The following is a 72,089-nucleotide window of genomic DNA, read 5'->3' on the forward strand; positions in this document are numbered from 1 at the left end:
GGTGTCACCACAGACACTGCTCTGTGACCAGTACAAAGGGTTTTGTTTTGAGAACAAAGCCAGGTGAATTTGAAGTACTTGTCTGTTTTAACCACCAAGCCATTAAATATTTAATGATGACTTTAAGGTTTTAAAAGTAAACAACTTTCTCAACCTTTTTTTGGATCCCTGCAAAAAAGTGAATTGATGTAAAAAAGAAGAAAACAGGAAAATAATATAGCCTTAGTTTGGATGTTTATGTTGATATTTCTCAAGTAGCACCAGGTGATATTAAAATAATAAGTTAGGAACTTCTGGTGAAGATGGCAGCACAGGTAACCGCGGTCTCGCGTCCTCCCACAACCACATCAAAAGTACAGCTAAACTACAGAACAACCATCCTTCAGACCCCCTGACATCAGCTGAATGGCAGTCCCACAGCTACGGGATTAAAGCAGCAGCCACACCAAGACTGGGAGGAGGGCGGAGGGGACGGGCTGGTCCCACACCCATGTGTGTTGGATAAAAATCAGGAGGACACCTTGGCTGGGAAGGTCCTCCCTGAGGACTGAGGGGTCCCCGTCCCACACCAGGTGCCCCGCTCAGGGTTCCAGTGCCAGGAAGAGAATCCCCATCACTTCTGGCTGGAAAACCAGTGGGAACTGAGGTTCAGGGAGGCTGAGGCTGCGGAAGCCCCAGGCAGCTCCTCTTAAAGGGCCCGCGCATGGACTTTCTCAGACTTGCTCCCTCTAAGCTCAGAGGAGAGGCAGCTCGAGGGACTCCAGCAACCTGGCTCACACTTTTTGCCCCACCCTGGTGATTCCCTGAAGCCCGGCCGCACCCAACTATGTGGCCCAACCAAGCTGTTTCCACAGGCTTTACCATAAGATTGGTCTGTCTTGTATCCTGCTTCTGAGTTTCCTAAAATATCTCAAACGGGCAGAATCTGGTCTCAGCGAGGCCCATATCTTTCATTAAGAAACCCCAGGCCAGGCACTGGAAGCAATCAGCCTTGTTTCACAACATGGCTTTTCCTGGGCATCCCCATGCCCAGCAGAAGAAGCAGCCATCTGCAGATCACTTTGTAGTTTATGCTGGGTGGCCCCTGGTAGAACACAGGCAGTGGCTGACCTTTCCCCAGAGCCAGCACACCCAGTAGACAGCTTCAGACCACATCAAAACACCACCATTCAACCACCTCCACAACTGACACACTCAGTGAGTAGACTCAGTGGGTACCAAAGCCCTGATGAAGTAAGTCTTGCCCTGTGTGGTGGGCCCATACACTGCTCAACCTCCAAGGTAGTCAGAAACCAGTGGTCAGTGGGCACAGCTAGACCTTGAAGCTGATCAGCCTGAGTAAATCCCTCCCCTTGATGTGCCAACAGCAATCAAGACTCAAATACAACAGAAGGGTGTACAGTCCACACTAGGTGTGCACCTCAAGGGCCCAGCTGGGGTGATCAGGGAGACTGTGCCACTGAATCCTACAGGACACCTAAAACAATAGGCCACCCTACAAAGCCTAGGAGACATAGAAACTCTACCTAATACATAAAAACAGTCACAGGAAAGCAGCCAAAATGAGGAGACAAAGAAACATGTCCCAAATGAAAGAAAAGAACAAAAATCCAGGAAAAGAATTAAACAAAATACAGATAAGCAATCAATCAGTTGCAGAGTTCAAAATACTGATTATAAGGTTGCTGAAGGAACTTGGTGAAACATTTAAAGAACTTAGTGAAACCTTCAAGGAACTTAAGGAAACCTCCAAGAACTTAGTGAGAACATCAACAATATAAAAAATGACCAGTCAGAAATGAAAGATGCACTAACTGAAATAAAGAATAATTTACAGGAAGATTCCAAAATGGTAGTGGAGTGGATGGAAGATACACAAATATTCTCCCAGGATCAAACTGGAATTAAAACTAAAATAAGAAACAAAGAGTTGGGAAAAAGCAACAGAAAAGCAGCTGGAGAGGACCATATAACCAGGGAAATGGAATCAAACCTGGTAGGTCTGCGGAGTCATGAGAGGGTGGGCTGGGAGCCCACAAATAGCACAGGGTTTATCTGTGAGCAGCTCCCTTAGGGTTAAATTCCCAAACTAGCTCCACAGTGCAGAAGGCCTGGACAGAGCACTAAATTAGCTACAGCCACTTACCTTGGGCTCTGGCAGACAGAGGGTGGACTGGACTGGAATTGTGTGGGGACACCTGGGATTTGGAGGGTGCTCAGAGTATTTGCTGAGTTGTGGCCACACAAGACAGTGGCCATCTTGCTCCTTCCCTCAGCTCTAGGGAAAAGCAGCAGCCCCTCACTCAGAGTTTTAACTCCACCCAGCTGGGCCAAAAAATGCAAATTGAGGTTCGTTAAAAAACCAGCATCTACCCAACCCTCTAGAAATGCTTTTACCCTGAACACCTGAGGGCTACAACTCAAGGCTCATCAAGTAACTGAGACGAATAGCCTCCAGGCAGAAAGCTAGAGGATAACTGAACCTTTCTTGGATTTTCAAAACTATCCAGGAAAGTAAAACTTGACATGGTGTATAATGTGGGTCCTCCCACATTCATCTAAACCCAGTAGAGGGAGCCACAAAGAGCAGAACACCAACACCCACAGGGAAAATTTGGCAGGCTCCAAAACCCACTGAGATAGCCAAAATGGTGAAACAAAAAACAAACCTCAAATGAAAGAACAAGAGAACTCTACTGAAGATGAGATGAATGAAATGCAGTTAAGTAAGTTATCAGAGGTAGAGTTAAGAGCCAAGATCTTAGGAAGCTCAAGAGCATGAGTAAGGACCTCAACACCATGAGTAAAGATTTAGAAACATTGAAAACCAACCAAGTGGAAATGAAGAATGACATGGCAGAAATAAAGAACACGTTGGAAGAACTAACCAGCAGAGTAGACAAAGCTAAGGACCAGATCAATGCATTAGAAGTCAGGGTAGAAATAAATCAACCAATCACGAATCCAAAAGGAAGAAAAACAATTTAAAAAAACTGGAAGGCAGCTTAAGAGAACTGTGAGACAACTGGAAATGTTACAATATTCACACCATAGGAATCCCTGATGAAGAAGAAAATGAGCAAGGGTTAGAGAATATATTTGAAGAAATAGTGACAGAAAAGTTCCCTAACTTGGTGAAGGAAGAAGGCATTCAAGTTCAAGAGGCACACAGACCCCCAAGTAAGAAGAACCCAAGCAGGTCCACACTAAGACACATAGTAATTAAAATGCCAAAAATTAAAGACAAAGAGAGAATTCTAAAGGCAGCAAGAGAAAAGCAGCAGGTTACCTACGAAGGGTCCTTCATAAGGCTATCATCTGACTTCTGAACAGAAACACTACAGGCCAGAAGGGAAAGGCATGAATTAATCAAGGTCATGAATAACAAGGATATGAATCCAAGACTACTCTATCCAACAAGGCTGTCATTCAAAATAAAAGGTCAAATAAAGAGCTTCCCAGACAAAAGAAATTCTAAGGGAATATATTAGCACCAAACCAGCACTGCAAGAAATGTTAAAAGTACTGCTGTAATTGGTAGAAGAAACAGGAAGAAAAATATAACCACACTAAACAAAAATAGCAATAAATAGGTACATATCAATAATCACCTTAAATGTAAATGGACTGAATGCTCTGATATAAAGATACAGAGTAGCTGGTTGGATAAGAAAGCATGACTCATATTTATGTTGTTTACAAGAGACCCATCCCACAACAAAAGACTCACATAGGTTGAAAGTGAAGGGATGGAAAAAAAATCTTCCAAGCAAACAAAAGGAAAATAAATCTGGGGTAGCAATACTCATATCTGATAAAATAGATTTTAAAATGAAGGCCACAGCAAGAAACAAAGAAGGCCACTACATATGATTAAAAGGATCTATCCAACCAGAAGATATAACCTTGTAAACATGTATGAACCCAATATAGGAGCAACAAAATATATTAAAAATCTTTTGGAGGAATTCAAAGGAGAAATCGACAGCAATACAATCATAGCAGGGGACTTCAAACCCCACTGACATCACTGGATAAATTCCCTAGACAAAAAATTAACAAAGAAACAGAGGCTTTAAATAATGCACTAAATCAAATGGATTTAATAGATATCTACAGAGAATTACACCCCAAAACTGCATAATTCACATTCTTCTCAAGTGCACATGGGACATTCTCAAAGATCGACCACATGTTAGAGCACAAACTACAAGTCTCTACAAGTTCAAGAAGATTGAAATTATATCAAGCATCTTCTCAGATCACAATGCCATAAAACTAGCAATTAATTGCAACAAGAACATTCAAAGACATCTGAACACATGAAGGCTAAATAGCATGCTATTAAACAATGAATGGGTTACCAATTAAATCAAGGAAGAAATTAAAAATTTCCTGGAAACCAATAAAAATGAACATACAACAACACAAAATCTATGGGATGCAGCAAAAGCAGTTCTGAGAGGGAAGTTCATAGCACTACAGGCCTACCTCAAGAAACAAAAAAAAAATCCATATTGACTATCTAACCTCACAACTTAAAGAATTAGAAAGCAAACAAAAAGAAAACCCAAGTGCAAGTAGGAGGAAGGAAATAGTAAAGTTCAGAGCAGAAACAAATGACATAGAGACTAAAAAAAAAACCCCAACAATTCAAAGGATCAATGCAACAAAGAGCTGGTTCTTCAAAAATATAAACAAGATTGATAGACCCTTAGCTAGACTCACCAAGAAACAAAGAGAGAGAACCCAAATATATAAAATCAGAAATGAAAAGGAGAAGCAATAACTGACACCACAGAAATACAAAGGATTGTTAACAAATACTATGAACAATTATACAGCAACAAATTAGACAATTTAAGTCAAATGGACAAATTTACAGAAACACACAGTTTCCCAAAACTAAAGTTGGAATAGATAGAAAACTTGAACAGACCAATAACAACTGAGGAAATTGAAGATGTAATCAAGACTCTCCCAGAAAACAAAAGCACAGTCCTGTACAGCTTCACAGGGGAGTTTTACTGAACATTCAAAGAAGAACTAACACCTATTTTCCTCAATCTATTCCAAAAAATTCAAGAAGACGAAAGATTTCCAAACTCATTTTATGAGGCCATCATAATTCTAATTTCAAAACCAGGAAAAGACACTATAAAGAAAGAAAACTACAGGAAAATATCCCTGATGAACATAGATGCCAAAATCCTGAACAAAATACTAGCAAATCAGATCCAGCAATACATAAAAAAAAATTATTCACCATGACCAGTGGGATTCATCCCAGGGATACAAGGCTGATACATATTCACAGGTCAATAAATGTGATATACCACATAAACAAAATGAAAGCTAAAAATCATATGATCATATCAATAGATGCTGAAAACGCATTTGACAAAATCCAGCACCCATTTTTAATAAAAACGCTCAGCAATGTGGGAATAGAGGGATCATATCTTGACATAATTAAGGCCATATATGAAAGGCCTACAGCCAACATCATACTCAATGGACAAAAACTAAAAGCATTTCCTTTAAGAACAGGAACAAGGCAGGGATGCGCATTTTTGCCACTCTTATTTAGTACTGAAAGCCTTAGCCATAGCAATCAGACATGAAGAGAAAGTAAAAGGAATCCAAATTGGGAAGGAGAAAGTGAAACTGTCATTATTTGCAGATGACATGTTATTGTACATAGAAAACCATAAAGACTCCATCAGAAGCTACTAGACTTAATAAATGAATTTGGCAAAGTAGTAGAATACACAATTAACATCAAGAAATCAACGACTCTCTTATACATCAATGACGAACTCACAGAAAGAAAAACTAAAAAAAAATCTCATTTACCATCACGGCAAAAAATTTAAGATACTTAGGAGTTAATTTAACCAAAGCAGTCAAGAATGTATTTACACAAAACTATAGGACATTAAAAAAGAAATAGAGAAAGATATTTAAAAGTGAAAGCACATACCTTATTCATGGATTGGAAAAATTAACATCATCAAAATGTCCATGCTACCCAAGGCAAACTATAGATTCAATGCAATCCTCATCAAAATACCAATGACATATTTCACAGAACTAGAACAAATACTTCACAAGTTCCTATGGAACCAAAAACGACCTTGAATAGCCACAGCATTCTTGAAAAAGAAAAAAAAAGTAGGTGGCATCACAATACCAAATATCAGGTTATACTACAAAGCGACTGCAATCAAAACAGCTTGGTACTGGCACAAGAACAGGCAGACAGATCAACAAAATAGAACAGAGAACCCAGAAATTGACCCAAAACATTATGCTCAATTAATATTTGACAAAGGTGGCAAGAACATTTAGTGGAGTAAAGACAGCCTCTTTGATAAATGGTTTTGGGAAAATTGCACAGCTACATGCAAAAAAAAAAAAAAAAATGAAACTAGACCATCAACTTACACCACACACAAGAATAAATTCAAAATGAATAAAAGACTTAAATGTGACTCGTCAATCCATAAAAATCCTAGAAGAAAAGGTGGGCAACAAAATTTCAGATATCATATGCAACAGAATTTTCACAGATACATCACCTAAGGCAACAGAAACAAAGGAAAAAATGAACACATGGGACTACATCAAACTCAAAACCTTCTGCACAGCAAAAGAAACAACCATCAAAATGGAAAGGGAACCCACTATATGGAAGAGCATAATTGCCAATGATACATCAGATAAGGGATTAATTTTTTAAATATATAGAGTGCTCATACAACTCAACAAAAGGAAGACAAAGAACCCAATTAAAAAATGGGTAGAGGAGTTAAGTAGACACCTCTCCAAACAGGACATCCAAATGACCAAGAGACATATGAAGAAATGCTCAACATCACTAATCATCAGAGAGATGCAAATTAAAACAATGATGAGGTACCACCTCACACCAGTCAGAATGGCTACCATCAACAAATCATCAAACAATAAGTGCTGGTGAGAGTGTGGAGAAAAGGGGACTCTAGTACACTGCTGGTGGGAATGCAGACTGGTGCAGCCACTATGAAAAACAACATGGTGTTTCCTCAAAAAATTAAAAATTGAACTTCCATTTGACCCAGTGATCCCACTTCTAGAAATATATCCCAAGAAGCCTGAAGTACCAATCAGAAAGAATATATGTACCCCTATGTTCATAGCAACACTATTTGCAATCACCAAGTTCTGGAAACAGCCCAAGTGTCCATCAAGAGATGAATGGATAAAAAAGCTGTGGTACATATATCCAATGGAATACTATGCAGCTGTAAGAAAGAAAGATCTCTTATCCTTTGAGACAACATGGAGGAACCTGGAGAGTATTATGCTAAGCAAAATATGCCAATCAGAGAAAGACAAATTCCACATGATCTCACCTATTTGTGGAATATAATGAACAAGGTGGACTGATGAACAAAATAGACTGAGAGACATAGAAAGGAGTATGGTTCAGACTGACAAACCTCAGAGTAGGGTGGTGTTGGGGAATTGGTGAGATGAACCGAAGAACTTATATGCATGTATGCATAACCAATGGACATAGACAACAATGCTAGGGGGCTGGGGGAACATGATTGGAAGGAGGGGGCCTGGAGGCAGGGAGGAGAGAAATCTATAACAAAAATAAATTAATAAAAGTTGAAAAAATAAATAAAGGACATATCATGTCAAAAAAAAAAAAAAAAAAAAGAAAAAGAAAGAAAGAAAAGAATAATTTACAGGGAATCAGTAGAGTAGGTAAAGCCAAAAAGCATACCACCGATTTGGAATATAAGGAAGCAAAAAACACCCAATCAGAACAGCAAAAAAAAAAAAAAATGTTTTTAAATGAGGCTAGTGTAAGGTGCCTCCGGGACAATTTCAAGCATACCAACATTCACATCATAGAGGTGCCAGAAGGAGAAGAGAGAGAACAAGAAATTGAAAACCTATCTGAAACAACGACAGAGAACTTCCCTAATTTGGTTAAGGAAACAGACATGTAAGTCCAGGAAGCACAGAGACTCCCAAACAAGATGAACCCAAAAAGGTCCACACCAAGACACATCATCATCAAAATGCCAAAGTTTAAATACAAAGAGAGAATCTTAAAAACAGCAAGAGAAAAGCAGGTTGTTGTCTACAAGGGAGCTCCCATAAGACTGTCAGTTGATTTCTCAAAAGAAACTTTGGAGCCAGAAAAGAGTGGCAAGGGATCTTCAAGCTGATGAAAAACAATGACCTACAACCAAGATTACTCTATCTTGCAAAGCTAACATTTAGAATCGATGGACATATCAAGAGTTTCCCAGACAAGAAAAAGCAAAAGAAGTTCATCACCACCAAATCAGTATTATTTGAAATGTTGAAAGGTCTTCTTGAAGAAGAAGAAGAAAAATATGAACAATAAAATGGCAATTAATACATATCTATCAACAATTGAATCTGCAAACAAAATGAGCAAGCAGAACAGAAGCAGACTCATAGATATAGAGAACTTTTTGTGGCTTGCCAGATGGGTGGGGGCTGGGGTATAGGTGAAAAAGATGAAGGAATTAAGAAATACAAATTGGTTGTTAGACTGATGAACCTCAAAGGGAAGTCGGGGGAGGGCAGGATGAGATAAACCAAAGAACTTCCACGCATATATGCATAACCAATGGACACCAACAATAGTGTGGGGAAGGCAGGAGGGAGGCAGAATTGGGGAGGAGGAGTCAATGGGGAAGACAAGGGGGGGACATCTGTAATACATTCAACAATAAAGATGAGTCAAATAAGAATAAGAACAAGAATAAGAATAAGAATAATAATGTTAGCCTGGTTGGTGTGGCTCAGTCGTTGAACATTGACCCAGGAACCAAGAAGTCGCTGGTTCAATTCTTGGTCAGGGCACATGCCCAGGTTGTGGGCCAAATCCTTAGTGGGGGGCATGCAGGAGGTGGCCAATCGATCTTCTCTCCCATGGATGTTTCTCTCTCTCCCTCTCCCTTCCTCTCTCTCTAAAATCAATGAAGAAAAAAAATTTTTTTTCATTTAAAATAATAAGTTAGACTGTACAAAAGCTTTAATAGAGAGACTGACAAAAAGAGAAATATATCTTTTTTTTTTTTACCATGCATGATTAAATGCCCTAATTGAGTTTGGGTCATCCCTATGGTGGCAATTTCAAGAATGAAGTAGCACATTGTACTACTCACTCAAAAGCATTTAAAAGTGATGCCAAATAATTTTAAATCTATTTCCTTACAGAGCTATCTGAATTTTCAATTTATCAGGGTATAGTCAGGTAAACAAACTCACGTCAGGTAATTAAATAGAGGGAATTTAACATGGGAAATTAATTCCAGAATTTCATAAGAGGAAAGGGGAAATTAGGAAAGAAGAACAAAATCTTAATTTTAACAACTACAGGAGGTTACTACCGTTCTTGGGACTAAAGAAACAGAGGGCAGAGGTAATCATGCCAGTGTCAAGGGGTTAGCCCTAACAGGGAATGGTGGGACCATAGCTGACGCACCTGTCATGAGCTGGGACCATGGATGTGTAGTCAGTGTGGCAGGAGCTGAGGATATAGAAAATGCTGCCAAAGGAAGAAATGTGTGTCATACACCTACTCTTTGAATTCCTTCCATCCCTAAATCTCCTCCTAGTGTCCCATATGGACTGACCCTGGCCAGAGTCCATAGGCAAGGAAGCCTGAGTTAGCTGTGCAGCCCTCACAATGCTGTAAACGGCAGAACACAAGTGAATAACACAGTACTGTTCTATGAGCTTTGATCTTAGTTATGTCTTTTGCAGTTTTTAAAGTCTGTAATTCACCCCAGTAACAACAGCAAAGGAATTATTTAAATCTCATTAGCAAGACCTTCATGTACTTCAGCAGTCTAATACCAACACAATCTGCGGACACTTCCTAACTTTCAGTCTAACACAGAGGTAAATAAAGTAACAGTAGTTCTTTGCCACCTAGAGTAACTTCGGGTCACTAATCTTTGTTCATGTTACTGCTCTGCCTGCAATGCCTTTGCTGCCCGACCTCCCCAACCCCAACGCTTCACCCAGCGACTTTGAATGCCTCAGGACACCAATTCAAAGACGTCATTTCAGCTGATAGGTTTCTGGTATACAGATATAATGAATTACTTTAAAGTGATTAACCATATTATTAGTGCAAAATTTATAGTATACATTATTATTAGTGACATGTTCTTGTTTTCAGTAAAAAAACTGAACTCTTTCAGGGCACGGAAGGAGTGAATTGGTTATTGTCAGTTCTCATAAATGTGAATAGACTATGTTTGCTTAGAAACCAATACATTATATTTGTCCAAGACAATTTCCTAATTTTATTGTATTGAGCACTGTGGTGATTTTCATTTTGCACCTGTAGGATTAATGCTTTGCAGCACTCAATATTTACACTGAAATATTAAAATATATATATTTAATTTCCTCACTAAGCAAGCTGTTACTAGGATTTTCTCAAACTTTCTTGTTAAAAACAACACCTTTTAAAAAAATAATATAATATTTGGGATTGTACATGGTTGGTTAGAACATTGTTATGTCATTTGCAAAGTGGTAAACAATTAATGATCCCTGCAGGGATCAAAGTAAAGTAGTCATAGACTTTGAGCTTTATCAATGACAACCATCATTTCATTGCTACTCACACTATGTCTTCTGGGCCCAGAGCTTGAATTCAGAAATCCCATGTAGTATGTGAACCCAATTCTTTGGCCACAAATGACTGAGTTATGAATAAATTATCGACTAAAACAAGGAAATATCCCTTAGAGATGTCTGCAGTTGTTCTCTTTGTAGTATTATGTTTGCAGTCCAGGCAAGAAGAGGGATAAATAGCAAATAACAATGCCTTTTTCTAAAAGCAAAGTTTTTCTCAATAAATCCCTATTAGATTTCACTTCTTGTTTCACCAGACAGAAATGTGTTACCTGGCAATCCTTACATAAAAGGAAGTGAGAAATTATGTTCTTGACGTTTCAATCTCTATAGTAGAGGAGGAAAATCGAGAAAACAATTGAGACTGAACCAATTCACAGTATCTAACCGAACAACTTGGGGATTTGGAATTAAGAAACAGCGAAGCAATAGGCAATAATATCTCTTCCCTACGCCACATGCAAACCACATTATTCAGTGTAGAAATTAAGAATTTGGCACAGTAAAGTGGAATGCAGAGATGAGAATGAAGACAACAAAAAGGAAAAATACCATGTGGCCCCAGAGTAAAAATATAAAGATAACATCTGTCTGATGTTGTTTCATTTGCTAAGTAGCCCAGCTATAATTTGCAAAAGATTCCCAAGATTCATTCGCTTCCAAAAAAAAAAGCCTTTACTAAAATGGCTTAAGAGGCTTTTGTTTCTTTACAACCAAGTTTCATGATTTATAGAAGAGTCCAAATAGAGAGTAATGTAAATGGAAAGTCTGCCAACATCTGCTTTATTTCTTCAGTGTATGCTCCCACACTCTTAGCCTCTATAAACATGTAAGAAAGTCCATTCAATTCGTATGTGTTACATTCTGTACTATTTTATCCCTTTAACATTATTAACAATCTTGTGAAGAAACCTTTTAAAGGAGACCTTTTGTTAACAATCTAAACATTTAGCTAATCATTTAGCATTTAATGGGAATCAGAAGCAAAATTAAGAAGAATGAAATGCAATGAAACATCTATACTTATTCTAGTGACCTCATGACACACTACTTGATCTGCTTTAATTTTTAGTAATGTCTATTCATATAGTTTTGTTTGTAAATATTAGGATCTGTGAAAATGCAATTAGAGATCATGACTAATCATTCTCCTCATCTGATTTCTCCTTCTACTTGATAGGCTTTATTCCTCTTTGCTGTTGGACCCAGATCTCTGGAATAGTAGAGAATGTAAGAGAGATAGGTGCTTACTGGAACATTACCTGATAGATTTTGTTCTCCCTGTGGAAGTTCTTTTATTCCCTGAAGCTTGTTTTGAACATCCACCTTAAAGTAACACATTTGTTTATAGGATCAATACATATTTTTGAAAAAAAAAAAAAAAAGCATTGGATTACCAGGAATAAAGGGGAAAAAAGTAAACCTGTAAACCTTAAATATATATATATATATATATATATATATATATATATATATATATATTCTACTAGAATTGTGGAATGACTGAAAATGGATACAAGAAGAGCCTGTTTTTATTAATCACTTAACATGACTCAATATTTAGTGATAGATGATATTGGAGGAGCAATTTTATTTTCCTAAAAATTCTGCTTGCTTTGTATCACATTTTATGATACTAGGCACCACATGTAACTTCAATGTAAGGTTTGTCCATTAATTATGTGTCCTATGGATGTATCTTTTATGTATGTATGTCTGTATATGTAATACATATTGCATGTCATGCACACCCACACATACACATATTTGGGTTAAAGCCTCTTAAGTATAGGACATTCATTGCAAAATCCATGTTTGCTTCAACTTATAATCATGAAACAATTTTACATTTAAATATACACACAGACTCCCTTTTTATTGAGAATATAGTAAAACTGTGAACATGAACAGATGGTCATATACTCAGAACAACCCTAGATTTTGGATTGCATTCATCCCTTTGGCAAAGATGGCAAATTATTTTGCAACATTTCTTTGCCCATTTTTTACAGCAATAAAAATGTTAGTTGAGGCTGGGTACATGAATATTCAAACAAAGATTATTTTACAACTAGATTGCAGGGCTAGTCTCTGGCCAGTGGGATGAAGTAGATGTAGTGTAGCCAACTGTATTTTCTGATCCTTAATACAAAAATGAAAACCCTTACCTTATTTTTTACTTTATCTATTCCTTGTGTCAGAAATACAGATGTAATGATGAGCCATTTTGGCCAATTAAAATAAAAAGACAAAACTTATGGATGGATACCAAAGATAAGCAAAAGAAGAACCCTGGATCTTTATTACCATAGAGTTGTGATTCTAGATCCTAGCAGCCAATGTGTGGAGTATTATCTGAGAGACAAACAAACTACCTGCTATTTAAGACACTTAAAAAAAATACACGTTTTTATTGATTTTTGGAGAGAGACAGATAAAAACATCGATGTGAGAGAGAAACATGGATTGGCTGCCTCTCACAATCCCCCCACTGGGGAGCCAGCCCTCAACTAGACATGGGCCCTGATGGGAAACAAATGGGGTCCTGTCAGGACAGGACGCCCCTCAATCCACTGAGCCATGCCAGCTGGTGAAAGTTTTTCTGTGTGAATATTTTTTCAGTAGCCTAAATGGCACACTAAATATTTCAATCATCATTATCACATCAATAAATTGGTGGTCATGTATCATAGAGAAAAGTATTTCAATGAAGGTGCTTGTACATATTAGTAAATTTTACTAGAAAATTGAGTTTTGTGGCTTTTAAGCTAGTGTCAAGAGAACCTTTCAGACTCTGATTAAATAATTTGGAAGAATCTCATTATATTTCATTACATTTTCAATATTTTCAACATCTGTGTTAGAGAACTAAATAAAATTACTAATGTGTCAAAATCTGAAAACTACATTGTAGCTCTTCTTTATTTTGAAAGTTTTCAAATGGTTTTGAACAAAAGCAATACTATTCTGGCATTTCTTTTTTTAAATCTTTATTGTTGAAAGTATTAGAGATGCCTCCTCTTTCTTCCCCCATTAACCCCCTCCCCCTCTTCCCTGCTCCCACCCCCCAATATTCTGACATTTCATTGAATTTTGCATGAATAAGTTTCTGAAATCAGCCACTCATTCAGTTATAAATTATATATATCATGCATACTTATAATTCTATTTAATGTAAAAACCACATTTAAAATAGGGTTTTATTAAATCCTTACAATAACTGTGATTTAGTTAATGTTTTTGTGTTTTACAAAGGAGAAACAGAGACTCAAACAGGTACAGTCATTTGACCTAGATCACCAAATTATTATGAGATAGAGGATAGAAAACAAAAAACATATCAGTTTTCATACTGACATCATGTGGCAGCTTTATAAAGGCCCCTATAATATCTCAAATATGTTTAATGGCTTCACTACATTTAAAAACATAAGTTCACATTATTCCTCTAAGTTTCTCATCCTAATTAATAATAATTAGATTCTTTATAAAGTATGCCTTCTGTCCACTAAGTGCATAGCCAGCATGCCCTCATCAAGTTATTTAAAGTGAAGGGGTTCAGTGAGAGTTCAGGGTCTTCTGAAACCACACTATTTGATAACCTCGCTGAGAAAAAATTATTAGATATCAAAATTTCTGATACCAAATTAAATAAATTAACATTTAAGTGGAAATAATGCAAGATTTTAGGTCTCCATGATGTAATTTTTTGGTTCACTATTAATAAAGGAGATTGTCAAATATCCAAGGTAGTATGAATAGCTAAACCTTTCATTATGCCAGATAATATTTAAATCACATCCTAAAATATAAGCACTACAACTTGAAAAATACATTATTTTTAGCATTTAAAAAGAAAAAACAAAAAAACCCAAAAAGCAAATGTCGCATTTTAAAAAGTGTACTTCTTGGTATTGCTTTTGAACACGCACATGGAAAATCAGTTATTTTAAATAAGAAGGGCACCAATACATGGTCTCTTTTCTGTGTCTAATCAGGAATTCAGTGTCTTACTGCTTTCAATGCCACTTCATAAATTTCCTCCAAATGGAAGCCTCCTCTACACCTTCCTGAGTAAGACCTAGACTTCTTTCCTCTGGGTCACTGAACTGGTTAGCTGAACGGTCTTCCTTACCACAGTGGTAGCCTTAGGATTTACCACACAGTGTTGCTAAACGTTCTGTCTAAAATCCTTTAATGGTTCGGCGTGTTTATTCATTCTACCTCACTTGTTTCATCTTTAATTATATCTGACTGGTATTCCATGACCAGCTAATTGGATTTTTGGTACTTGTGACAATAAAACACTAAAAAGAGTATTCAGTGAAACTTTGATATTATTGAGGAAAGGTAAAGTATATTTCTCTGTGTTTTTTCAACCTCTTAGCCAGGATAACATTCAGAATAATATAATCAGAATGGACACCAGCCTAACATAATCCGAATGAACACTAGCTCTAGAGTAGGATCCTACGGGCTTCCAACTTAATCACGAATGAACTCTTTGTAGCCAGAGCACATAAACGTCCCTGAGGTCTTGGAGAGAGGTGAGATCACCAGGCACTTGGGAAGCTCTGGGCAGTGGCTTCTTCTCAACACGTGCCAAATATTTCTGTCTTTAAGAATGGCCGCCATCAACAAATCATCAAACAAGTGTTGGCGAGGGTGTGGAGGAAAGGGGACTCTAATACACTGCTGGTGGGAATGCAGACTGGTGCAGCCACTATGGAAAACACTATACTGTTACCTCAAGAAATTAAAAATTGAACTGCCATTTGACTCAGTGGTCCCACTTCTAGGAATACACCCTAAGAAGCCTGAAACACCAATCAGAAAGGATATATGTACCCTATGTTCATAGCAGCACTATTTACAATAGCTAAGATCTGGAAACAGCCCAAATGTCCATCAGGAGACAAATGGATAAAAAAAGCGGTGGTACATATACACAATGGAGTTCTGTGCAGCTGTAAGAAAGAAAGATCTCTTATCCTTTGAGACTACTTGGAGGGACCTGGAAAGTATATCCTGAGTGAAACAAGCCAACCAGAGAAAGACAAGTATCATTTGATCTCACTTATTTGTGGAATATAATGAACATAACAGTCTGAGGAGTGGCGTAGTCCCAGAAACATGGAAGTGGGGTACAGACTGAAAATACTCAGAAGAGGGGGTGGTGGGTTGGAGATAAACCACAGAATTTATATGCATGTGTGCATGAACAATGGACATGGACAACAAAACTGGGGACAGGGTGGGTAGGGAGGGAAAGGGAGGGGGGAATCAGTGGAGGAAAAAGGAGAAACATCTGTAACAAAAATAAATAACTAGATTAAAAACAAATAAAATAAAAAAACTGGTTTAGTGCCTGCTGGATGTTCAATTACTTTCAATATTTTCTACACTTGAAGGAACAAGAAATTGAAACTTATCAAAAGTTATAATGAAGACATAAACATTTAAAATAATAATGACATTCTTAAACTTAATGTAAATATAAAATATAAAACTGAAAAATATTTAATATATGACTTGTATCCTCTTAACTTTAAAAACATATGTGATATTATACAGGAATCTGATTAGCCCATAAGAAACTCGTGTAAATTTTAAAAGATTTCTCTTCCACTGGGTGCAATTATTTCCAATCTTATTTTCCTAATTTGATGAGGACCACAAACTGAATTTCAGCTCCTACATGCTGCTCAAGAATGCCCTCTTCAGCACTCAACTTGAAACAGTGTATAGACTGGCATTAATGTTATAATTCTTTAAAAAATAATCATCTAAATGTTATATTGATTTCTAAAATTAGTAAAGAGTAGTTGTGATGCTAGTAAAATCAATGAGTTATTATATAGATACATATTATTTTTCTATCTTTAGTGCATTTCAAGGAGAATAATTTGAATATTTTAGATTATTAACATCGATCTCTTTATTAACATAAAGTCTCCTGTGAGGAGAAGCACAAGGAACAAGAGTCACCGGTGCTCCGATGTGGGGAAAGCAGTCGGTCAGGAGAATCACTTTTTTCATGTCTTATTCTTTTCATTTGTAGATTGACGTTGAAATGATCTCCAATTCAAGAAAAGAACAACTCTTTTGGGTATTTTCTTTAAAATATCACTAGAAAATCCTTCATTGAATTTTTTTCCTAGTCGGTGGACACAAAGCAATGACATGCATATATGTATGAGGAAAATCACCAGCTGAAATGAACTTTCATTTCTCTGTGGGAACATGACAGAAAAATAACTGGGAATTTCATTTTCTTTGTTACTTTTGTTTTTCTATGAAAATACTAATTATCCTCAGTGGGTGCTCTGGCAACACACTATTTACTCTTTCTTTGTTGAAATAACCCAAATGCTGTCAGACTATTCAAAATAGTTTTGTCAGTTTTATAAAGACAGTCTTTCTATCAAATGTGGGTGGAGGGGTTGATAAAATTACCTGACAAAATTCACTGGTAAATAATAATTTAGTTTGCATTATTAAAGCATTTTTTGTTTTACAATTGTGAGTAAGTCTTAGTTTTTTATTTTGTATTTTGTGATGTTTTGGGAGTACATTAGTCATGCCACAAACTACTTTTTTTTTTTTTCCCCATTGAAAGAGTATTTTATATAAACATACTTAAAGCAAAAAGTAAAATTCATTTCTATGGTAGATTTTTCATAATGACTTACAAAGACAGACTTTTCACTATAGCTGTATAGTATATTTAAATAAGGAACACTTCTGCTTTGCCCGTTTGGCTCAGCGGTTAGAGCATCAGCCCGCGGACCAGAGAGACCGGGTTCGGTTCCCACTAAGGACACGTACCTCAGCTGCAGTTTGTCTCCGGCCCCAGTTGGGGTCGTGTGGGTGGCAGCCACTCAATGTGTCTCTCTCACAGTGATGTTTCTCTTTCTCTTCCTCCCTCTCTCCTTCCTGCTCTGTCTGAAGATAAATGCAAACGTGTCCTCAGGTGAGGATAAAAAAATAAATAAATAAATAAGGAACACTTCTTATCTAAGAATTGGCTTTCTGTTTTCTACAATACGTTTTATGATTCCTTTAGCTGTGTATATTTTAATATGAATGTTTATGATCAAAGAAATATATAGATTAAATCTCACATTAGAGTCATTTGGAAAAAAAAATGAAGTACATGCCTCTTAGAAAAACTGTGTGCCCAGACTGTGTTAATAACTGAAGAGCTCTTGTTAAAAATACTGACTTATCTTAAAAGCACACCTTCATAAATCTGCTTTGTCTAAGATTTGGAAAAGCCTCCACAAAGAATATTGTAATAACTATGCTGAGATTCTTTTATTTTATTATTTAGCAAAACAATCTAACCAAACTTCCTTTTAACAGAGTAGAAACATAAATATGTATTTTCTTTTTAATGCAACCGAGTCTTACTATAAAGCCACAGCAGTTAAGACAGCATGATATTGTGAAAGTGTAGTAAAATAGAGCAATGGAACAGAATAGAGAGCCCAGAAATACACTTACACAAATACAGTCAATTGACAAAATCTTTAACAAAAAAAGCAAAACCACTGATTGGAGAAATTCTAGCAAATGGCACAAGAACTATATATCTACATTAAAACAAAACAACAAAAAAATTCCAGAAAAATCTAGAAATTGACCTTATACCTTTCACAAAAATTAACTCAAAAATTAAGTCTTTTAATCAAAAGCATGATCCATATTATAACACATTGATAATTTAGACTCATTAAAACAAAAATCTTCTCTGTGAGAACACTATTAAGAGATTGAAAAGAGAAGCCACAAATTGGGAGAACATACTTGAAAAGCACATATATAATAAAGGATATGTATCCAAAATATGTATATTAGAAAAACAAAAACTTAAATCTCAACAATAAGAAGACAACCCATGAAAAAGTGGCCAACCACCTGAAAAGACACTTAACCAAAAATGGTATACCAATAGCAAACAAGCTTATAAAAGATGTTCAATATTAAAACAAATGAGATACCACTGCACAGCTATTAGAATGAGTATTCTAATATTGCCAAAATCAAACATACTGATCACCAAATTCTAGTGAGGGTGTGGACCAACAAGAACCCTCATTTATTACTGGTGAGATGCAAAATGGTACAGCCACTTTGAAAGACATTAGTTTCTTACAAAACTAAACATAGGTTTAGCATTTGATTCAACAATCCACTCTCCCAGGACTTGCCCAAAAGAGTTAAATATGTATGCCCACCCAAAATATACACAAGTGTTTGCAAGCAGTTTTTATCATAATTGCCAATAATTGGAAGTAAATAAGGTGTTCTTCTGTTAGGTGAGAAGATAAACAAATTATGTTACATCCACGAATAGAACAGTGATGAAAAGAATCTTGCTATCAAGCCACAGAAAGAGATGGCTGAAATTTAAATGCACACTGCTAAGCCAGTCTGAAAATCTCCATGATTCTAACTATATGACATTCTGGAAAAGAACCAACTATAGAGAAATAAAAAGATCAGTGGTTGCCAGGGTTTAGAAATGAGGAGGAAGGGATGAATAGATGGAGCAAAGAGAATTTTTAGGACAGTGAAACTATTCTGTATGACACTGTAATAGTTGACACATGTCATTATGCATAAAACTGTATGTAAAACAGAGAGACTGAGCCCTAAGGTAAACCATAAAATATAGTTAATAATGATATATCACTGTTGCTTCACAAATTGTAACAGATGTACCACACCAATGCATGGTGTTAATAATGAAGAAAACCGAAGACTGGGAAAGAGAGAGTATATGGTAACTCTGTATTTTCTGTTTAATTTTTCTATAAACCTAAATGTATTTATAAGAAATGAAGTTTATTAATTAGAAATAAAAGTTATCAATTCTCCCATCTCCAAAAAAAGAATTACATTTTCAAATCATTAACTATGGTTAACTTTTTAAAATATGTCTGTTGAATCAGTGAACTATGTCTAGTTAACTCTTGTAATAACTAAAGAAATAGATTCAATTTTTAAAATTGTGTTATAGAGAATTATGCAAAGAGTAGGCAATGTGGACTTCATGAAGCCTTCCCTATTCAAAATAACATCTCCCAAACCTGGAACTCCCTGTTGACCCTTTCTGACTGGACTATTGTCCACAGTATAATTTATCATTTGTACCTGCTCTATGTCTTATCACTTGTCTTCCCTCGCTAAAAGGTAATTTCTATCGGGACAAATATTTAAAAAATATATTTGTATTGATTTTTTTATATAGAGAGGAAGGGAGAGGGAGATAAAAATAGAAACAATGATAGAGAGAAACATCAATCAGCTACCTCCTGCACACACCATACTGAGGATCTAGTCCTCAACCTGGGCTTGTGCTCTGACTGGGAATTGAACTGATGACCTCTTAGTGCATGGGATGACACTCAATGCACTGAGCCACACGGGCTGCGCTGGGCAAATATTTTTGATTGGTTTTTTAACTGCTATATCTCCAGGCCCATATGTAGTACTTAGACATGGTCAGTGCATTGCATGTGTTTGGATACTTGAATTAATGAAAAAGATGACTGAAAAGAAAGTGTATAATGACTATATCTATGCGTTCCCAGCACAGGGCTTCTAAAACCACTGTAATTAAGTGATAAGTTCTCTCGGAGCATCTCTCTCATCCTTACCCTGGTCCCTGACACAGAGCTCTTAAATCCCTTAGAACTGTGTGGGTGAGAAGAAAGTGTGTTTGTTGTTCAGTTGAGGTGACTCTTGGTGAGCTCCTGGAGGCCTAGAACTTTCAGCCCCACCTCATATCCTACGAGACAAAGGACCTAAACTGGAGTTCATGATCAATTGTGCATACATGATGAACCCTCCATAAAAATCCTGAAAGTACAGGGTTCGGAGAGTTCCTAGGTCGGTGAATACGTTCAAGTGCCAGGAGGGTGGTTACCCAACTCCATGGGGTCAAAAGCTCCTGTGCTCGGGACCATTTCAGATCTCACCCCATGTATCTCTTCATCTGTTCACTTATATCCTTTATCATAATGTACTATATAATAAACCAGTGAACATATATTATATACACATATATTTTTATACATATTTGACATATATATAAAATAAATGGACACACATAAGTGTTCCCTGAGTTCTGCGAGCTGTCCTAGCAAATGATCAGACCCAAACGGGAGATCATGGAAACTTGTGATTTATAACCAGTAGGTGAGAACCATAGGTAACAATCTAGACTTGAGATTTCAGGTTTCATGAGAGTGGCTTTTGGCGTGTCAGGGTCATCCGTGTGAGAACGAGCCCTTCACTTGTGGGATCTGCGCTTAGTTTAGAACTGAGTTGAATTGGAGGACCCACAGCTCGTGTCACCGAGAACAGCTGGGTGTGGAGAAAAACCCCGCACATCTGGTGTCTACAGTGAGTGTGGTAACAGAGTGTGAACACAGAGAAACAAGGAGTTTTTTGAGACAGGATAATAGTCACAAATATAAGACTGTTGGTAAAAGAGGTTATATTAGGGCTGGTCTTTATTTCTTTTAATTGTTGACTCTATTACAGGTGTCCCCTCGTTTCCCCCTTTACCTCCCTCCACCCTGCCCCTGCCCCTCCTACGCCTTCACCACATTACTGTCTGCGTCAGTGGGTTACGCATATATATGCTTTGGTTGATCTCTTCCCCTCCTCCCAATCCTTTTCCCCTCTGACAGCTGTCAGTCTGTTCCATGTATCCATGCCTCTGGCCCTGCTTCGTTTATCAGTTTATTTTGTTCATTGGATCTACATAGAAGTGAGATCATATGGCATTTGTCTTTCTCTGACTTATTTCAGTTAGTATAATAATCTCTAGGTCAGGTTTTTAAATGATCTGTAAGACTTGAAGAGAAGCCGAAGAGAAGGAAAAGAGAAACCACACTTGGCCCGTTAACGCTATCATTCAAGTCACAGAGGTAAACACTGGTTCACACAAGGCTTAAAGAAATTGGACCAGCTGGACAAGAGGCTGGGAATAAATATGGGTAGTTTTGCAAAAGCTATCCTTATCAGCTATAAGGGGCACAGCTCCCAGGTTTCATGAAAAGAACCATGTGTATGCTCTGGGTTAAAGGTCAGACCCTATTCCCAGATCCTAATGCATTGCCAAGTCTCCCACAACTGTTTGCTCACAAAATCAACAAGGCATGTAAAGTAATCAGTGCCCAATTTTGGTTGAAAAGAATCCCTCACCTATGTTTGACATATCACCAAATCAAATGGTGTTTTATATGTGATTTAAATGTAAGGGTGGAAAAAGCACAACATGAATAAAATATAATACAATTAGAAATCTGTGCGTTCATTTATTTCTTCATCAGATATATTTTTAAACATAAATATAGACTAGATAATATAAAGAATGGAATAAATATTCTGTACACTCAGTTAAATTATAATCTTTGTTTTTTGTGCATACATCACAACAGATATCGCATGTTAACAGTGAAGGAAAAAAACAAAAACATTCAAAACATGTCCAAAATAAAAATGAACAGAGACAGAAATAATTCATAATTGCAGAAGATCATGGGAGTAAAAGTCATCGCCTATTGTGTGTCAGGCAGCAGGAAGATTTCGTACTCAGCAGATTCTAAGCCAGTACTAGAAAACCAATGAAAGCAAGTACAGAAAGGTAGGAAGGCATTCCTGAGAAGCTGAGGTTCGACACTTTGAATTAAAATTCATTTTGTGCTCCTGCAGCTCTTCACACTTTGATCTAATCTGATACACTTCACTTTGCATCACAGCTACTTAGCACATGTCTCAAGCTTTGCAAAAAGTAAGGATTATTCAACTTAGAACTATTCATTCCTAGCACTGTAGTTTTAAATTTTCCTAATTTGAGTTTAATGAATGCATGCATTTAGGGAACTCAGAGACATTTTAAATAATTAAAACCTCACCAGGAAGATACATTTTAGGGCTAAAATATCATGCAGTGAATTCCAAATCATTTATAGATAGCTTTTGAAATATTCACAATTTTAAGTTACACTCTAACTTGCTCTAACACTATTTCACATTAAGCAAAATTATATTTTACTTTTTTTCAAAAGAGGTAAAAAATGCATTATGAAGGAGCAGGGTGGACTTACTGGAGATTTATGATATGTATTAAAATTTTAGCAACAAATTTCTGAGGTAGCTTTTATACTCCTCTTGTTCGATTTAAGAAAACAGTGGCCCAGGGCATCTTAGTTACTTGCCCAAGGTCACACAGTAAGTAAATGGCAAACAATATCTCCATTTCTCCAAAGAGTCTTCTTTTCATATATCATATTAACTGGTAAAGAACAGCAGAGTGGGAAAATGACTTTTTCTAAGTCATGGGAGTATTTTGTGTCACTTTCTATGAAAAATTGTCAGCCATATTTTCCAACCCAGAGTCATAAGGAATAAAGATAAGCCTCTAAAATAGCACCGAATAGCAGAAGAACATGAGATTTCTTGTGCACAATTCCCAACTCTATCAATCATGGGTTGTGTAACCTTATGTAGGTCACGTTAACTTCTCTAAGCCACCAAACTCTCATCTCGTCTATAAAATGGAGATTAAAAAATCATATCTATAATGTTGTTCTGAAGATTAAGTAAAATTATATTTTAACATGCCTATTAGCTTTCAGTACATATACACATTCTCTGGGCATAATAAATACTCTTTTTGCTCTTTACCTGTTCCTCCAGCCCCTGAATGTATATTTTATCGTTGAACAAAAGTTCATATGGTATTTATGCCAGATACCATATCTAGGTATTTGATTTACTATAATCTACAAAAAGACAAGAACTTAGCCCTGAATCTTTAGAAAACAGAGCCTAAAGCAAATGCAAATGTTGATGCTTTATTTGGGGGATGAAACTCTCAGACATCAGGGTGAGAAACAATAAAGGGTGAAGTAAAGAAAGATGCAAACAAATGTGTATAGATGCAGTCCTTTGCTGTTTACTATTTGACAAAGAGCTTATATCTGACTCACTTCTGTAGATGGCTCAGCAAGTGTGCTGCTTGGCCTGTAGGAAGAACATCTCTGGGCAAGCTGCAAGAGAAAGCCACATCCCAGGGGTCAAGCTGAGAAAATAGAAGTGTTATTTGCCAATTTCCTTCCCAACTTCTGTTTTTCATGGGTTAAAGTTTACCGCACTGGGAAGTACCTCATACTCATTTCTAAAATGCAATGCCTAGTGCCTTGAGGATCCCTGCAAGAACCCCGGATCTCAGCACCTGTGGTTGTAGCCTGATCGTTCCAATGTAGCAGGTGGCTGAGAAGTCAGGAATTCGGTGATTCCACTAGTTGACCGGCTCTGCAGAAATGGCCACAGGAAAAGGCTCTGGACTCCCATTGCGAGTGAAACACCCTTAGAAATGGTTCCATATTACTGGGGCTGAAAGTAAACCATCAAGTTGTATCCTGGGCACCAAGAGGGAAACATGCTTAGGAAAGAAGAAAATGGTAAGACGTGCCCATTACTACCAAGAGAGTTAGAGCTAGAAAACATTTATTGGGTTGAATAACATGGACAACCTGGTTAATAGTTGAAAAAACACTCTCTTTGAAGGAGTCCAGAAGACAGAGTAGAGTTAAAAAGCAACACAAGCATTCTCTTTCTATTTAACAGTCAATGTCTGACAAGAAACATAAAAAACTGTACGGTACCACGAGGGACTGGCGAGCCAAGATCAGAAAACAGAAATGGTATTTTGATGTATCCAACATATTGAGAAATCTACAGAGAGACAGAAACCATGCTGTCTTTGGGTGAGAAAAAGTTGCAAAGGCCATTAATTGGAGAATTCGTGGAGTACAGTAATAGAATTGAGAGTAGCAATACTTGAGGCACGTGAACAGAATTATTGATAGAAATCATAAAGATGTAAATATCCTGAGACAAAGTAAGTCTCTCTCTCTGCCCACCCCACCCCTCAAGTCACGAGGGAAAGTAACTGCCAGGAGGGAGAGGAAGCAGTGGTCAAAAATATGAGAATCAGACCTAACGTGGAAAATAAAAGCATATACAAGTAAAAATAAAAATTTGTTCATTTAAATATCAACATTAAAAGTTTCAATATTAGAAGTGAAATATTGAAAGTCAGTGTGTATCTTTGCAAACGATAGAGTAGAAATATATGATTAATAAAAGCAATCAATACAAAAAGAGACTAAAAATTAAAAAATCAATAAACAAGAGAATAAAGAGGAGGCAGAACTAACAGAGGACATAATAAGAGAAACTATATTTATATATCTAAAAATACATTAAGTGAATTGAGTATATATATTTAACAGAAAGTATTTGTATATATTCTATATACAAACATATGAATAATCATGATACATTTAAATGGATTAAACTTTTTGGTTATAAAATAGAAATTATAAGATTGGATTTTAATAATCTAAAGATACAAAAGACAGACATAAAAGAGAACAAAAGCTTAATATACAAAACATAGAACTAGCAAATAAAATTCAATAGAGATACTTTGGACAAAATTAACTGTGTTGTAAAAAGCATCACCAAGGATTTAAGAATTCTTTATTAAATATTTAAACATTCAAAGTAAAATTAAAAAGTGAGGTGTAGAAATTAAAATTTTAAAATATCAAAGGAATAGAAGATAATATCGAAGGAATAGAAGATGTTAAACAAAAATATCATTACTACATTTCTACAGAAAAAAATTAGAATCAATATGTGCAACCATGTTGCTGTATGTAAGGTTAAAATCATCTGAATTCCTCTATCTCAGTAACAAATATTAATAAATTATGGTTAATAGATGTTATTTGAGGTATCAACAAAATATAATGTATCTTGGAATAAATCTAAAAAGGACGTTCAAGAATTCAATAAGAAAACTAAATTTTTATTGAAGTAATTTATATACCACCTGAATTAAGAAGGTAAACCATTTAGGGGGTCTTGTCCACCAAAGGTAGGCTTATTTTAAAGCTGCAACAATTAAAATTCTGATGCTTAGACATAATAATATATGCAAAGGCCAGTGAGACAATATAGGGAGGCTATTATTTGACAAAGCATACTTAATGATATGAAAAAAGTGTCATATTGAATTGTTAAACAGAAAATAAAACACAGTAAAATGTTACACAATAGCATGACCCCAACAACACAGAAACACATATAGCTGAAGGAGGACAGGTGCACATTAGATGATGATGACTGACTGGTCTGTGTAAGTGCACCGATTTTCACAAAGGTACCACTACCGTGGGAAATGTTGATAATGGAGTGGGGGATGGGAAAGGTGCTCTGCATGTCTGGGGGCAGGAAGTAGATGGAACATCTCTGTACTTTCCACTCAATTTTGTTGTTAAGCTAAAACTGTTTTCTATAGCAGAATCTTTTTCTTTCTTTGTTTGTTTTAAAGCAAAGGAAATCAGGGGGGAACCGTGGAGGCCATGATCAATACAGTGCCTTTGTAAGAGAGGGAGGAATACAGTCACCTGCCCCAGTGTTCCTTCCACAGGTTGACTCCAGTTCATTATCTTTGGCTCGTGAGATCAGAAGGAATGAACTGAATGTCCTTGCCTTTGTTGCCAAGAAGGGACACTCATGTTAACCATGACATCTCCTGCCAGTTTGTGAATATCTCTAAAATCTTTCCAGAAACACCTGGATACTTTAAGTGTCTATTACGTCCATGGATAAAGCCTGCAAATAATTCATTTGCTAAAATCATCTATTATACTTCAATTTTTAAACCGATCCATTTTACTGCTAATATTTTACATGTTATCTGATATTTGGATCAGGCTATAAGATGCATTTCAAATTTTTAATCTGGTTAAATTTACTCCTATCAGGCAGAACTATAGGATACATCATATAATTAAATCCTTTTCACAGCATTAATACTTAAGGAGTCTGAGTCCCCCAAATGTTCAGATTCATATACATGTGCACACATAAAAAGTTTTTCATTATTCTGGTTATAGTATATCTAGGAAATATTTCATGAAGAAAAATAAAAAATGGAAGAAAATTAATGGATTCCTAACTGATGGAAAACATTAAAGTTAGCTACTTCAAGGTAAAAATACTCTTCTATTTTACTGATAATGAACACAAATACACCCATCTCCAATAGCAATAACAAATAAAATTTGATAATGTGTGAAATCTAATATTAGCAAAACAAAAAGCAGGTAACCATATCTAACTACAATACTGAAATAGTATACTAGGAATGTTCCACAAATAAAATGTCTTATAAATTAGACATTTCTCTACTGTTCTAATTTTTTAAATAGGGAAACTCTGGTCAAAAGAGTTTTCCAGTTTTATCTGTTTTTTAACTTTAGCTTCATTTTATTCTTTTGATTTAGCTTCTGACATCGAATGCAATCAATACATTAAGTTCTCTCTCTCTATTTTTGTTAATCCTCACCTAAGGAGGATATTTTTCCATTAATTTTCAGAGATAGTGGAAAGGAGGGAAGTGGGGGGGGAGAAAGAGAGAAAGAGAGAGAGAGAGAGATCAATGTAAAAGAGACACATGAATCAGTTGTCTTCCGAATGACCCCAACTGTGGCCAGGGATTGAACCATCAACCGAGGCATGCCTGAGAATTGACCCTTTGACCCTTGAGTCCTCAGCTGGTACTCTAACCACTGAACCACACCAGCCAGGGCAAGTTGTCATTTTTAAAAATAATTTTTAGCATATACATTTCTTTTTTGTCTCTTTTGTAACTAGATATATTTTTATTTTGTTGTTTCATAGTAATTCATTTTATGTCTTATTTCTACCACAGTTAATGTTAATCATGCAAAGTCTAACTTTTATTTAAGTTGGGACATATAGGAATTTCTGACATTTTGAAATGTGATTTGATAATATGAAGATTTAACCATGTGAAGAAAGCTCTATCTTTCCATCATGTTCAGTTACATTTTTTGGGCCCATTCCTTGCTCTCTGAGGCTTAGATTACAGGTTTCTAATAACTATCACTTACCAATTTCAATGTTCTGGGCAGTTTTTAGTGCTTTACATACATTTTCTAGCTTACTTTTTTTTATTGACTGGGAAAACATTTTTATACATCAGCTGCTGTTCCCCACTTGTTCCGCCTTCAACGTTTCCTGTCCCGTCCTCTCTTTCCCTCACTTTGGGGAGTTAGGCTCTCTCCATGCGTGACCCAGCAAAGGGCTAAACAACACACATCAGCCTTATCTTCTGTGTTAAAAGTTTAAGACTTAGAGAGCAATCACTAAATTTGGAAGGTGCTATTTATCAAAGAAAGGTTTTTCTATCCTCCACATATGTCCTCACACTGAGCCAGTCAGCCTGCACCCTTGAGGGTAAAGGGGTAACTTGTGCAGACCTACCAACAGCACACTGTGCACCCCAGACTCCTGACACCCCAACTTTCTCTGCACCCCTTTCTCTTCAGCCACCTGCACGCCTGATGGGTGTTGCTCATTTGCCAGGAGATTGGGAAGCAGGGTCTGTTATCCAATGGGCCGCAGGCACACTTCTCCCAGAAGTTGTGTATCCCAGGCTTGGGGAGGGAACACACTCACCCAACCTCGTCCTTCCTTCCTTGTGTAGTCTAAAATTCTCTTTACATCTTTATCGTTTCTTTGTTCTTATTATTAACAATTATTTACCTTAAACTTCTCCTGTTTAAATTAATGTGTGGTTTCTATCTCCTGACTGATACAGGGAACATCAAATACATGAGAGGGGAAGGGAAATCCGGATGTAGTTCTACTGGGTTGTATTGGTTGCAATTCAACAGAGTAACAATGGAGATAATTTCTGAGGAAGTGATTAGGGAAACCACGGAAATATTGTTAGAAGACTTGTTTCATTGCCTAATAAAGAAGCTGCTTGATAAATACTTGACTGCTTGGTTGAATAGCTAAGTTAATGAGGTATATAATGACACAGTCACCACATTCCTTGTTCTAGTCTCGTTTCTAGTTTGAAGATGTTAATGTATGCAGAAATGATTACTATCTTACATTTATCACATTCCCAATACATTTGTGTCTAACTAGGCTTTAATTTATTTACAATAAAAATATAATTCTCTAGTATGACATAATGTTTTTGACAACTTATCAAATATATGTCAAATATATGTTTAATTAATTCATCAGTATATCTTGTAGCTATGAAGCTACAGAAAATTCCCTGATAAAAATTTTCTCTTTGGTCTCTGCCTTGCCAAGCTCTACTGATTAACTTCTTCTTTTATATTTTTCTTTCTTCAGAGGACAATGTAATTACTTAGGTATACAGTTATTTATTATGTTTGGCCTCCAGATCACATTGATTAGAAATTGGGTGTTTCTCAGTGTCTTCAACTACCTGTTTACAAATTATTCCTTTGGTGTGATAATTGTTACAGATGGTTGATTGGGTTTATTACCTATACTCATTCTATTTATAGTGTATATAATAGTTTCTAGGGCTGCTAAAACAATTTACCACAAACTGGGTGGTTGAAAACAATGGAAATTCATTCTCTTACAATTGTGGAGGCCAGAAGTCCAAAATCAAGGTGTTGGCAGGGCTATGTTTCCTCTGAAGGCTCTAGGGGAGGACTCTTCTCTGCCTCTTTCAGCTTCTGACGGCTCCTGATATCCTTGGCATTCTTTGGTTTGTAGCTACATTATCTTTCCACCTCTGCCTCTGTCTTCATGTGACCTTCTTCCCTGTGTACGTGTTCTCATCTTATAAAGAACCAGTCATTGGATTTATAGCCTGTCTTAATTCAGTGTGGCCTCATCTTAACAAATTACATCTGAAAAGACCCCATTTCCAAATAAAGTCACATTCTGGGTTCTTGAAGGACTGACGTTTTTGAGATACTATTCAACCCACCCCTGCAGGGATATTTAGTATCAAGTTTGGGAATATTCTCTAGGATGGTTTCTGAAAAATATACAAAAATTAGAGATAACCCATTTTTGTTCTTCTAGGTCACTTTTATATTTAGGAGAGATTATGCACTTTTTTATACTAAACACTTAAAACAAAGGGAACAATAAATATGTCTGGATATGGTGAATAGCGTTTACTCAACTTCTTGGCTTCCTTTCTGCTTCACACTTTTAGCAGGGACATCTCTTTGTTGAGACATTTATGGCTTCAATGGAGGTGGGAGAAATCCTTGTCAAGGTTCCCATGGGAGTCAGGATATATTCTTCATATAAATAATAAATAAACAGTCTAGTTTTTTAGAAGATGATCACAGATGGATAAAAATAAAAAAAGGAACGGAGATAAGAATTTCAGAGTTGTGCTCATCAAGAAAGGCAATATTTGAATAATGAGAGCCAGAGGTAATTTTTCAGGAGAGAAAAGTAGCCAGTGCAGATGTCCTGAGTTGGGGGTTTCTAGGACAGAAAAGAGGTCGGTGTGATTGCCGCAGAGTAAGCAAGGTGACCTCTCAGAGTTACAAGGTAGCCATGGGGTCATGGAGCATCTTCTAGACCACACAGAGGACTTTGTCCTTTAGTCGGAGTAAGACCAGGCCACTGGAGGGCTTTGCCAAGAAAAGTGACATTATGAAATTGATATTTTCAAAGATCACAAAGGCTGTTGTGTTGCCAGTAGTTTGGGTGGGGGAGGGACAAAAGTGGAAGTAGAAATATTGAGGAGGTTGTGAGGTTCAGCAGCGCTGTTTATACATCCATGTAAGAAATCCAGTGATGTGTAATTCACACACATTTGCATAAGTATACTGCCTCTTGTTAAATTCACCTATGCCCTCTACATCACTAAAGCCAATGGTCAGATTCTTGTGTCCACCACACAGGTTCTGCTCCCTGATTAAAAGGTAGGTTACCCATACAGAGTGGTGCAAACACCTGGATGCCAATGTTGGGGGAAGGCATCCAGGAATTCAGTTTTAGCCATGTCTACCCTGAGAAACTGATAGGCCTCCTACATAGATATATCCTGTAGATGGTCAAATATGTCCAGAGTAGAGGAAGAAGGTTTGAGCTAGAAAAATACATTTTGGAAAGGTATTGCAGGTACATAGAATTCTAGTGCACCAAAAAGAAGTGTCCAACACAAGGCAGAGAACAAAGCATTTCTTACGGAACGATATGGATTTATATCATCTCATAAACACAGATGTGCAGTATATTTGGTGCAAGATGTATTCTGTTTGAGAATTTAGTGTTATGTACCATATACGAGGCCCTGGTTTGCTGCTCTTACTGAACTTGTGGTCAGAGGATTGGGAAGTTAAATCTTACTATGTCAAATCTCTATCTCTGAAATTAATACATTAATTCAGATGTTTTTCTAAATTTCTCTATACTTCTTAATTTAAGACCCCCAAAGATTACCTGCTTCCGTATTTCTCCTCACTTCCATTCTTCCAGCTTTCCGATCTCGTGTTTTCCCATTATAAATAAATGTCCGGGTGTACTGCGCCACCCTTTTCCCAAAATATCCTTAAATGCGTCTTTTAATCTTATTTTAAATCAATGAAAAATACACAGATTGCTTCTCAAATATTTTATTAAGGTATTCATTGCTTTTGGGAAAATGTTTAATACTAAAATATTGACTTTAAGACATTTTTTATAAAATCCAAATGTTTCATTGACCGAGCATTTAAGATCCATTTCTGTAAACAAATTATTGATATGATAGGCATAAGCAGAATCTATCAAATGTGAACATGCAGATAAGTTTATAGCCATACTTTGCATTATTCCTGAAGTAATCAAATTTCTGTGGTGTTTCAAAAATTGACAAGGTATTTTAAGAAGTTATTTAAATAAATTTGAACCAACAATTATTCTACTCTTATTATTAGGCAAACAGAAAATTTCTTGATGCTATACTAGAAAAAAATATTAAATAAAGTACACACTCTGCCCCTAAGTAATTAATAATGTAAAAAAACATATAAAGTCAAAATTATTTATGGTGAATCTAATCCATGTTAGGTGTTTTGCGAGATCCTGGGGCCGTAATCATGACTAAGACAATATTTCTTTCCTTTCGGAGTTTACAGTCCAATGGAGGAAGTGAATGAGTAAGTATGAAATTAAAATAACATCGGAAAGTGCTGATCTGTGAATGAAAAGAGTGTAATGGGAACTCAGAGAAAAGCCGCTTAATTCAATTGTACATATACACGGGATGTGTTCTAGTGAGAATGACGTTCAATTCCCAACCTGAAAGAAGGGAGAAGAGGGATGGCAAATAATTAAAATCAGGAAACCATATGTAGAATAGCTCAAATTAAGTATGAGCAAGGAACATTTGGAGATGTAATGCACTTCACCACAGGTTAAAGGTGGCATGGATGATGAACTGAATTGTACTCCCCCCAAATTCATATGTTCCAGTCCTAACTCTCAGTACCTCAGAATGCGATTAAATTTGGAGATAGGGTCTTTAGAGAGGTGACTAAGGTTAAATGAGTGTATTAGGGGTGGGCCCTCATCAAATATCATGGATGAATTTATAAGAAGAAGAGATTAGGACACAGACTCTCAAAGAGGAAACACCTTGTGGAAACCATGGAGGAAGCTGTCCATCTACAAGCCTAGAATAGAGGCCTCAGAGGAAATAATCTCTACCAACAACTTGACCTTGGACTGTCAGCTTCCAGAACTATAAGAAAATAAATTTCTGCTATTTAAGCTACCCAGCCTGTGGCCTTTGCTGCAGCAGCCCTAGCATAAAATAGCATGCAATGAGGTTAAAAATATAAATCAGACATGCCATAGGGGGGTGTTGTTAGCTATTTTACAAAATTTGGACTTCACTGTAATGTACTTACAAACATTTTGAATTACTTTAATGAGTTGAGTAAGAATTTTAAAATATCACTCCACCTACAATACTTAATGCGTTGACAGGAGACGTGACTAAAGGTGGGATGACAGCGAGGAAAATGGTGCAGGTGCCTAGGTGGGAAGTGATGGCAGTCCTAACTGGAATAAATATAGTGAGGATAGGAGGAGTGAATACCTCAGGAGATACCTGAGAGTAGAATGGCCAGGATTTGATTAATTGTACGTGGATATTGTCAAGCATGCCTCTCATGATTAGGAGGTGGAACACTGGTTGGATAAAGATGCCACTCACCGAGTGGATAATTACAAAATGTTAGCATATGCAACTAATACCCTCCCCTTCATGATGGAGACACTTATTGCCTTAGGTTCCCAGAGCATTGGTAGCTGATGGCTCTCGTCTGAGTTGCTTCTAGGAATCGTCCTTAGCTAAAGGGGTATTCTTTTTCAAATGTATATTTTTTCCCAGGGAGTAGCCAATATCCAGTGACTGGTTAATGCAGTTATAGAAGATCTATTCCTCTTTCCCTCAAGGAAGCCACCCTGAGAGCCTGTGGATGCTCCAGAGCCCCTGGGTGTCTGCTGGCCTATATTCTACCTACATTGTTCTTGAAATTCAACTTCTTCCATTGACTGATTCTGTTTCCCTTACTCTTTATAGGTTTACCTATTCAGTAAACTTCTTGCCAGGGAATTTTTCTCTCAGATTCTATTTCAATTGACTTAATACAGTTGAACAAGGAGTTGTTCTAGAGAGGTTTAAAATAGGATTTTTAGACCTTGATTATTTATTTGTTGGCTAATTGCCCCCAAGGATAAGCATATTGGTGGTATGTGAAATAGTGTTTGCCCCTGGACATAGCAGTGGTACAATTTTACTATTGAGGAATTCAGATGGATTACTAATGGAAAAAAAATACTGAATGGTGCAGTAGCTTAGACATTTACAAGCTGTGGTGGGAACTGATGATCCAAAGGACTGTGGGGTCAGTTGCCTATAATTAAGTGCTACCAATATGTCAAAGAAAGACAAGGCTGTGATTATTAATCACCAACCTAAGTGGCTGTGCAAGTCAGAAGGCCACTTTGAAAAAGACATTTATCTTCTGTATTCAAAGAATAGAAACTTAAACATCAAGCCTAGGACTTAGTTATGAATGTAGAATAATGCCAGGAGAGGTTGGATTCTCATCTTGACAATTCTGCTATTCTGAGGTCAAAACACTGATTGGAAAGACCAGGAGCTTGGCTGGAGTTGTAAAGGGACCGCTGAACCAATGTGCTAAAGATCTATGAGAACCAAGGTCTTTCAGAACTCCCTAAGCATGAAGAAGTAGTCTACTTCTCCAATATGTCTTTTGCCTAGTCTTGCTTTTAGAATGATGTGGGGACCTCCTCCTCGATAATAGAAGTCACCCCTTCCCAAGAATCTGACCACCAGATTATAATGAGAATCAAATAGAATTAATGCTAAGTCTTCTAGTGAAAAAAAGTGACCTAGTCAACATATACTGGAAAAAGCCAGCCGAGTATGTAGGCACTCAATTCTTTGGGGGGCTGTGTCAAAGGAAGGAGGGGATGATGGTAAAAATTGGCCATTGTTAAATAAAACATATGACATAAGTTCAGAAAACTTCTTTAGCTGACTATGTTTTACAGGATTTCCTGGAAGATACTTTACTATTAGTGAAGCTGACAGCCCTTGCTGAAAGGCTCAATGGTACTATCTTCTCTAAGACATGAGTGACAACATGGGATGCCGTTGCAGAATCAGTCTCCTTAATAGCAATAGGAACAACAGGGAAGACAGGATCTCAAAGTAATAGAGGTCAATGGACTATGTTTAATTTTTGTTTCTTATTTATTTTAGAGAGAGAAAAGGAGAGGGAGAGAGAGGTAGAAACATCGATGAGAGAGAACATCGATTGGATGCCTCCTACATGACTCCCATTGGGGAGTTGGCCCACAACCTGGGCATGTGCCCTGACCAGGAATCAAACTGGTGACCTCTTGGTGCATGGGTTGATGCTCAGACACTGAGCCACACCAGCCAGGCAATGGACTATGTTTAAATACAAGTAGAAAGCAGTGCAATTAAGCAATAAATAACAATGTCAGACTGGCAGCCAGAAATCCTGAACTACAGAGGATTCTGGCAATAGTGAACAGAACAGAACATAGTGTTCCAATGGGAAGAGAACAGCCAATCAGAGTATTTCTCCATACACAGAAGTTAAAATTTGTGTATCAAGGATGAATGATTAGTGGGTAAGGGCAGAGGATGTAATAGAATTCATCTCAGTCTCAAAATCATTGACTAAAGTAGAGGCCAGTTCTCTTGAAGAAAGATGCTGTAATATCTTGGCAAGTGCATTAAGTAATTCTTCCCTAAATGCAACTAATTCCAGTTAGATGGTAATCGTACATATGGGGGAACTGAAATATTCAGACATATCAAAACTATTAAAGTTGACATTGATACATGGACCAGAAGACATTATTGTGGGTTCTATAATGAAACATGGAACCCTATGGCCAAATCTGGCTCATCATGAGTCCATTGGTCCCATAAAACCAATTCAGGGATCATTTTAGTAACTGTACAGGTAGAATAAACAGACTTGATAGTTATCAGAACCATCATAGTAGTTCTGTGGTATATGGGGTAAGAGATAGCTCATTGGAAATCTTCTAACCTGTGTGTCAAACCATAATTTAAGTAAAAAACAATACTTCATCTGGGTAGGGGAAGACTGACAAAGGTTATTGAAGATTTAAAATATGCAGAAGTAGTGATCTCAATATAGCTCTATTAAACCAGCCTGGCTCCTATAAATTCAGATGAATCTTTGCAAAGAAGAGCTTTTAAAAGTGTTTGCCTCAATTGCATCCGCTGTACCAAGATGTAGTACCTTAGTAGATTGACTTATTTTTGTTAATACATTCTTTGCCATCCCGATCAGGAGTGAAGATCGGAATCAACTATTAGGTATATGATACAAACATTTACTTTGTGCCTTGATTAATTTTCCCATTTTCTAACATCAGCACTTAAGGTGAATAACTTGTTTTTTGATCAGAAAATTATTATTTTTTAAGTGTGAAAGGAGATTAAAGATAAAGAACTCTCAAGAAATAGTACGTGGATGGGGCTGTAGCAGCAGGCACGAAGCATGAAGATCTTTGGAATGTAAGTTAAAAGCCACCAGGGCCCTGGCCATTGTGGCTTAGTTGGTTAGAACATTGTCCTGTACACTGAAGGGTGGTGGGTTTGATCCCCAGTTGGGGCGTGACTAGAAGGCACATAATCGTGTTTCTCGATCAATGTTTCTCTTTCTCATAGATGTTTCTCCCTCTCTCTTCCTCTCCCTTCCTCTCTCTCTGAAATCAATAATAATAATAATAATAATAATAATAATAATAAAATATCCTAAAGTGAAAATTTTAAAAAGTAAAATTTAAAAAGCCAGCAGAGACCATGCTCTATAGAAGAGACACTAACTAACCAAGTAGACAGAATGGCATCAACAAACTTCAATCGTTGAGCATTGACACAATGATTCATAACACATTAGCCTTGGTGGCAGGGATCATAGTTATGCATGACCTCAAGAGAATGGGGTCCCACACTCTTCAACCCTGATGTCTGAAGATCTAGTAGAATAGACCAATGCTGAATCCCCCCAATACCTGTTGTCACGTAGTATCACTTTCCCACTGATAGGACAATGATGATTTTTGATTGGGATTAACATACATTTCAACTAAGGGTTTATCTTTCCTGCTTACATGGTTTTGGCAAGCATAAAATTCTGAGGCTCAGAAAGCAGGTAATTCTGTTATCTGTGGGGAGATCTCCTCCTCCCCACCAGTTGCTGGTGGGAGTAGGCTTCTTGTGATATCCTGAGAACAAGAATTTTCTTAGACTCACATGGGAGGATGAGATATTTTAGAAGACTTTATTTCTGTGGAATTACACCCCTGAGTTTCCAAGGCCCCATTTCCCTCTGTCCCTCCATGGAAGAAGTGAATCTATGACTTCAATGGGTCTAGAATTAAAGCCTTGCCTAGAGTTTCTGTTCCATGTCTGCAAAGCCCAATACAGCATCAGGCTAGATTATTTTGTGTTTCCAGTCCATCAGTCCATTGCATGGGCATCTGCAGGGCCACATGGCTATGGTGGGGGGGGGTGGTTAATAAAATGGTAAACATGGTCAAATATATGAAGACAAAAGGAGATTTGACATTGATTGGTAAACACACAATGCAATATACAGATGATGTATCACATAATTTTACCCCTGAACCCTAAGTAGTTTTATTAAAGGATATCAACCCAGCCCTGGCCGGTTTGGCTCAGCGGTTGGAGCGTCGGCCTGTGGTCCTGAGAGACCCGGGTTCGGTTCCCGCTAGGGGCGCGTACCTCGGTTGCAGTTGGTCCCCGGCCCTGGTTGGTCGTGCGGGTGGCAGCCACTCGATGTGTCCCTTCACATCGATATTTCTCTCTCTCTCTCTTCCTCTCTCTCCCTCCCGCTCTATCTGAACAAAAAATGGAAAAATGTCCTCGGGTGAGGATAAAAAAAAAAAGAAAAGAATATCAACCCAATAAATGTAATTTAAAAATAAAAAAATGTAATTTAAAAACACTGTCTCCATTCTAGCAGGTAGGAATGTATTATATAGTGGGGGTGAGGACAAACTTAATTGGCACTCATTTGGGGTATCTAATCACTCCAGAATGAGGCTAATAAGAATCCTGTAGAAAATGTACCTAGCTGGGTTGATTCATGTGTTCCAAGTCATGGCCTGTCGTAGATTCTTTGTTCAGCCACCAAAATCACCCTTCAGGAATGAGTCCCTCATTCATCCAGTTACCAGGAATGTTGTCAGCTGCTGATTTACAACTGAGGTGTTCCTAATGAATTGCTGCTATTGACCAAAGGAGATACGTCTTCTGAGGTAACTAATTCTCTGTCAAGGGTCAGCCCACATCTAATGACAGGTGAATACCATGGTACAAATGTTCAATTCCCCTGCCTCATCTGGAAAACCTTACAAGGCTATTCCCGCTCCAGAGCTCACTGTGCAGCTGGCCAAAGCCTGTGATGCCACAGTGTTACAGTCCAGTGCTCTCTCTGGCAACCCCACTTCCTTCATCTTCTACAGATGTCCCCAAGATACTTCCTCTGACATTTCTTGCAGGTAGTTTTTCATCCTGGAGTTTTTTTTTCACGGACTTACCTAAGATAGGAATCATGAGGAAAAGCAAAGAAACATAATTTGAAGAAACACATAAATAATTTAATTGGTTATGATTATTTGAAATCTGCCGGAGCCTGGTAGATATATGAACTTGGAGTTTGTTAAGGTGATCTATGCTGGAGATACATTTGAGAAAGATAAACCCAGAAATGGTAACGGCAGGCATAGGAATAAAGGAGGTCATCCAGAGCAAGTGTTCAAGTGAGAAGAAAAGAAAGCCTAGGACAGAATCCTGAAAAAATAACAAATTTCATGTTTGGGCAGAATGTTAGAAAGTAGACACTGAGGAAGGCAAAATGACATTTAAGAAATGGGAACTTCAATGAATGCAAGCAATACGGAGAAGTCAAGGCAGCTACAATGTAAAAGTTTACTTTCACAAAAAAGTTAGTGTTGGTGCCCTGGCCAGTTTGGCTCAGCAGTTAGAGCATCGGCCTGTGGACCAGAGAGGCCGGTTCAGTTCCCGCTAAGGGCATGTACCTTGGTTGCAGTTTATCCCCGGCCCCAGTTGGGGTTGTGTGGGTAGCAACCAGTCGATGTGTCTCTCTCATGTCGATGTTTCTCTCTCTCTCTCTCCTTCCTGCTCTATCTCAAGTAAAAATATCCTCGGGTGAGGATAAAAAAAAAAAAAGTTAGTGCTGGTGTCCTGGGCAAAAACAACATCTGGTGGTGGAGACAGAAGACAGATCACAATCATTTAAACAACATGTGTGGTGAAGATTGGGAGTCGTTAAATTTGAACAAGTATTCCAAAAGGTCTAAGCATGAAATAGAAGAGAAAGATGGTGGGAGTAAGATATGAGCCAAATGAGGTTTTTAAATGTTATTTTACTTTTTATAGTGGAATTCTTTTGTGAATGCATAAATTATAAATTCATGAGTATAAATAATTCTAAAATAGTATTTCAATGAAAGATATAAACAAAGTGCTATGGCAGTTTGGATACATCCTCCCCACCAAGAAATTCTAACAGCTTTGAAAATAAAGTCCTTAAGTGGCTAAGTATGTCTGAAGAATATCTAGTTCTTTTATAATTTCTTTATCTACCTAATGTTCAAATTATGGCTTTATTGTAGTATAAGAGGAGAAATGGCATTAGCATTTTGTTGATTGTTAAAAGCTATGAGAATATACCAGTTGGGGGAATATATTAGAGTTAATATATATTTAATATTCAATAAACATAAATATTTCACATTTTTGTATATTCAGTTATTGATTATAATACTTCTTAATTAGCATAGACAAAAGATTTGCTTACTAGTATATTATATTCAATAATAAAAATATATATCTTTCAGTTTGTCTATAAAGAAATAGGAATTTTGCCCCAGAGCAAGTAGAAGGAAGGAAATAGTGAAGATCAGAGCAGAAATAAATGACATGGAGACCAAAAGAAAAAAAAGTTTCTAAGGATCAGTGAAACAAAGAGCTACTTTTTCAAAAAGATAAACAAGATTGATGGACCTTTAGCTAGACTCACCAAAAAACAAAGAGAGAGAACCCAAATAAACAAAATCAGAAATGAAAGAGAAGTAACAACTGACACCAGAGAAATACCACAGAAATACACAGGGTCATTAGCAAATACTATGAACAATTATATGGCGACAAATTAAACAATCTAAGCGAAATGGACAAATTTCCAGTAACACACAGTCTCCCAAAACTGAACCAGGAAGAGATGAAAACTTGAACAGACCAATAACAACCAAGGAAATTGAAGATGTAATCAAGACTCTCCCTGAAAACAAAAGCCCAGGCCAGGACGGCTGAACAGGAGAGTTTTACTGAACATTCAAAGAAGAACACCCATTCTCCTCAAACTATTTCAAAAAATTCAAGAAGACGGAAAACTTCCCAACTCATTTTATGAGGCCAGCATAATTCTAATTTCAAAACCAGGAAAAGACACTACAAAGAAAAAAAAAAAAAAAAGAAAACTACAGGCCAGTATTCACGATGAACATAAATGCTAAAATCCTGAACAAAGTACTAGCAAATCAGATCCAGCAAAACATCAAAAAAATTATTCACCATAACCTAGAGGGATTCATCCCAGGGATACATGGCTGGTAAAATATTCACAAATCAATAAATGTGATACACCACATAAACAAATTGAAAGATAAAAACCACACGATCATATCAATAGACTTTGAAAACATTATCGATAAAATCCAGCACCCATTTCTGATAAAAACACTCATCAATGTGGGAATAGAGGGATCATATCTTGACCTCATTAAGACCATATATGAAAGACTTACAGCCAACATCATACTCAATGGGCAAAAACTAAAAGCATTTCCCTTAAAAACAGGAACAAGACAGTGATGCTCACTTTCACCATTCTCATTTAACATAGTATTGGAAGTCTTAGCCACAGCAATCAGACATGAAGAAAAAATAAAAGGGATCCAAATTGGAAAGGAGGAAGTGAAACTCATTATTTGCAGATGACGTGATAGTATACATAGAAAACCCTAAAGACTCCATCAAAAATCTACTAGAGTTAATAAATGAATTTGGCAAAGTAGCAGGATACAAAATTAATATAAAAAAATCAACAGCATTCTTATACACCAATGAGGAACTCACTGAAAGAGAAACTAAAAAACAATCCCATTTCCCATCACAGCAAAAAAAAATAAGATACCTAGGAATAAACTTAACCAAAGAAATAAAGGACCTATTTGCAGAAAACTACAGGACATTGAAAAAAGAAATAGACGAAGAAATAAAAAAGTGAAAGCACATGCCTTGTTCATGCATTGGAAGAATTAACATCATTAAAATGTTCATATTACCCAAAGCAATCTATAGATTCAATGAAGTCCCCATCAAAATACCAACCACATATTTCACAAAACTAGAACAAATACTTCAAAAGTTCATATGAAACCAAAAAAGGCCACAAATAGCCACAGAAATTTTGACAAAGAAGGAAAAAGTACGTGACATCACAACACCAGATATACTACAAAACTACTGTAATCATAACAGCCTGGTACTGGCACAAGAACAGGCAGATAGATCAGCGGAACAGAATAGAGAACCCAGAAATTGACCCGAGACATTATGCTCAATTAATATTTGACAAAGATGGCAAGAGCATACAATAGAGTAAAGACAGTTTCTTTAATGAATGGTGTTGGGAAAATTGGACAGCAACATGCAAAAAAATGAAACTAAACCATCAACTCACACCATACACAAGAATTAACTCAAAATGGATAAAAGACTTAAATGTGACTCATGAATCCATAAAAAATCCTAGAAGAAACTGTAGGCAACAAAATTTCAGACATCATAGCAACAGAATTTTCACTGATACATCACCTAAGGCAATAGAAACAAAAAAATGAACGTATGAGACTACATCAAACTCAAAAGCTTCTGCACAGCAAAAGAAACAACCATCAAAATGGAAAGGCAAGCCCTGGCCGGTTTGGCTCAGCGGTTAGAGCGTCGGCCTGCGGTCTGGAGAGACCCGGGTTCGGTTCCCGCTAAGGGCACGTACTTCGGTTGCAGTTTGTCCCCGGCCCTGGTTGGTCATGCGGGTGGCAGCCACTCGATGTGTCCCTTCACGTCGATGTTTCTCTCTCTCTCTCTCTTCCTCTCCCTCCCTCCCACTCTATCTGTACAAAAAAATGGAAAAATATCCTCGGGTGAGGATAAAAAAAAAAAAAAAAATGGAAAGGCAACCCACTGTATGGGAGAGCATAATTACCAATGATATATCAGATAAGGGGTTAATTTCCAAATTATATAGAGTGCTCATACAACTCAACAAAAGGAAGACAAAGAACCCAATTAAAAAATGGGTAGAGGATCTAACTAGTACCTTTCCAAACAGGACATACAAATGGCCAAGAGACATATGAAGAAATGCTCAACATCACTAATCATCAGAGAGATGCAAATTAAAACACCAATGAGGTATCACCTCACACCTGTCAGAATGACTGCCATCAACAAATCATCAAACAACAAGTGTTAGCGAGGGTGTGGAGAAAGGGGACTCTAGTACACTGCTGGTGGGAATGCAGACTGGTGCAGCCACTATGGAAAACACTATACTGTTACCTCAAAAAATTAAAATTGAATTGCCATTTGATCCAGTGATCCCACTTCTAGGAATATACCTTAAGAAGCCTGAAACACCAATCAGAAAGAATATATGTACCCCCATGTTCATAGCAGCACTATTTACAATAGCTAAGATCTTGAAACAGCCCAAGTGTCTATCAGTAGATGAATGGATAAAAAAGTGGTGGTACATACACACAATGAAGTACTATGCAGCTGTAAGAAAGAAAGATCTCTTATCCTTTGACATGACATGGAAGGACCTAGAAGGTATTATCCTAAGTGAAACAAGCCAAGCAGAGAAATATAAATATTACATGATCTCACTTATTTGTGGATTATAATGAACAGTCTGAGGAACAGGGTAGACCCAGAGATGTGAAAGTAGGGTACAGACTGACAATGCTCAAAAGAGGGGGTGGAGGGAAGGGAAGAGATAAACCACAGAACTTATATGCATGTACGCATAATCAATGGACATGAACAACAAAGCTGGGGACGGGGTGGGGGGCATGGGGAAGAGGGTGTTAATGGAGAAAAAAGGAGAAATATCTGTAACAAAAATAATTTAATTAAAATTTAAAAAAAATAGGAATTTTGCATTATATTAAAAAATCCTGAAAACTTATGCAGGAGGAAAAGAAATTTAGCTGTTTTAATGAGTTTATTCCACTAAATGTTTTACTACTTTGCGCTGTATTTAAGTTTTAAAGTCCTGGGATACAGCTTAGGGCTAATTTGATTTAATGTCCTGGACAAAGTGTTTGTACTTACATAACTGTCAGTGATCTCTACATAGCTTAGCGTCAACCCATGCACTGAGAGGTTGCCAGTTTGATTCCAGTTCAAGGCACATGCCCAGGTTGTGGGCCCGATCTCCAGTGGGGGGGCATGCAGCCGGCAGCCAATCGATGTTCTCTCTCATCAATGTTTCTATCTCTCTCTCCCTCTCACTTCTCTCTGTAAAATCAATAAAGAAAAAAAATTTTAAGAGCTTCATTTCTATTGACTACAGGAGGTGAATCACCAGAGAACCACTCATACATTTCTGTCCAGTGGTGAGGTGAGGAGGACAGGAAAAAGGACTCAGGCAGGCTGATGGAGTCTTACCTTAGGGTGAAGCACTATAAGAAAAAGTGGTATGTTTGATAAACACCAACTCGCTGACTACAGTATGAGAATCTGGAGATTGTCCTGATGAAGATGAAGATTGTATGATGAATTAAAATGAAAGGATGCCAATGTGTTTTTAAAAGTCACTCTTTGAACAACACATCCTAAGGATTTAAACTTGTTTTGAAAATATTATCAAGAACATTATGAATGTGAAGATTAGATATCCAGATTAAGTTCATTTTAACAGTGTCCAAAAAATGTGAGGATAGGGAAACTCATGTTTGCTTTACATAAAATAAAGTCAATATTCCCTGTTCTGATTGGTCGAGTGATAGACTAAAGTAGCAATAGACTTCTGTGTATATTAGATCTTACAACTACTACAAAACAGTGTCTCATTTTTTTCTTATGTTCCTGACCCTCCCAGTGCAGGTAATTGTTAAACAGGTATAAATTCTACTCAGTGATAGGCATTGCATAGCCTGGTTCGTTAACTTTGATTTTTGACTTTTGTTGACTACATAAGCTGGACAAGTCATATGGTATTCAATAGACTTGATAATCTAAAAAAAAAATAATTCATCAGGTGATAGGTCCTGAAACTGTAAATATGTACTTGGTCAGGGGAATACATACCGGACCATGTGCAAGGTAGAAAAATCAAAGGCAGATGCTCAAAATGGAGACACTCATGCAGGGAGGAACAGGGACCGGGAGGACAAGAAAGAGAACCACACAGGAAAGAGCATCAGGTCAGCTGTGCTTCCTCTGCTTCTTCCTACACTGAAACCCATCTGTTCATCTTCCCCGAGCTATCGGGCATCTATACCTTTGCATACGCTCTTTTCTTAAAGACAAATTGACTAATTCTACCCTTGCGATCCAAAGGGCCCTAATAGAAAAAATAATAATCGTGTAGAGAAAGACAGAGAAACATGAATTTGAAGATATATCAGAAGAATAAAAATAAATAGGATGGAAAAACAGGAGGCCAGGGCAAGCTGAAATTAGTAAGTAATAAAATTTTTGTAAATATAAGTTTAAAAGGCAGTGTAAGATTTTGTTTTTTCTACTTTAATTTGTATTATGACCTCTATTAGTGCCTTTGTTCTTTCTTCTTCCTCGAACTGCACTTGTCCAGCGATGTGACAAAGCCATTTCCAAAGGTGATTCAGGATTTTCAAATACTATTGTTTATCATTCTTTGCACAATGATGAAAGTCTATAAGCTTCCAGTTTTACATAACTAAATATTATAGTTTCTCTGCCTCATTTATTCTTTTACTAGAATAAACTGTAAGGTATATGTCCAACATTTCTCATTGAAACTCAAGAAAATATTCTTAACATCTTTGAGCATTTGAGGGGAGGTAGTTTCGACAATTTATGCTTTTGATCTTGGCCGTTGTATTTCTTCTCTACTTATAACAGTGAAAATATGATGGAATATGGGACTACAGGATTGAATTCCTAGGCTTGTCAGGAAACATATTCAGAATGTTATCATCTTTTACTGCATCTATTAGATGTATTCACACTTGGCACATAATATGCTCATGAAAATGATGAGCCCAGAAGAGAAAGAGAGACTTGAAACTCTTCTCCATGCCATGAAGAGCAAAAAGGCAGGAAGCTATGCACACAGCTTATTTTTATTGGGTAATTGTGTGGACATCTCCAATTCCCCACCAACTGCTAGATCTGATTTTTATTTTACTTTCTGAGAATATTCCTCTGCTCCATGTTAAATCATGACCTCCTGAGACATGACATGTTTGGTGCATCATGTTTTAAAATAATGAAATAGAACATGTCATAGGTTATTGCACACTAAAAAGCAAACAAAACAAAGGGGACAGGAATAACAAGGCACCCCCATAGCTCCAGAGGACTTATTTCTTGGTGTTTGAAGTATTAGTGATGGGTTCAGTGTGCTTCAACTTGAAAATGGAGAAGACTAATAATGTCATTATTCCGGACTCTGCTTCTGCTTAGGGAGTCCCTTGGACTGCACAATAACTATCAAAGTGAGAAGGGAGAAAAATCTAAGAGAAAATGTCAAGCAATCTCACTATCAACAGATTTCCTCATAAATCTTAAAAAAGCACAAAATTAAACTGATCTCATATTCTATGGTATAAAGCAGTATAATTAAGATTTATAATCAATTTACAAACATGTGTGCTTAAAATATTGTACATTCACTCACTCAAGCCCTTAATGTGTTTTTAAATATATAGAAAGAAAGAGCAAGTCTATCTTCTCAGGCTAGTGAGAGAAAAAGCTATACAAACAGAACCCAAATCCATTAGTGATCTCAACATATCTCTGTGTATGTGTGAGTGAGAGAATCAGATAGAGAGGGAGAATAAATGTTCCCCAAAAATATAATAGGAAGACTATATATAATCTTCAGTCCATTTATTTCTTTAGACCATCAATGCTGAATACTTACTGGTTTACCTTAGTCTCAATCTCATGTGTTTTTCTCAACTAAACATTCATTTGCCCCTGATTGAAACATTTTTTATCTTTGACATTGATTCTGCTATAGACCGAAAACTGCCAATACAGTAGTATTTTTCTGTGGCAAGATTCTGACCTCTTTATTGGAGAAAACTCTTCAATCACTCATTTGTGCATTATTGCCTGAAAGTACTATACATTACCCACGGATAGGTCAACTACTGCAAGTTGATTTTGCCATAATTCCATTCTTAACTTCTGGGAGGTATCTTGCTTTGACTCTTAGAGTGATGAATGCTCTAATAGAAGTAGGGAAATTGACCCATGTAGCACAGAAGAGCAATACGTTCTGAATGCTATTATTTTTGATGGATTGTGCGAAAATAAGACTTTCCTATATGGGGAGCTTAAAAAAAAATCATGTGTCTGATCTGTGCTAGGGTATTCAGTAAGGAAAGGTAGAAAGGGGGTATTCCAAGCAGAGAGACAAACCTAAATAAAACATTGAGCCATGGAAGTCTATTCTGACTAGAAACAAAGACAAAAGTCACTCAGAAGACACATAACTGCCTCCTTGGGAGTCAGAGTACCCTTTTTTCCCCTCTGTTTGCCTTTCTCATTTATGACAAACTTTTGTTAATGTATTTCTATTTTTCAATAAACTCAATTGTGCAAGTATCACCATGCTTTAAGCAAGAAATCAAACCTATAAAGAACATTTCCTACTTCAAAACACCAATATTTCTGATAATTATACAAAATGCAGTGAAGATAATAACAGACGTAGCTTCCAGGAGCAAAGACAATAACCAGTAAGTAAACCAGCCTGGTAGAGCAGGCTAGGATGAGGGAGGGAGGGAGTGGACAGGGGTCTTCATTGAGATGACAAATGCCAGGTTTATTTTAAAAGATCACTAGGAGATGAAAAAGAAAAGATGAAAAGAGAAAGTCATTTCAATTGGAGAAATTAACAAAGCTACAGAAATTGTTGGGGATTCTGCAACATAAGAGGGTAAACCTGGGAGCAGTGACAATTTATGAATGAGATCCTTTCAACAGGTCATACCAAGAGGACTGTATATTCCCTGTTAAGGAGTTGTACTTTGATCCAGAGTCACACAAACAGTTGTTGAAGAATTTAAAAAGAGAAAGGGTACAACCAGCCATAAATGTGAAACAGGTCATGCCACAGGTCTGTGGAGGATGGATTTGAGGATGCATTGGTAAAGAGAGGGAGACCAGGTCACAGTACTTAATTGAGAGATAATGAGAAACCTAATTAAAGCAGTACTACTAAAGATAGAGATTAGTGATTACACTGATCATGAAAGCTTATGAGGCAAATATGCCTGCCTTTGTGATTGAGCTGTACGGGGATGAGGGGCGGGAATCAAATTTGAACTTGCTTTCAGCTTTGTAGCTCTGGTAAGTTTATGAACAGTGTTGTCAACAAATAAGATAAAATAAAAATAAGGAGAAGAATTACTCTACAATTTTTAGGCTGAACAAGTTCATTTTTGTTGTAGTTCAAAACACCACTGAAATTTCATGAGGTCCAACAAGAACCGAAGAATGGGGAGATGAGGAACACATTGAAGAAACAATGTCCCTGAATATTTTACAGCAAGGGGAGGGATGGATATTTTAGCAGAGGCGAGTCCAATAGGGACTAAGTGATCATAAGAGGGATAATGATTGCATAAAATTAGTCTAATTCTTTTGAATTTTTTAAGTGTTTAGGGTTTGAAAGAACTGTGGGAGGTGGGTAGAGGACCAGGGCTGAAATTAGAAGGGATTAATAACTGTATCTCTCGCTCACCCAGAGTCCTAGATGAAGTTCATCCTCTGAAAATGTTGACTTAGGTGCACCAGCTTCCAGGACATCTGGCGCAGGGGCAGATAAGATGGGGCGATGAGCAGAAAAAAAGGAGCATAAGTGAAAAATTTTTACGCTGGATCTTAGGGCCCCCTATAGGCTTCCAGAACATTCCTGGGCTTCACTTCCAGAATGCTCCTGTTATAAAACCGGTTACACTGTGGTGGTGGAGAATTCTTTCCTGGAAAAAGGACTTTTCATCCACAGAGGAAATAGATACCCATTTGAAAAGCCTGTTCATGTTTCAATAATGTTAGAGTAAACCCTGTTCACTAGAAGCCCCCATGCCTGTTCCCCATCCTAGCCTATATTAGTTTCCTGGGGCCACTGGACCACCCTACTACAGACTTGGTGGATGAAAGCAACATAAATTATTTTTTCAAAATTCTAGAGACCAGAGTCTGCAGAATCAAGGTGTTGACAGGGCCACACTACCCTGAGGGTGGTAGGTGGGAATCCTTTCTGCCTCTCCCAGGTCCGGGGGCTCCAGGCATTCCCGGGCTGTGGTAGCACAGCGCTAATCTCTAACTCTCTCCTCACTGGACTTTCTTCCCCATGTGTCTGTCTTCTTTTCTTTTCTTCCTCTATGAAGACACTTGTTGGATTTAAGGCCCACCCTAATCTAGGATGATCTCATCTGGAGATTCCAGGCAATTGCATACATATACAAAGAGCCTTTTCCCAAATGAGTTCATGTTCGCAGGTTCCACTACACACCCCGCAACCCCAGAGCAGAACATGTGATTGTCATTATTACATGTGAACTGGCAGCCAAGGAAGGCTTTTTTTATCCTTTATCGAGAGCAAGAGGGAGAGAGGGAGGAAGAGAGGGGGGAGAAACATCGATGTGAGAGAGACACATGGACTGGTTGCTACCCACATGATCCCAACCAGAGCCGGGGACAAACTGCAACCGAGGTAAGTGCCCTTAGTGGGAACCAAACTCGGGCCTCTCTGCTGCACGGGCCAAACGTGCTCCAACTGCTGAGCCCAACAGGCCAGGGCCCAAGAAAGGCTTTGAAGCAAGTTGAGAAGACAGGGTTGATAGAGAAATGAGAAAAGGAGGAGATACTGAGAATATCAGATGGGGTCAAGGTCCACGCAGAGGAATTTTTGTTTTGTTTTGTTATGTGTTCTACAGAAAGAACCAACTCATCATCGGATATTGGAGAAATGGAGATGGCAACTGATAGAAATGCATGATGGTTTTGAACAGGAAGCAGCAAGACGTAACTGGTGGCCTTCCTTTTCCCGTTGATGCAATGTGTCAGCCATCCTCCAGAAAGCAGTCACTAAGAGAGTTAGGAGTGGAAGTGACTTACTGGGGGATAATGCCAGTAAAAGATAAATGGGGTAGGAAGCAGCATTGGACAGACAGCCTCAGAACATATCATACAGTATCTCAGTCAATATAACAGGAAGCTGCAGAGCCAAGTAAGAATAAGCCATATTTTGGCAAAAATGAACAGGAAGTAGTACACCCACCATGCTCAGTCCCTACTGCAGGCTTCCCTAAGAAAAGTGCAGCCTTGACTCCAACAGTAGAGGCGGTCAGACAAAGGCAAGGTTTTCTCCGGGGAAGAGCACAGCAAAGCTCCCCCGTGGCTTTAGTATTTGGAGGAAGGGATGTCTGCTACAGTGAAGGAGAACAAGGATTTCTTAGGGCAATTGCAAAGGATGACTCACTTAATAAAATGTTATTGATAGAATAGAGGGAGGGAACATGGATAAAATACTTGACTCCGACTGAGAGTGGAGAAAGTCATCTCCATAGTAATACAATTTTATTGAGCATCATGAATTGCTTAAGAATACAGCAAAATAGGTCAGTTGCAGCATGGATAACCCCACAATAGGTATTTCTGGAGGGAGGATGTGATGGTGACTGACTCACCGTGAACTTTGAGGTAGATCAAGGGGACAAAAAATTAAGTGGTTTTAACATGGTAGAAGCAAACCCTGACAGCTTCATACTTCCAACATCACTGAACACACCTGTTACACAGTTAGATGGCAGGTGGAGAAATGGAAGGGATTTATTTGCACCTGAAACAACAAACATGACTTCTTAAGAAAAGCAAGATTCCTTGATTTCTCTGTTTGTGATGCTAATGTCTAATGAGATTACATAATCTTTGTGGATAAAGTGTTGCTGTCTTATACTATGAACATAAATTTTAATGTAAGAAGTATCTAAACATGTAGAGGATTTTTATAAGAAGTTATTTGAACCAAACTAATGACAATGCTGGGAAGCAATATCTCAAATGCTCCAGAGAACGACAGTTTTGCAGTTACTTTCCTACATTTGGAATTGAGGAGGGAATGTCAGGAAAATTAAACAAAGGTGGGAGAAAGCAAGGTGCAAGGTTGTTAAGATTAGGTGCTCCCTTGTGGGTGGTTACGCCTCATACTGGTCTGAAAAAGAGGCATTTCAAAGGTGTGTTAACCTAGATGCACAAAAACAATGGACAGGGCTTGCTTAAGGAAAAAATAACCTTTTATAAGGGAAATTAAAGGTTTGAGGCATGATTAACTACCTACCATGACCTACACAGTTAGGAATTTGTGACAAGATCCCTGTGTGAGTTTACTTTTGGTTAGATTTCTTATAGCCCCCCCCCCCTTTTTCCCTACACAATACTCATATAAATTTAATAGCAGCAGTACTATTTTCCCAGATTTTTTTCTTTAAACATTGTTGCATTTTCAATTGGTGAGCTAGACCTGAATGATTTCCCTGCATTACGTAAAAGTAACTTTCTTTACTCCTTTTCTAAATGCTTCTGCTCCAAGTCTTTCTTTGGCAGCATCTCAGATCATGTGGTACTGTGAAGAGAAAGATAATGTGCACAGGAAGGAAAGGAAGGAGAGATTGAAGTGGAAAGATTGTTCTGAGAGAGAAATATTACATTGTATAATTTCTGGGTTGGAATTTTTCCTCTAAGAAAATTTACTGAGTGCATCAAATGAAACAGAAATCAAGGCCACTAAAATTAACATCTTTTCATTTTAAGGAGTATTAGACACATTAAACTTTCCCAGGATTATGGTAGAAGATGGAATGAATCTGTAATAGGCATAGACAAAACATGTTCCATTAGGGGAATAGACATTCTTGGAAAATATGAATGCAGAGGATTAGAAAATGATCAAGTATAATCTTATGAAAATCAAAGAAAGTTTCCAGTAAATTTAAAAGCAAAGCTATTCTGGAGTACATAGTAGGCAGTCAGGAGAAATCTCATCTCCTCTCACACCACCTCCTCCATTTTCTGTCATAGGGTTGGTGATGGTGTACACCTGAAACTAATATAATAGTGTATGTCAACTGTAATTGAAAGATAAACTAATTTTAAAACTATATCTCTATCTATCTATCTATCTATCTATCTATCTATCTATCTATCTATCTATCATGTATCTATCTATCTATCTATCTATCTATCTATCTATCATCTATCTATCATCTATCTATCATCCATCTATCTATCATCTATCTATCTATCTATCTATCTATCTATCTATCTATCTATCTATCTATCTATCATCTATCTATCTATCTATCTATCTATCATCTATCTATCATTAGTCATCTATCTATCTATATTGCCCTGGCCAGTTTGACTCAGTGGTTAGAGCACTGGCTTACAAATCAAAGGGTTTTTGGTTCAATTCCAGTCAAGGACACTTACCAGGGTTTCAGGTTCAATCTCCAACCCCAGTCAGAATCATGTGGAAGGCCACTAATCAATGTATCGATGTTTCTCTCTCTTTCTCTCCCTCCCTCCCTAACACTCTCTCTAAAAATCAATAGAAAAATATCCTCAGGTGAGGGTTAACAATGATAATAATAATAATTTTTGAAATATAAATATATATAAAATAATAAAATATCCCCACAAATTATTTGATACTCTACCCTTCGAGAGGTGATCCCTAAGTCCCTCCTCACTGCTAATGAAAATGATAAAGCAGAAGTGATTGTGTGTAGAACTTTAGAGCTTCAACCATTATTAACGGCATTGCAACTACACACACACACACACACACACACACACACGCACATGCACATGCACATACTTGGACACAGAAACTAAGTGAGATCTGGCCTTTTGGGGACCAGTAATTATACAAAATATACATATATATTTGATATCTATATCTACAATCTTTCCAATTGTCCACTCTGAATAAGGTGAGGAAAATTTTATTCTTCAGGGAATAATGTTTGGTAAACTCAGTTTTCAGACTTGACCAAGGACCACTTCCGCAAAGGACAAAGACAACGCTGGGAGGTACATATACATGTAGATGAGAGGATAGAAAACTGAAGAGATGTGATGAAAGATGATGGCAATGTTGAAGGCTGTGGTTGGGTATGACTGGCCTCAAATACTTTTTTTATATGGTCACTTGGGCAAGAACTGTTTATGAATCAAAAGTTTATTTTCAGATAAATTGGTACTAAACATAATTTTAATAGAAAATGTGTTTTCTATGGGAAAATATTTGCTTTAGTAATGGAAGATCTTGCAGAATTTTGGAGCATAGGCTGGGCACCTGCCAATCTATAGCTACTGATGTATTACACAGCATGATGATGTGTTGTTACATCACTGCTCATCACTTCTACTCTGCAGGCTTTCAGAAAAAAGCCATGTTTTTCAAGAGACAAGAGAAAAAATGGAAGGAAAATAAATCTCAACATTTTTCTTAGGCTAACTCACAAATTTCACTTATTTTTGTGTTAGCACTCAGTCTCCATTGTTCTGGAGGGTCACAGTGCCCCACCCTCCAAGCTGTCCTAACCTCTAGGAGGAAGTCCTGACCCTCTTCCCAACCTAAACTTGACCTCTACTCTGACTCCTTGATGAAGTTTTCATAATCCTGGATCATTTTCATTTTGGGAGCATTACATTTGAGTACTGCATCTAAAAACTCATGAACATTTGTTATTGCTTTGTTTTCTTACACAGTATAATGCTTGCAGGGTGAAAAGAGATACTATTTTGAAGGAAAGACTGATGACTGTATCAACATATAGTATCTTTATTGACCTAGGAAATCCACACACACCGAAATTGCCGAGAAACTTGCAAGTAAATTATAAAGAATACTAGAGGCAGCTGAAGAAATATGTCAAAGGTAACCAGAGATTGGCAAGAATTTATAATAAACATATAAAACTACATTTGATTCAGATTTCTTTTAACTGAAAAGCATGTGTTATAAGTCCGACATACCTGCTAGTGAACTAAAGTTTTTGCAACTAATTCTGTTAATTGCCTGCAGTAAAGTCACAGTTCTTCAAAGGTGCTAAATGTTGAGTTCTGTTGACAATGCGAGTATAATAAATCAATTATGAACAAGACAAAAATATCTTGAGGTAAAAAAATGGGTCAAAAAGAGCAGCTTTTGTGTTTTTGCTATTGTAAAATATTCAGAGAGCGAACAAATGCAAGGGAAAATAAATCCTGATGTTAGAAAGCTTTACAAAAATTCTCACCTACAACTAAAGCATTCTAGTGTTACTTAACATTGCTTATAAAAATATTTGTGTGTACATATTAACTGTATAATCATGTATGGTATGTATATATGTGTGTACTGTTCACACAATTATTTTTCATTACACAAAATAGGGGAAAAAATGATTAAAACTCTGACCAAACAGTATCAATATGCTTTTGAGAACAAAGTATGCAACTATGAAAAACAATTTTTAAAATTGCATTAAATCCTTCACTAGATGTGTATTAAAATCCATTTCTTAAAAACTATTCCATTTTCCCCCCAATTTATAATTCCCACTACATCTGTATGGCAACATTCTAAAATGTAAATGACTCTGGAGAAGTGAGCGTCTTCCTGGGAACTGTAAATAAGCCAACCCTGAGACACACAAGTGGAATCTAAAGGGGACTATTGGATATAGTGATCATTATAGGTCTTCAACGCCTGTCCTTTTGAGTTGTAGAATTGGGCAAAATAACTGCTGATGCATACAAGTAAGAAAAAAGGATTAACTAGTCCAAATCTGAACCCCCGCAGGAGAGACTCCTAGAGAGAGTGCTGGTCACCCCCAAATCCATTGGTTAATGAAAAGAGTTATGTTTTCCCTCAAAGCTTGGACCTCAAGCTCAGTTTGCCCGGAAACAGCACAGTATGACAAGGAGTTTGCCACACGATATAATTGGAACTGCATGTCTCCCGCCCCCAAATCTCCCACCCCCAAACATATCCCAGGGAAAGTGGTTTTCCCCTGAAAGTTTCAGCCCCTAGATGAGCTGGCAGTAGGGCCACCCTGTTCAGGATTCTGAAACACCCTGTTGATGTCACACGCTGGCCCCAACCACTGGAGCAGAAGCTCTCTGGTTCTTTCAGAAAACCTCACAGCGCAAGCACTGCCATCTGGGTCCCGAACTCTCACTGTCCTGTGAGCCCCTTTCGGTTTCCACCAGCTGCCCCGGAACTGAGCCAAAGGGACTGCAGGCCTATCACTGATTTTTATCCCCACAAGTATTTTTTTTATTATTATTATTTTAGAGAGAGGAAGGAAGAGGGAGGGAGAGAGAGAGAAACATTGATGAGAGAGAACATGGATTGGTCACCTCCTGCATGCCTCCCACTGGGGACTGGATCCACAACCTGGTCAGGTGTCTTGACCAATAATCAAACTGGCAACCTCCTGGTGCATGGGTTGACGCTCACCCACTGAGCCACACCGGCCGGGCACAAGTTTTAACATTAAATACTGTTCCAGCAAGTCGGATACTTCTGCTTCTCTAGTTGCCCTTTTTATTGCATGAGAGTAAAAAGGACATTAATTTGGATACACTCATAAATCACTGCATCCCCAACTTAATTCCCTAATCACAATTCCACCTAATTACAATTTGGAGTCTTTTAAAAAATTCTAGTTGAATGAGAACATTCTTTGATCATCTATCACTTGGCTTGCAATACATTTACTTGATCAATAAAATAAATAATATAAATAAAAGCTCTAAAACATGTAAGCATATACCCATATTCTATGTGCTCAAAATGATTTACTTCCAGTTATCAATATGCTATGTTTGTGAATAGAAAAAGGGCAAGAAAAAGGTGAGGTATTTCAGATATTAAGTTCTTTATTTAATATTTACCACCCCCCCCCAAATCTAACCTCTCTTACAAACATGTGATAAATGAGTAAAAGGGCAAAAGACTTATTTGTATGGGACTGAGTACACAGCTATGTCCATGAACTCATCCGTTTTCATGTTTTCTTTTCATGAAGTACATTCCTTGTTGGGTTGTTCAAAACTGAAAGGTAAGTGGATCTAAAAAAACCCAACATATAACATTTATTTTTAATATATGCTATTTCTGACAAATCTAAAGAAATGGTCAGTTTAAAAATTATAATTTAATTCAAGATTATAACTTAAGATGCAAGGAAATCTTTAAACTCCTCATTAAAACAATTGAACCTTTATATTTAACCCATGTCTCAATTGAAATGTTAAATAATGTAATTTATCGTTTAGGAATTACTATATCACACTGAAAATGGATTTAAATGACACCATTAAAATAATGTCACCAAAGAGAAGCACTATAAATGATCTTACCCTCAGTCCCTTCAAATACTTGAAATTAAGATGGAATAAATCTTCACTTTGCTATATTCCCCGATTAGGATTGATATTTTATGAATCATTGCCTTTTGGATGCGTTCTGTGTTGGGACACTCAATCTCCTAGGAGAAAAAGCAACTCTAGCTCCCCGAGTCTAAATCCTCTGCTTTCCTGGGGTGACAACATTCAGGTTTTCTGACAAAGTACTGATTCCTAAGCACTTGATAAGTGGTGCTGAGTGAATGAAATGAGTCTAGGAAACATAGCTGGACAAAGAGTCACAGCATCATTAAGAAAGTTAATATAATTCCTTCAGTGGAAACCGAAAATGATTATCTAGCTCAAACTCTGTGCTTTCAGAGTGGCCCAGGATGACATGCGCTCAGCTACCCTTCCACCTGCTCTCCCTCCGCTCTCCTCCCTCCACTCGCGCCTCATTCCACTAGCACACCACGCCCTCCCTCTCTTTTGTACAAGGGGTTGTCCTATATAAATGTGCCTCTGGTTTGTGCCTCATTAATTTAGTCATTCTTTCTAATCCTTCTCCTTCAGATCTCATTAGAGAGAACTTTCCTTTCTTCCCCAGACTATGTCAAGCACCTCTCTTCCCTCATTTCTTAGCATTGAACATTTTTCGTTTTCCAGTTTCCAGTGAATATTTATTTTTGTCAATTTTGAATGTATTTTGATCTCTTCCCTATATTGGAAGCTCTATGAAGGTCAGTGGTATTTTTTTAAAATATGTTTTTATTGAATTTTTAGAGTGAGAGGAAGGGAGAGAGAGATAGAAACATCAATGTGAGAGAGCCACATCAATCAGCTGCCTCCTGCACGCCCTCCTACTGGGGATTGAGCCTGCAACCTGGGCTTGTGCCCTGAACAGAAATCTAACTGGGACCTCTCAGTCCATGGGATGATGCTCAATCTACTAAACCACAACAGCCAGGCGGTTAGTGGTATTTTGTTGTTGTTCAAATTTGTACTGCTAGCGTACAATGCTAGACCAAAAAAAAGGGGGGGGGGGCTTAATATCTGTTGAAAGAATGAAAGAATATATGGATGAACAGGAATGAATTACAATTTACTACATTGCCAATTAATTGTAACAGGTTAAATGATGTATCTGAAAATCTTAGAATTCTCATCTTACCTGATACTATTACATTAGATTTTTTTGTGACATGGCAAAGAGACGTAGAAGGGAACACATTCTGTCAACCTCAGTGATAATGAGGTCCCTCCTGCCTCTGCCACAAACACCTGTATACATATTGTACATTCTTTCAGCTTTATAACCTGCTACCTAGACACTGACAACGGGGTAGATATAATGTGCCTGTCTAGACATTAGAGTGAATGAACATCGAATAAGGAATGCATTACTTAACGTCCAAACAGAAGACTTAGTTGTCTTTCTACAGAGTTGTGCAAAAGTAGGTTTACAGTTGTTTGTATGGAAAACACCACGATTAATAAATAATAATGCAAAAATAAGCTTTGTTTTGTGTACTCAGCCTATACTTTGATTTAGTTAAAAACAAATTATATTTCCATCAAGATGGGAACTTAATTTTCAGAAACAATTAGAAGTATGTTCCACTATCATGTTAATGTCCACACACTTCTGGTATCCTCATCAATTTCAACTTCATTGCAATCTTTCTGGTCTACAGAAACAAACACAAAACACAAACAAATAAAAAACTAAAAGTAAAAACAAGTAAACAACACAGTACAAAAACAAAGGATAGCAGGAAAAGATAAACCTGTATACATTGACCTATTTTTCTGGAAGAAATTCTTTTAAATAGATTTAAACTGAAAAGAACAACAAGACACTTCAAGTTATATAAAATAATTTACAAAATAGTACTCTGTGTCTTCTAAATATCATGAGGATAAAATAAGTACATTTTGTATTTAAGTATTAAAATGTTAACATAAAATTTACAAAGTTGGTCTCTCACACTTAAATTTTACTATTATATTTTCAGTAAAACATTTCCCAAAAAGTTAAAAAAAATTTAGACTATCTGTTTCCTATAATTATGTATATATTGCTTGTCATAATAATGATCCCTTAGTTTAAACAATTTCATAGAGTAAATCATAATGAATATCACATAAGAATGGAGACATGAAACAGCAATTTAAAAGCATTAAAATCAAAACCATACTTGTTTGATTAAATAAAACACAGCAAATAAGCAGTATTAGAAGGAACGATAAGCTAGTAATTAAACTTAAAGTAAATCATTCATATAGATGAACACTGTAAAGAGTATGTATGATCAATGATTAGTTTCTTTGGAACCATTACAATCCATAAGCTATTTTATATTCAAAACCAGATTATGTCTATTTTAGACATAATTCATTCATTTACTCTTATCTTGGCAACAACAACAACAACCAAAAAGTTTTGTACTTGTAAGCCAGAAAACTTGTACAGAACATCATAGGATATAGATGTATATACATAAATGCAAAACACTTAAAATTTTTCAAAATTACTTTAATATACTTGAGACTTATTTTATAACAGTTGGCTTCTAGCTTGACTAGCAATCTAACTCTTCTGCATTGATTAAAAACAGAGTGGTCTAACATTTTCTATTAAGAGTAAGTAGATTTTTAAAAATGAAAATACAGTCACAGTATAATAAAAGTGCTAATTAACTCTTGTACTTTAAAGTTTGAAATAGTCTAACTTAGTACAAATATTTAATCCTACACAAATATTATTAATTGTATTAGAAGAAATGAAATGTAAAAACAAAGATGAACAAGAAATTAAATAGCAAGGAAACTAACAGATTTATATTGACCTTAATCCCTTCTTAGATTCTAAATTTAAATAGCAGTTGCAGAGTAAGTTCTATAATAAAATCACTCTAGCTTATTCAGAAAACTGACTTGTCAATTTAGATTAATTTCATAGCTATGGACGTAGCCTCGGTTTAAAATGAGAAGAAATAAAACATTTCCTGATGAAAGATTATGAAGAGTATTGTTCCCACAGCAAGCACAGTGTTCCAGCACTGTGAAGTCAAATATAGTCGAATAAAAATCCAGCAAGTATTAATATTTAATATGTATTTTTGTTCCCCTTAAAAACATGTTTTTTTAACCTATGTGGATGAGTTTAATTCAATAAAGTCATTCATTTAAACAAATATAATATTTAATGATTGATTGATTATTGAAAAAGATTCCATATATCAAATGTTTAAGAGAAAATATTGTTTAACAATCTGATTGGGTTGAACTAATTAAAGCACTAGTAAAGTCTAAGCTGAGAGAACATTTTCCCATAGATCAACATACTATTGTGATAAATGTCTGAAAGTGGAGTCATTCTGCCAAAGCAGCTTTTCAATCTCATTTAGAAAAAAATACAGTATTTGTCTCATTTTCTTCAAATTTGTTTGAACAAAAATGCTTTTTTGTGCAACAGAAATTAAATCACACATTGGACAGATTCACTGGAGTAATTTTTTGATTTATTATTTGCTCATTCTTTAGATGTTGTTCAACTATATATACAATCATCCTAAATATTGATATTCAAAATTAATTTGTCATGTTCCTCAAGACTTAAGAATCATCACTTTATATAACCAGTGGTCAATAGCTCTCCTTTATTTAGAACTTAAGTTTTTACTATTTTGATATATTTGGGAGTTCTCAGTGTAATACCTTGTTGTTGTTTTTTTCTAAAGATTTTTAATTGACTTATTTTTTTCAGTGAGAGAGAGAGGAAGGGAGAGAGAGAGAGAGAGAAACATTGCTGAGATAGTGGAACATCGACCTGCTGCCTCCTGCACCCCCCCCCCCCAGGGGGATCAAGCCCGAATCCCAGGTATGTGCCCTGACCAGGAATTGAACCCACAACTTTTCAGTGCGTGGGGTGATGACCAACCAACTCAGCCACGTGGTCCTGGGCTACATTGATTTTCTAATCTAATAAATATTTGATCTAAAATTTTATTTAAAACCCTTTCATTTCTACTATTCACATCACAACCTCACCAACATGTTGATCTTATTTTTATTTAATCTCAAGTAAAATATTTTATATTTTTATTCATAACGCACTGTATCCTTTAAGCACACATAATTTATGTGCATATATATGAAATTATACTAAATTCATTTTACGTATGTACACAAATGGGAGTGATTGAACACATGTATGAATTTCAAGAGCAGGAAATACTGGCTTCATTTAACTTTCAGCTTTAAGAAGTCTATTTTGAGCCCTGGCCGATTTGGCTCAGCGGTTAGAGCCTCAGCCTGCGGTCCACAGAGACTTGGGTTCGGTTCCCGCTAAGGGCATGTACCTTGGTTGCAGTTTGTCCCCTGCCCTGGTTGGGTCGTGTGGGTGGTGGCCACTCAATGTGTCTCTTTCACATCGATGTTTCTCTCTCTTCCTCTCTCTCCTTCCTGCTCTATCTGAGTAAAAAATGGAAAAATGTCCTCGGGTGAGGATAAAAAAAAAGAAGTCTATTTTGATAAAGCTATATCTTTATTTTTTTTTTCTGTTATTGCTTTTCATTTCTTTATATCATTGATAACCACTTCCTCAAGTGACATGCAATAGAATGCATTCTTAAAGAAACATTTAATGTCCTTATGCGTAGCTGGTGTTGCTCAGTAACCTGAGCATCCTCCGTGGACTGAGAGGTCCCGGTTCCATTCCTGCTCAGGGCACATGCCCGGGTTGTGAGCTCGATCCCCAGTAGGGGGCGTGCAGGACTCAGCCAATTGATGGTTCTTTCTCACAATTGTATTTCTCTCCCTTCCCCTCTCTCTAAAAAAAAAAAAAAACAAACAAACAAAAAAAACTAAAATAAAATCAATAAAAACATATTTTAAACTCCCTGGTCTTTGGTTCCTGCTATAAATTGATTCTATACACAGCAGTCTGATGAAACGATATAAAAATAACTTTGTGATTCTAAGCCATAGAAACAGGTGTGTTCTTTCGCTAGAAGGGGGACTTAAACCCTGTTGTGATTCTTTATTCCCAGTACTTTTTTTTTATGAATAAAATAACAAAACCACACACCCCAGAGAGAGTGCTTGGGGTAAGCGTTTCTGTAACCCTTTCTCTCAGCGTGTCATCCCTTCTGCTTCTGCATTTCTCTCTCGCTCTCTCCCTGCGGTCTGGCTGGGTCTTCCTCCAGCGATGCTCCAGGACGCTGTCCCGAGTGTAAGGGCCCTGCTCTGGGAGCACCCGATAAAGGTAAACCACATGAGTAGATGAAGAAAAGATGGACCCTAAGAACTTAAACCCATTTCGCCTTCGTGATTTAGACAAATGCATTCAGGGAGCTAGTGAACTATGAGAAGCGAGCTACATTTTAAGCACGTTGCTTAGTGCAGAAAATGTACTAGGCTGGGTTCCACAATTCGAGAGTTGTGCTCTTATACACTGTGTTAGGGGATTCTGAATATGTTTGACTAACCTAGCTTGTATTTTTGCAAAGAGTCATAAAAAGAATGAGAATTAACAAAAGGCTGGGTTGTAGTTGTTTTTTTCTCTTTTAAGAAATTTGACATTTGAAATACCTTTGTGCGGCCCACAGTCTTTTACTTTTCGTGTATCTGTTTTTTACACAACTACATTTATTCAAAACGATTTTTTTTGTGGCTGACGGACCTTATAAAAAGAGCCTGCTTGAGAACTAAAACTAATGATGTAGAGAAAAGTAATTACCTAGGACAGACAGTGAGACCCAGGTTGAGCAGCACAATGGTGAAAAAGAGGTCCAATTAAGTGCTGGGTGCCACAGAATAGTAACAACGGAAACCTAGCACAGGGAAACAGGGAGGATTACAGAAGGACTCTGCTGACCATTTCATGCATTCCCAGGAGGGAGCGGTTTTTCTGTTGTTGTTGTTGTTCAGATAGAGTGGGAAGGAGAGAGAGAAAAACATCAAAGTGAAAGGGACACATGGAGCGGGCCGCCACCGGCGCGTTTTTTTGTTGTTGTTGTTGTTGTTCAGATAGAGTGGGAAGGAGAGAGAGAAAAACATCAAAGTGAAAGGGACACGTGGAGCGGGCCGCCACCACCGGGGACAAACTGCAACCGAGGTACGTACCCTTAGCGGGAAGTGAACCCGGGTCTCTGTGGACCGCAGGGCGACGCTCTAACCGCTGAGCCAAACCAGCCAGGGCCCAGGAGGCAGCATTTTAAATGTTATTTTACAGAAACATGGTGAAGCTCTATATTTTCTGTGAAGTCTGACACAGAGAAACCGCACTAACCTGCTCCTATCACTTTGTCCCGATTAAATAAACAAAAGGCCAACTGTGAAGCTTTCAGAGGCAACCTGCGGAAGGGCCAGCTGGCCTGAGCCCCTCTAGACGAATGTGTCCTCTACATCTTCGATCTGCAACAGGCAGATTGTTTTTCTCTAAAATTAAATTATTTGACTTAACAGTGATATGATGTGATACCCTTATAACTGAATTACTACGACCATAATATGTATGTAAAATATATAGTAAAATACATTTCAACCATAATAAAATATCATTAAAATGTTTCTAATTTGTTTCCAAATAACTTCTGAAAAATTTAAGAGGCCTCCCATCTCATTTCTAGGTGACTAGGAAAACGACCAATGAATGTAAGGGAAAGATGCCCGTTCTTATCTCCAAGTAGTGAAAAATAAAATCCAGAAAAATAAAATGCCTTCATTAAATTCAGAAAGTGGTGTGAAAATACTGAGAACACATTGTACTTAAAACGTCACAAATAAACCTTTGATTTTTCGGTTTCAGGAAGGAAAAATTCTTTCTGTTTTATAATTGCATTAAGCCAATGCAGCATTCGCCCTTTTCCATGAAACTTTTTTGTTTGTTTTCGTTAAAAATGATAATAGCTGATATTTGCTAAACATGTGCTTGTACTGTGGCAGAATTTCTTCAGCTCTTCACTAACTCATTCTCTTGCTCTTACCCAGGAGGAGTGCCGTCCTATGCACGAGGCTTTCTGGCTGAAGAATGCGTTTCTCAGCCCGGCCTACAGGAAGACACGGCACATGTGGTTCTGTTTTCCCCAAGAAAGGGCATGACAGCGGGCACTCAGGGGCCAGGTCTGTGAGACTGTGACCTCTTCATCATCCCCTTCCTTTTCCCTGCTTGCTGGACCGGACTGGAGAACCACCGGGAATATGCAGAGAACCAGAGCGGTGTGCCCCTGCCTTCAGGAAAAGCCATATGTGAAAGAAATATGCTTCTTTGTTTCTTTTCTTTTTTTTATGTTAAAATATCACTTTTACTTTAAAAGTGCAACAGGTTACTTAGCCTTTTATTCCAGCTAATAAATTTAAGGTGTGTCATGCAATGTTCTAAGAGCTCTATAATTTAACACCAAAACCGTTCAAATATATGGGTACTTTTATTGTCACCCTTTTTAGAATGAAGAATCTAAGTTTTATTTAGATGAAATAATTTGCACCTGTGCACTTCGCTACTACCATATTTCATCAACTCTGAAATGCGCTTTTTTCCCCCCATATCATAATATCTCTGACAACAAGATGCATCTTAAAATAATTGGTATCCTACAGGTCATTTATAGAGGTTGCATGTGTGTGTGTGTCTATGATATGACATATTAAATAATGGTGTATTATTTTTTAAATGATGTTTTAGGTTTGATAAAATAAGTACACGCGGTTGTAGGTATTCCAAACCTAGGCAGGCCCACTCCAGGACTCTTGATCGGAAATGCTTCTTCAGTTGAAAGAGTGAGGTGATTTCAACCTAACACAAAACAGTATTTAGGAAGAGTAGTTTTGTGTTTTCCAAGTTGATTTGATTCTGTTTATTTTCAGTTTCCCACATCTCTTCTAATTTCAATTTTAATTAATAAATGACTTCTAATCTTCATGCATAAAAAAACCGCTCTTCTGAAATATACAAACAGTAATAAGTGGAAAGGTCATTGCAACTTTTTAAAAAACTGTATTTTCTTGTCTCCGGGGATATGTCCAGCATGAATGAAATTAACCAATCAGACAAAATGTGTGATTCACACGTAAGATGTGTTTGGAAAAGAATCTCTGTTCAGTGTGTATAGCTTCCCACGAAGTTCCTGCAAACTAACAGTGCATTCTCCCTTTCTCTTTCTGTGCCTCTTCTTCTCCCAATCTCTCTCTCTCTCTCTCTCTCTCTCTCTTTTCAGGGGGGAGGGAGAAGATTCAATTTTTATCATTTGAAAGGTTTGAAATAACCAGAAATAATAAAAGTATGTGATATACTTTGATTTTTTTTTTTACTAGATTATGTATTCCTTGAAAAGATAGTTTATAATTTTTATCTCTGTGCTCCATCTTTTGGTACAGGGCCTACTACCTACTAACCCTTGAAAGTTTGTTAAATGTCATTCTATTTTGGAATAACAGGGTGGTAACATTTATTTTAATTCTTTAATTCAATAGTATTGATCACCACCCTGGCAGGTGTGACTCAGTGGTTAGAGCATCAACCCGCTCACCAAAGGGTCATATGTTCAATTCCGTGTCAAGGGCATGTACCTGGGCTGTAGGTTTGGTCCCTGGCCCCAGTCAGGGTAGGTGCAGTAGGCAACCATTCAATATGTCTTTCTCACATCAATGTTTCTTTCTGTGTCTCTTTCTGTGTCTCTCCCCCTCCCCCCTTCCCTTCCACCTTCTCTAAAAATCAACGGAAAAAATATATTCAGGTAAAGATTAACAAAATAATAATAATAATAAATATTGATCACCCACTATCTACCAATCAGAATTTCTGGCACAGGTGGTTACTTGAAATATCTGGCGGACCATTTTGTAAAGAATTTGATTGTCAGACCACTATGCTGTATACCTGGAACTAACACAAAATAATATTGAATGTGAATTGTAATTAAAAAATAAAATTAAAAATAAACTTAAAATTCTGACAGAATTCAAGCATAAGAAACACATACACACACACACACACACACACACATATTAGGGTCTACCCTAAAGTTAGCAATTATTTTTGTAATCACATTAAAGAAAAGGACCAAAATTTTCCAATTTCTCTTAGTATTATTAATTTCCCTCATAAATTTGGACTGTGTTCATAAAAACAAACATAGCCTCCAACAGTACATTTTTGTATGACTTAAACATATAGACACATGACTTCAAAATATCATTCTGCTTCAGAAAATATCTCCTAAAGAAATGAACCCAAATAGAAATATATATATATAAACATACTCTAAACATAAATATTTATAACTACGTTTTATGAAGCAAAAAAATTTGAAACAATTTCTGATTATATATATGGAAGTAACTATATCACTCTAAAGAAGTACTTGCCTTTAAATTATAATAATAGGGTATGTTTTTTCTTAATTTTATTTTTTGTGATAATAAAAGTCTGTTATGTATAGATCTTTCTATTAGGAACTGCATAGGAATAATGAAATATGATATAATAATGATTTTGGAGAATTTATGAAGGCCAATCACTATGTAATAAAATTTATAAGAATTATTACTTCATTACTCATTACAAGCCTATGAGATATTATACTATTATTTCTATTTTATTGCTGAGTAAACAGCTCAAGCAAATAAAGTTATAAAAATTCTACAAAGTAGAGAAACCAGGATCAGAACCCTTTTAAGTTCAGAATTGTGTCTTGACCAATAGACTGCATCATTTCCCCGAATAAAGATAAACAATTAATATCTCTACGCTCAAATTATAGAAAAAAAATAGTATATACATATAAGACAATGTTAAATACTGTTGCAAATGAAAGTAAACATCAGCTTGGACTGAAAAAGACAAAAGATTCCTCTCTATCAGGCTGGGGAGAGAGAGTGGGTCGACAGAAAATGACAGCTACTAAGTTAACAGGGTATGTATCTCCCAAGATTCTAGAGCAGCTGTAAAATGCCATGATGACCTCCTTTTTGAGTGATTACTGCTTTCTTACCAATTGCATTATTTGCTATTTGCATTTATAACTAGAGATACCCAATTACTAAGTCATCCTCACTTTATGAGAGTACCCAATGCCTACTTAACCCCCACTTTTCTTAATCTTGCCCCAATCCAATTCCTATTTTCCCTTGACTTTTCTTAAAATCATTTCATGGGAAGCCAACTCTTACAAAGGACACTCTGAACTGTCACCCTCATTGCAACAATAGCTGTGACATGTCACATTACAAATTTGTCCCTTTGGTCTTTTGACCATCTAGATTTAAGCTTTGCTCTATAGATTGCTTTCATACAAAACAGAATGTGATAAATTCTGCTAAACAAGTTTAAATATTCAGCAGCTGGAACACTGAAGAAGTAATTACATTTGGGGGAAAGTACCTGTGGAAGTTTATGCAGAGTGGTTTTTTTTTGTTGTTAATCCTCACCTGAGGACATTCTTTCCATTGATTTTTAGATAGAGTGGAAGGGGGAGAGAGAGAGAGAAACATAAATGTGAGCAGGACACATTGATTGACTGCCTCCTGCATGCACCCCAAGGAGGCCAGGGATGGAACCTGCAATCCAGATACATGCCCTTGACTGGCAATCAAACACACGACCTTTCAGTGAGCTGGACACTCAAACCACTGGGAAACACAGGCCAGGGCTGGGGAGTGCTTCTTGATGTAGGCTGTAAGCCAAAGAACGATTTGAATGTGTGAGTATATTTTAGTATCAATCAACAGTTTGAACTTGAAAAGGATATTGTCAGAAAACATCAAAGCATTGTGTTTGGTTTGAATTATGTTTAGGGATATTAAGTCTGGAACGGAAAATTGGAGATACAATGTGAAATGTCTCAAATACTACAAAATAAAAATTAGATATACCTTTAGTAGGTTTTGAAGTTAGACACAAAGGCTTTTGAATGGTATATGATGACCAGAACTTTAAATTAGGATTAACAAATTGTACTATGAGTTACAGAATGGATTGTACATGTGAAATTTAAGAGAGCTGGAGATTTTAGCTAGCTGTTGCAATAATATGAGTGAGTATGCAAGAAATGGGCCAGGATGATTAAAGTAAGCAGATATATATGTGTGACAATACTTGATGAAAAATAAAAGAGAGGGAACCAAAAATAAATAAATTGTGTTAAGATCTGTAGTAGAAGATGGAGAGAGACTCAGAAGTTGGCAATATTACTAAAGAGGGGAAGATGATCGATTTGTTGTGTGATATGTTGGTTAAGAGTAGTCATTGTCTTGAGACAGAGCTACAAGATACCCCCTTAAAATAAGCATCTGGAATAAGAGAAGAGTATCTAAATGGGAAAGGACAATTTAAGGGATGTCAATATAGAAGTGATTTTGAAAATATATCAACAGAGGATGATAGCAAAAGAAATAATGTGAAATGAGAGAAATAAATCTATTTAGGAACCATATTTTAAGAGAGAATAAATAACAGATAACTGGGCAATAATGGAATAAAATGATGATAGATGAAGAACAAAAATCTGTATTGCCTACAAAAATAAGACTTTGAATAAGAAAGAAGTTGACAATAGTATTATGTAGTGCATTCAATATGAGGAGGAAAAAAACGATATCTGGTGGTTATGAAACCACTGCTGCCCCATTTAGAAAGTACTGAGGTATTCCAAATCTTGGCCCAAAACTCTGGTCTTTTTTTTTTTGAGGATGAAATGTTAATGAGGGATTACTATGTTTAAATGTATAGAATTTTCCCCAAATCTTATACTGCTTCCGAATTTCTCATTTATGATCTTTAAATACTGTATTTCTTTGAAGTTAGAATTTCCTGTGAATGATGGTCCTGGTAGAATGTGGCAATGCAGGGCAACACTGAATGAACACAGACACGTGTTAGGAAATAAAGACCAGTGGTGATTGGCAAGATCATCTGAAGCAACTGCTTACATTCAAAGCACTGTGCTATCCCCACTGTTCTATGAATGTATTATTTAAGGAAAACTTATTTTCTATCAAGGGGATGGGGATGAGAGTGATTAGATAAAGAAGGTGAGGGGATTAGCTAAAGAACAAATATACATACCCCATGGGCATGGACAATAGTTTGGTGAAGACCAAGGGAGGAAGACCAGATGTGGATAGAGGGGGGCAAAGGGAGGTGGTAGAGGTGATAAGGGGAACACTTGCAATTATGTAAACATTAAAAAATTTTTATTAAAAAAACTTTCATGATCATTGCAACCTAAAGAGTGTATATCATCTATTTGAATATCATGGGTAGTCTCAATGACTGTTTCATCTATAATTGCTCCTCGGCACACACATCTAATTTATTGTAGCTTTATTGCTCTAACTTACCATACAGGTGAAATGCTAGATAGGGTAATTTTCCTATAAATGTGAGCACTTTTATCACTTATCATTTTTGCTAGTTTTTTTTTTTTTTCCTAATGCTGAAAAACCATTCTCAACACAAAAGCTATGAAACATTATAAAACTTACCTTTTATCTGTAGAGTCATTCTGCAAACTTCCAAGAGCACCTCTAAGGACAATGCTGGTCAATTACGGTAATCACTTCCTGTTTCTTTTTCTCATGGACACTTGCCATTTAAGTCACAGCTTAGTTCTGAATGGTCTCTTGATTTTAAACCACTTGTTGAAAGATTCACTGACTTCTCACATAAAAGTCAATTTACTAATTTTTCCAGAGCTTTTGACATATTTGAAAAAGTCAACTTCCCTTCACTTTAAATATCATTGCACCAGGTAATCACTTCTCTATTAATTTAAGTGGAAAAATTCTTCTTGATGTTCTTTGTATAATTTTCATATTCTTCTGTTGCCTTGCCCTAAGCATGTTGCATTCTACATCGTCATCGATGTAATTCTTCAGTTTATCCAGGGTACTTAGTAATCATCTTCATTTTTATTTCCTGCTGGGCTACTCTTTTCTACTTCAAATACTTGCTCAAAATTCACTTATTCTCATATTCTGAACTTGCCTGTGGCAACTTTGTAATTGCTGAAGAAAAAAATAAAATAAAGGACCATAAATTGGACCCAGATTAATTTTTTTATTGCCTGAAAGTGAATGACAATGGAAAAAATTGTGCCTTCCTGAACACATATGAGGAAACTACTCTTCAAAATATCTAATAAGTATTTTTTAATGCTTTGATGAGTTGTGTTACTTTCTATCCATGCAAAACTATTTTAAATGTTTATAGGAAAAGTACTTTCTTCTCATGTCCATGTTTTATTTGCATTAATTGTGCCTACTTCCCTGAACATACTGCTGGAAATGTCCTCACATTTCCTAGAAAGCTCTTCTCAAAGCTCCACATCCTGAATGTTTACCTCTGTCTTCTGTTATGGATTAGATGCTTTGCCCCCTCAAAATTCATAAGGTGGAATTTTAACTGCCAAGATGATAGTGTTAGGAGGAGGGGTCTTTGGGAGGTGATTTGGCCATGAGGATGGAGCCTCCATTGATGGGATCAGTGCTCTTATCACAGGGACTCTGGAGGTCTCTCCTCCCGTCTCTTTTCACCATTTGAAGATACAGTGAGAAAATGCCTTTCTGCAACCCTGAAAAGGGCCCTCATAGGAACCTGACCATTCTGGCATCCTGGTCTTGGAATTTCAGCCTCCAGAACCATGAGAAATAAATTTCTGTTGTTTATAAGCCACCAGTCCTACAGTAGGACATATTCATAAATGTATACCTAAAATGCCAACTCCTCAAAAAGACTCTTCAACCTTTGAACCCCTGTTCTTAATCCTGCCCTGAGTCCCTACTGCCTTTTGTTTGTTTGTTTTAAGTTTCTATAGTATTCCTCTTGTGTTAAGCAAAAATAACCACCTTATGAAAAACATGTGTGGCTACAAAAAGAATCTAATCTTACAAAACAAAATCCAGCCTCTCTGATTAGCTCATATTCTCTTAAACTCTCAGATTTACTTCTTCACTATCACTTTTCTGTCTATGCTTTTGCCTGAACCCACCATTCTTAGTGCATCTGGTTTGCCCTAAGCATCTACAGTACTATTGAATAACATTTTTAACATTTCCTTAGGAAGGAAACAAAAATCAACTTTTTCTGCTCAATGCTCATATTATCCAGGGAATATCATTTCTGTCATACCTGTTATTTGGAGAGCTTCATTGTCTCAGAATAATTAGTGTTCTTGGGTGATCTCTACCTAGAAACTCTCCCAACAATCCATACTAACAAATTACCACAGTATTTTTGAATATCTGTATCAATGTAGAATTACATCACTTTCCTTCTCACATTTATTCATGCATTTTAGTAGTTTTTGAACAACTAGTAAGAGGTATATGGATGCTAAATACAGGTTCACATGTTACCAGTATATCTACCATTTGGATGATTCATTTTATGAAGGATCCATGAGTAGATTTGTCTTCATATGCCTCAGGACAACTAGCAATAAGATTTCCTTATTGTTTGTGCTTGATAATGATTTCTTTAAATTTTTGTATTAAAAGTTACAGTTTTCAAAACTTTTACAGAGGCCTCAGTATTGCTGAAGAAGCCAGAACAGCAGATAATAAACTATACAACAGGTTGTGTATGCATCCAGAGTCTTTGGCTGCTAAGAAGAGGATTAAAGAAATATAGTAATGACTTATCCGGATTGATTAGCTGACAATAATGAGTTAATATGATGAATTTGGGCCATTCCAAAAATCCTGGAAATTTTTTTCTTAACCTGTAATATAAACTTTATCACTTTCACTAAGGATCTTTTATATAATCTATTTAGACATAAAGTTGCATTCTGATAAGAAATAGGGACCCTAATAGAAAACACCAGTCTAAACTCTTAATTATACTAAAAATGTTCAAGGTATTGAGCTTGTTATTTACAGATTTGACATACTGATGAGAGTTATGAAAAATACAAAATATTATATGAGTTTAAATCAGTGTGTTTAGCCAAGTTAATCCTGTTTTAAAGATCAAATTAAACAGCATCAGTATCTAATATCCTAGAATGAGCATCTCTCTTTAAGCACCATATGGAAAGAGTTGATCTCTGTTTTGGTGGCATTGTATATTTAAAAATATTAAACTGTAGAATTCCAAAATGGTGACAGAGTGAATGGAAGCTACACAGACCATCTCCCAAGACCAACTAAACCAAGGACAAATCGTCAGGAAAAACCAACAGAAAAGGAGCTGGAGAGGACCCGCATAACAATGAACCTAGTAGGAACTGCAGAGGTGTGAGAGGATGGGCTGGGAGCCCACAGACAGCAGCTGTTTTAGCTGTGAGCAGCTCCCTAAGGGTTAAAATCTCAAGCTGGCTCCACAGAGCAGGGGGCCAGGACAGAGCACTAAATTAGCTACAGCCACTCACCTTGGCCTCTGGCAGAGGGAGGGCAGCCTGGACTGGAACTGTGTGGGGACACTCAGGATTTAGAGGGCACTGGGAGTTTTTTGCTGAATCACTCCCTCACAGGACAGTAGCCATATTGAACAAAGAGCCCCTTCCCAGAGCCCTGGGGAGAAGCAACAGCCCCTCGCTCAGGAACTTAACACTGCTCAGCTAGGCAAGATAAATGCTAATTGAGGCTCATTAACAGCCAGCAACATCTGCCCCACCTGCTGGAAATCCTCTTACCCTGAACACCTGAGTTTTTTTTGTTTTTTTTTTTTCACTCAGCTGAGGGATACAATCCAAGGCTCATCAAGTAACTGAGATTTATAGCCTCCAGGAAAAAAGCTAAAGGATAACTGAACATTTCTTGGGCTTGCAAATATACCCAGGAAAGCAAGACTTGACAGTGGCATTTAATGTGGGTCCTCTCATACTCATCCAAACCCAGTAGAGGGAGCCACAATCAGCAGAACACGAATACTCACTGGGAAAATTTGGCAGGATCCAAAACCCACTGAGACAAAGAAACAAATTCCAAAAGAAAGAACAAAATAATTTGACAGAAGATGAAATAAATGAAAGAGAATTGAGCAAGTTATCAAAGAGAGAGTTCAGAGTAATAATCATGAAGAAGCTCAACAGCATGAGTAAATATATAGAAACATTGAAAACCAACCAATTGTAAATAAAGAAAGACATAGCAGAAATAAAGAACACATTGGAAGGAATAATCAGCAGAGTAGAGAAGGCCAAGGATTAGATCAATGAATCAGAAAACAAGGTAGAAAAAAAATCGCCCAGAGAAGCAAAAAGAAAAAACAATTAAAAAACAGGAAGACAGCCTAGGACAATTGTGGGACAACTACAAATGTAACACCATTCACATTATAGGAGTTCTAGAAGAAGAAGAAAATGAGCAAGGGTTAGAACAGCGGTTCTCAACCTGTGGGTCATGACTCTTTTGGGGGTCGAACAACCCTTTCACAGAGGTCACCTTAGACGATCAGAAAACACATATTTCTGATGGCGATTCATAACAGTAGCAAAATTACAGTTATGAAGAAGCAACAAAAATAATTTTATGGTTGGGGGTCACCACAGCATGAAGAACAGTATTAAAGTGTCGTGGCATTAGGAAGGTTGAGAACCACTGGATTAGAGAATATATTTGAAAAAATAATGACAGAAAACTTCCCTAACTTGGTGATGGAAAATGAGATATAAGTTCAAGAAGCACAGAGAGACCCAAGTAAGAAAACCCAAACAGGCCCACACCAAGACACATAATAATTAAAATGCCAAAAATTAAAGACAAAGAGAATCCTAAAGGCAGCAAGACATAAGCAACAGGTTACCTACAAAGGAAACCCCATAAGGCTATCAGGTAACTTCTTAACAGAAACACTACAGGTCAGAAGGGAATGGCATGAAGTAATTATGGTCATGAAAAATAAGGATCTGAATCCAAGATTACTCTATCCAGCAAGGCTATCATTCAAAATAGAAGGTCAAATAAAGAGCTTCCCAGACAAAAAAAGGCTAAGAGAATATATTAGCACCAAGCCAGCACTGCAAGATATGTTTAAAGGACTGCTGTAGTTAGCAGAAGAAATAGGAAGAAAAATATAACCCCAATAAACAAAAATGACAATAAGTCATATCAATAATAACCTTAAATGTAAATGGATTGAATGCTCTAATCAAAAGACACAGAGTAGCTGACTGGATAAGAAAGCATGACTCATATATATGTT

The sequence above is a fragment of the Molossus molossus genome, unplaced genomic scaffold, assembly GCF_014108415.1.
Source record: "Molossus molossus isolate mMolMol1 unplaced genomic scaffold, mMolMol1.p scaffold_m16_p_5, whole genome shotgun sequence".
In the NCBI taxonomy this organism is placed as follows: Eukaryota; Metazoa; Chordata; class Mammalia; order Chiroptera; family Molossidae; genus Molossus; species Molossus molossus.